This window comes from Nuphar pumila, chromosome 16 (genome assembly GCF_984573655.1).
Source record: "Nuphar pumila chromosome 16, dmNupPumi1.hap1.1, whole genome shotgun sequence".
NCBI classification, from domain to species: domain Eukaryota; kingdom Viridiplantae; phylum Streptophyta; class Magnoliopsida; order Nymphaeales; family Nymphaeaceae; genus Nuphar; species Nuphar pumila.
Window position 1 is genome coordinate 58132677 of NC_143264.1, and position 72089 is coordinate 58204765.

Genomic DNA, 72089 nt, shown 5'->3' on the forward strand with positions numbered 1-72089 from the left:
AATGTTTCGAGATCCTACGGGCACCCTATTTTGTAATTTAATTCATTCAAGCATCAAATGGATTTTAAAATTCATAAAAATCAACACCTGCACTTGTTATCATTCTAAAATCAGATTGGCATCATAAAAATATATTTTTGACATTATTCTAATTCAAAAATTACATTAAAACCCTAAAATATACTATTTTTACCCATGGTCACATACCAGTTTCAGTGTTAGACCCGAATCAGGGGTCAATCCACCATAGAAATTTCTAAAATTTTACAGAGGTAGACTAGACAAAAAAACAAAGAATCTTTTTTTTACCGATCAGAAAAATCATCTCCGATGAGGGAGATACTTATCCGGCAATCTAGACTTAAATATAACAAATCTAAAATTGATTAAAACATGTACTTCCGGTTGTAAATACAGAAACAAATATCAGACTACATCAAACATTTCTAAAATTTCAACAGTGAATAGTAGACAAAAAAATAATAAACTTCCATTTTTAAATATCATGAATCGGATTTACGGTTTGAGATCTATGATCAGCACACGTCGGATTAGGGTTTTAATAAATCATAACGAGTTTTAAAAGATGGATCCGACTTTCTGACAGAGGAAAAATACCAAACAGAAGCAAAAAATTATGAAAATTTTACAGTAAATAGAATACATCAACACAAAGACACTTCACTTTACGGATCTCAAATCGGATATCGGATGAAAAAAATAACGCATCTGAAAGTTATGCTTGAAATTAAACGACGATTTTAATCAACAGAAATCCCGATTTGACTTTATATTTTATTAACAAGGTTCCCAAATTCCAAAACGTCTGATTTTTTTACAGTAGTTTACTGACATATCTGTAAACAACATATAAAAAAAATCAGAAATTTTTAATGAATATTTCAATATGAACTAACATGCTTTTTACTTATCTGAAATTAAAATATGCAGAAATCTAAGAAACACTAAAAAAAATATGATTTAACCATGAAAAAACATAAAAATTATCTAAACAGCAAAACAAAATTGATTTTGATGATTAAAAACATGTAATAAACATTAATATGCAAAAAAAATAAATAAAACACAGGGAATTAATGACTGGAATTGCTTTTACCCTTGAAACGATGGATTTAATCCATTTAATCGGATAAATCTCATGTTTTCTTGGTTAAGAATATAAAAAACAATGCAATAAACGATTCTAATGGATTAGAATCATGGAAAACAACATGTAATAGGGTTAGATCATCTTATTGAATTGAGCTTGAGGTTCTTGAGGTTGAATCCATGGTTTAATCCATGAAAGGGGAGATGCCAATGGTGAAATCTAATATAAAATCATAAAAAACTAATAAAAAATAATAAAATAATGTTAAAAAAACTCACCTTGGGGTTGCAGCTTCAATGGAGGAAGAAGAGGTGTTGAAGAGAGGAGGGAGACCACAAAAATTTGAGAGAAAAACAACCCCCTTTAACCCCTCTAAAGACCCCTTTTTATAGTTTTTTCAAAACCCATGTAATTAGGACTAATTAATACCTAACTTTGACTTTTCCAAACCCTATCTAAAACCACCAAGGGAGGATATTTTTTTGTGGTTTCCTAACCCTAAAAGAACTCTAACTAACCTCAATTAAACTTCTAAATATTTTAGGAAACTTCCCAAATGTGGCGCCACTTGGCGTTTTTCAAAAACCCTAATTTAAAACTTTAAAATTAAGGTTAAAATCTAAAGTAAAAAAATATGATTTTTTAAAATCAAGTTTGGACTCTTATAGATTCATATCCTCTAAACTAACTAGAACTATGACTAACCCTAGTCTAACCCTGACTTCCTCAAATGTGGCGCCACCTCGAGTGGGCCCTACTTGAGTTTTTCAAAAAACGATTTTAAAACCTGAAATTGAGAGGTTTTTCAAAAGATATTCAAAAGTATATTTTAAGATTGAAAGTTTTGAAAGGACACAGAGTCCTGACTGGATCAGAGTTCCTCTAGATATGGCGCCAATTGAGTGGGCCCCACATCGAAGTTTTGAAAAACTTAAAACAAAGACTGAAAATGATTTTGAAAAGGGGTTAAAATCAACAGTTGAAATTCAAAGTTTTGAAAATAGAGTTCTAAGCGAACTGAAACTTCGGGCTAGAGTCCTGAATTTTTAGGACTCTGAGATTTTGGATTTTAAAAGCCAAATGAAGGAGTTTTTGAAAGCTTTTATAAAAAAAAATAGTAAAATAAGGCAGAAAATGCAGTTAGGGTTAGAGTCCTAACTCAACCAAAACTCTGAAATAGAGTTCTGAATCAACTGGGACTCTACAAAATAACCTAATTTTTGAAAAACAAATGGAAAATACTAAAAATGGAAGCAAAAATAGACTCTAGAATAGACTCCTGACTGGATTAGGACTCTGAGACGGAGTCCGGATCGGAACTAAAACTCTAGATTTTTTTGGTATTTTCTGAAAAACAGATAAAAGAACTTGTGAAAACAATAAAAAATATTGAAATAAAACCGACTTCTGATTCAACTGAGACTCTGGGGACAAAGTCCTAATTGAACTAGGACTCTCAGATTTTTAGATTTTCTGAGAAAACAAATGAGAGAATTTTGAAAAAATAGTTAAAAACATGATAAAATTGAAGTTTTGGTTCATAGTCTTGATCTGATTAGGACTCTGAGAAAGAGTTCTGATTCGATCAGAACTCTAAGAATTTTTAGTTTTCTGATAAGCAAATGATGAAATTTAAACAGAAATTTTGAAAATCAGTGAAAATGGAGTGAGAAAACAAACTTTGGATAGAGTCCTGATTTGATCAGGACTCTGGGGCAGAGTCCTGATTCTATCAGGTCTCTAAGATAAAATCCCAAAATTTTAAAATTCTTTGATAAAAATGTAATAGTTTTGATAGATGAAAAGATTTTTGAAAGATTCTCTCAAAATTGAAATCAGAATCAGAGTCCTGATCCAACTAGGACTCTCTAAACAAAGTTATGTTTTGACTGAAACCCTGAGTTTTTTACTCATTTTGAAAGATTTGGTTAGAAACAGGTAAAAATAGTGATAAAAGACAGAGTCCTAATCCGACTGAAACTCTGAAGAAGAGTCCTAATCCGACTGAGATTCTTAAAGAAGAGTCCTAATCCAACTAGGACTCTGAGATTTTGGCCAAAATGAAAGATTTTGAAAGGTTTTCTTCAAAAAAGGTAGAAAAAGTAGTAAAAAGTAGAGTTCTGATCCGACTGGAACTCTGGAAAAAGAGTCCTGATCCATCTAGGACTCTAAGATTTTGGCCAAAATAGAGGAAATGGACAAGGGATATGACCATAACTGGTTTAAAATAAAAATGGAGTTTTGAAAATGTTTTAAAAAGATAAAAAGATAGAGTCTTGATCCAACTAGGACTCTAAAATTTTTGAGAAATTTAATAAATGAAGGAATCCAGAAGCGACACCACCTAAATGAGTCTCATCTGAGAATTGAAATCAGTTGAAAATTGAGTTTAAAACGAATCTAGATTGTTTTCTGAGAAAAAACATTTCAAAATATAAGGTCCTGGGGGTTGGCAAATGACAAAATGTTGATTAAAAACCCAGGTTCTAAAATTGATTTTGAAAGAAAAGTTTTAAAACCCAAATATGAATTAAATATTTTGAAAACAGGAATGCTGGATCTTGAAAATGAGATTTAATGATATACAATGGTATGCAATGCAATGAAATGGTATGTCGAATGCATGCAATGATATGCAATGACACATAAAATATATAAACACTGGATGAGGGTGAAAATTTGAGGTGTTTACAGTGTTTCAACAAACACATCCTTATATGGTACAATGCCTCCTTTTTCTGCTTCCTGCGAAGTTAAATAATAAAAGATTTAGTTAACATGTTTGCAACAATATTTATAAAATTGATAATATATATATTGATGAGTTACAATTTTCTTCATGTGGCTCCCAAAAGTCTTTGATCTACTTGTGTGTAGATGGGCTTCAGGCATTTTCGCTCGATTTTGTGCAGCCTTCGCAGAGTGATTTTGAAATGCATCCCCCACCCACTTGTCATACATTCCTTCCCAATAATCTCTCCTGATAGTAATAGGGCCATGACCCTTCCACTGTAGTGGATCATCTATTCCGCCAGATGTTTTTTTTGCTGCAGTCTTCATATTGTGCAACATGTCTGCAAATCGATTGACAGTCACCCTCTGTCACACCTTCCTTACATCATGTTCCTCTACCGTAGTCGCGAAACGATTCGAAGCCTATATATATTTTCAGAAAGTTAGTTGACATGACTATAAAAAAAAATTAAATATAAAACACATTAACTATGACAAACAACTGTATACCGTGAATGAGGACCACAATCTGTCTATCACCTCTTTTGGATACTCTTTCCATTGAGCGACCGGTCCTGGTAGATGTTAAAGAAGTGAATTTCTAATCTCGCGTACTACTTCTTGTGGCTCAAACCTCATGTTGCACATGAATTGATACACAGTAAATATCAATAAAAAATATTTATAAGATATGCAATAAGTGAAAACGAAATACTTACGGTCGAATATCGATATACACTATTCAAATAAGTCTTCTTGTGCCAGACTGAGAAGACTCTGCATCCTGTGTTGGCTCCTGACTTTTATGATCAACTGGTGTAGATGGGTCATGTACAGGCGTTACATCATCTGTAAAAAAATACGTTAGAAATTCTCAGAATGCACATTTCAACTAATCAAGCATCCAATTAGTTAAATGATATACCTATCAAAGGAGCCCGTGAAGATGAAGACTGAGCCTGACTACCACTGGATGAACGACCACTGTAACCTCCATGAACCATATTCTAATAAATAAAAAATGTCATGCAATACATTCAAATAATTCACATCAAGTATTACAATATATTCAAATAATTCAAATCATTGGAATACTTGCAAATCATTCACATCATTGCAATACATTCAAATCATTCACATCAAGTATTGCAATACATTCAAATCATTCGCATCAAGTATTACAATACATTCAAATAATTCAAATATAAGAAATATCAAGTTTTGCATTACAACCCATTCATTCGCCTCAAGTATTACAATACATTCAAATAATTCAAATATAAGAACATCACGTATTGCAATACATTCAAATAGAGGTTTGTATTACAAGATTTTGCTCATTAGCTTGAGAATTCTTCCTCATCACTTGTTTGACTTTCATATTCTTCTTCTTCTTCTTCATTGTTTGCCCATCCACTTGGTATATCATTTGGATAACATTCTTCTATTAATGTTTCATCGACCAATGGAGATATGACATGCATATCATGCACAACATCATGACCATAAGAGAAGTCATAGATATCATCTGATTGATAGTAATCACTGTCTTCAGCTAACTTGTCTTCCTGTAACTGATCATACTCAGGGTATAGTTTGGACTTCACCTTGCAAACTGTCCACCATTCATTTGTATCTGACTTTTTTGTACTCGGATATGAAGTATAATAAACTTGTTGAGCTTGCGAGGCTAATATGAATGGTTCATATGTTCCAAACCTTGATTTATGATTCACCTCCACAATGCCTGAGGCTTTGTCGAGTCTTATTGCAGTTGGATCAAACTAATGACACTTGAATAAAGTTACCCTATTATTTATGCCTAAGTAAGTTAACTTCATTATTTCCTTAATAACACCATAGTAATCATGTTCATTTTCACCGTAGCTGCTACCCTTGACACACACGCCACTATTCATCATTGATTTGTTTATACCGTAATCTTTTGTATGGAATCGATAACCATTTACGATGTACCCGTAGTAACATTGCACAACTTTGGTCGGACCATTTTCTAAATCACATATTTCTTGATCTTTAACATCACCATGACAGACCTACACACAAACATAAACAATGATTGTGATCACGACCAATTAAGTAAGTTAGTGTTGTTTACAAGTACACAATTTATGTTAGCGTCCTTACCAAGTGTTTCAACCACTCCACAAACTTAGTTTCACGTTCTTTTTATACTTCTACATCAGTGAGATGTGAAACTTCTCTTCGCAACTCCAGATCAAATCGTCTGCAAACCACAAATACTTATATTACCGAACCATGTATGCACGTATAGAACATAAAAGGATTTATAATTATGTTGCGTCTACATATACTTACTCAATGTATGGGTCGATCGCTGAGCAATTAAAAAGAATGTAGATATGTGTTGCATCTTGCTCTCGATCTGTCAAGAGTCTTGAGCGACAACTACCAAATGCATGCCCAAGCCCAAGTGGTTAAAATATCGATAGTTTGTCAGCTACAGTTACTTGTTCTTCATCATCGTTACGAGGCGGGCATGTGTAACGTATTGGAATGTGAGGTTCAAAGTACATAGATGAAAAATTTGAAATCTCTTCTAAAGTGTACGCCTCGCAAATAGAGCCTTTTACTCTTGCTTTATTACGAACCTTTTTTTTGAGGTCAAACATGCATCTGTCAAAAATATATATTTCAAATTTGAAATATCTATCATTGAAGAGACAAATATAAGAAAACATATACCTTTCAAATGAGTACATCCATCGATATTGCACAGGGCCACCAACCCTTAGTTCATATGATAAATGTATGATCAAATGTTCCATAACATTAAAAAATACTGGCGGAAAAATCTTTTTTAGCAGACAAACAGTGGTGATGACAGAGTCCTCGAGATTCTTTATATCAGATACTACGACTTCCGATGTGCACAATGTTCTAAAAAATCCACTCAACTCAGATAATACCCCTCATATAGGTTTGTCTAACATATCATGGAATGCTAAGGGTATCAATCGTTGCATAAAGATATGACAATCATGGCTCTTCAACCCATATAACTGCCCATCGTCAATCTTCACAGCACGAGCAATGTTAGAGACATATCCATCTGGAAATCTCTACTGTCTCAACCATTGACATACATGCTTCATTTGATCAGGTCCAAGCACGTACTTTGCCTTTGGTTTCAGTACTTTGCCATTATACTCTTTGAGTTCCAATTCTGGTCTTTTACATATTACTTTTAAATCCATACGGGCCTTCGGATTATCCTTCATTTTTCATTTAACATTCATTACTGTATTGAATACATTATCACACATTTTTCTCCACATGCATCACATCCAAATTATGTCGTATCAATATGGTCGACCAATACGGTAGTTCCTCAAAAATAGATTTCTTTGTCCAATTGTGATCCTTCCCAAATCCAAGGAAGGGTGTCGGACTGCGGGCATCTATTAATACACCTGAAAAGTATCGCAATCTTCTTAAAATCTCTATGCCAGACAATCTTGTGGATGAACCTTTCATTTCAGTTGTGCCTGATCTAAACACATTCCTTTGTCGTCGAAACAGATGGTCGCTGGGTAGAAATCGACGATGACACTCAAACCAGCAAGGCTTCCTTCCATGCGTCAATATAAAAGCTTTGGTATCCTCCATGTAGTACGGACATGCCAACCTTCCATGTGTGCTTCAACCAAATAACATATCATATGCAGAGAAGTCACTAATTGTCCATAGAACAACGACCTTCATATTGAAATTTTATTTTTTGTGGGCATCATACGTGGTAACACCGTCATCCCACAATACTTTTAGTTCATCAATCAATGGCCTTAAATATACATCAAGATTTTGGCCAGATGAGGTCGGACTAGGGATCAATAGAGACAAAAAAAGATTTGGACACTTCATACACAAGCTTGGTGGAAGGTTGTATGGAATTACAAATACTGTCCAGCATGAGTATGGAGTTGATCTACCCCCAAATGGATTAAATCCATCTGTACATAGACCGAGTCTAACATTTCTCACTTTCATTGCAAAGTTCTCATGAGTACGATCAAAGTGCTTTCAAGCTTCATCGTCAACAGAATGCGTGATCTTGTCTTCATCGTGTCGAACTTTATTTGCATGCCATCTCATGTGTTTAGCTGTCCTTGAAGACATATACAATTGTTGCAATCTAGAAGTGATAAGAAAGTAGCAGAGCGACTTGTATGAAACTTCCTTTGATCTTGTGCTACCATTGCCTAGGGGTGGCAAAACCTGACACGACCCGCCAACCCGCCTCTTAGGCGGGTTCGGGTTGGGCTTAAGCCAACCCGTTTAATAAACGAGTCGACCCATCTAACCCGTTTATTAAACGGTTCGGGTTCGGGTTGGGGCTATGCCAACCTGCCAACCCGGCTGACCCGTTTAATAAACGGGTTAGGCGGGCGGGTCAACCCGCCAACCTGACCCGCCAACCTGAGAACCCGTTTACCCGACCCAACCCATTTATTAAATGGGTTGGCGGGTCGTGTCGGGTTACCCGTTTATTAAACGGGCTGGGTTCGTGTTCGCCACAACTGACCCGTTTAATAATCGGGTCGGGTTCGGGTTGATGTATGATGACCCGCCAACCCGTCTGGTCGACCCGCCAACCCGACACGATTGCCACCCCTACCATTGCCTCTTGTCTTTGGCTTGAACTGAGGATGCCCACATGACGGACATGATATGTTGTTTTCCTGATCCTTGAAATACAACATGCAGTGATTTGGACAAGCATCAATCTTTTTATACCCCATACCTAAAGCGTTGACCATAACTTTTGCACGATAGAAATTTTGTCACAATTTCTCATCTTTGGGCAAAATACTCTTCACAATCATGCACAAACGGTCAAAACATGAATGACTCAAATTATACTCGGACTTCAAATTCATTAGTTGAAGAACTGCAGACAAAATAATGTGACTCTCTCAATCGTTCCAAAGTGGCTCATCAACATCTCTAAGTAAATCATAAAATCTACTAGCTGCATCGTTTGGTGATTCTTCATCTACTGCAGTTCTTATATCACTAGGACTCATAGCAAAACCCAGTTCTGTTCCTGCGACATCAAATATCAAATCCATATACGGGTTATCGTGTACCACATTCACCCGTGCATCAAAATTGTTTCTAAATTCTTCTTCATGAAACGTCCAATTCTGATAATCACTCACAAAACCCTTCATGTATAGGTGATGTCTAACGCCATGAGGTTCTACAAATCGATTATTCTTATAAATCTTGCAGGGATACCTAATCCGACCTGTGGGATCCACTGTACTGACACTTGCTGTTGCAAATTCAATAAAACTTTCAACACCATCCATATATTCATGCGATAACTCATTGTCAACTATCCTACGGTACATTCATTTACGGTTTGCAATCATTTTGTCGTATGATGTTACAAATAGTATCCTAACTAGTTAAAAAAGAACCATCAGAATGCTATGATGAAGAAAATATCAAATTTATCATGCAATACATGATGTCATACAATCACAAGAATTATGATGCGTGCATTGATAACATAATATTTTCATGTGCAAACTATTCATTAAACGATACATTCACTTGAAGCATGCTTTCATTATATAATTTCACATATAAGTAATAAACAAATTAAAAGTAACTACATGCAAGCATGAATACAATCACATTCAACATTGCAATATATCGAAAACATTCATATCAAAAAAATGTCAAACATGTACCTGCAGCAAACACACTCCAATATTCTGCTAACTACTACCATGCCTAACATGGAATCCGTACTCCAAAAATAAGAACACTTCTATTCTCATACATTTAAATCATGCTCAGCATGATCTCCAAACTCCAACAAAACAGTCCTAGATATCAACAACTAAGTGAGTGTGTGAACAGTAAAGTGTTGCATCCAATAAATTAAATAACATGTGATGTGCTTGCATCATGTACTCACCACAAGTATTGACCCAATTTGCATTGATTTTGTAAGTTATTTACCACGGGTGGCTGGGCACAAGCGGGATCCGTTGAGAAATCTGCAAGAGATAATGTGTTAAAATGAAGTCACCCTCTGTTGAAATGAAAAAATCTTGCATTGGCCTTTTATCTAAAAACTGCGGCCCTTCCAGAAGTCGGGCTTTGGTGCACGTATTAGCTCTAGCTTTACTAGAGTTATCCGAGTAGCAAGAACCATCAAACAAACTATAACTGATTTAATGAGTCATTCGCAGTTTCACAGAATGATGCAGTGTGGCCTGCCAAACCGCATGTCAAGCCTTCCGACAAGATGCACAAGGAACCTTGTAGTTGAGCTGTCAGCACCAAGTAGGGACACGATTCCGCTACGGCAAAGGGAAAGCAAACACAAAGATACCAAAAAACACATGCTGTGCACACGAGCATGAGCACGATGGAGGCGTTGAGAAGTCGAGCACCCAAGCACCTAGTGGCAAATTAGGGGGGCGACCCCCTGTCGGAAAACTAGGGAGGGCAACCCCCTGCCGGAAACGCAGGGGGCGACCCCTCTGCCGGAAAAACCAAAGTGGCAGGGGGCACCCCCCATCCGGAAAAGCATTGGGGCGCCCCCATGCCAAAAAACCAGGGAGGCGACCCCCTGCCGGAAAAGAAGGGGGGTGACCCCCCTGCCGGAAATGCAGGGGGGCGATCCCCCTGTCGAAAAAACCAAAGAGGCAGGGGGCGCCCCCCATCCTGAAAGGCATTGGTGTGCCCCCCTGCCGAAAAAGAAGGGGGGCGACCCCCTACCGAAAAACCAGGGGGGCGACTCCCTACCGAAAAACCAGGGTGGCGACCCCCCTATCGAAAACGCAGGGGGGCGGCCCTCCTGTCGGAAAAACCAAAGAGGCATTGGGGCTCCCCCATCCGAAAAAGAAGGGGGGCGACCCCCTGCCGAAAAATCAATGGGGCGACCCCCCTACCCGAAATGCAGGGGGGCGACCCCCCTGCCGGAAAAACCAAAGAGGGAGGGGGCACCCCCCATCCAGAAAGGCATTGAGGCGCCCCCCCTGCCGGAAAAAAGGGGGGCGACCCCCTGCCGGAAAACGATGGGGGCAACCCCCCTGCCGGAAAAATCGAATTTAATATACCTGAGCGTCATCGGGCGGCAGGCGGCTAACGGAGAGCGGCGGGAGGCTGACGGGGAGCGTCGACCGACGAGCGGCGAGCGATGGGGGCCAAGGAGAGGCCAACTGGCGGGATAGGGCGGCGGAAGGGAGAGGGCGACGGGTGGGAGCAGCGAAACAGGAAAGAGAAAGAGGGCGCTGATTAGGGATTTACGCAACATTTAGCGACGAATTTTGCGATGGAATAATTTCATCGCTAAGCCACTGTAAATCTACATAACTAGTTAGCGACGGAAATATTCTGTCGCTAGATAGCGACGACATACCGTCCCTCACCAAATACGTCGCTAAATGTCACGGTTATTATGACAAAACCTTCTGTCGCTAAGCTGTCGCTAATTTGAGACGGATTGTGCGATGAAAGCTATTCCGTCGCTATTTTCATAAATATTACTGATTTTAGCGACAAATTTTTTTCTCTCGTTAATCTGTCGCTAGTTAGCGACAGAATAATTCTGTCGCTAACTGCCGTCGCTAATTCACTATTTTCTTGTTGTGAAAAACTCTAGTAGCCTATGAAAAGGAAAATGTGTTATGAAAGAGAATCCACTACCTACAATGCTCCTTTGTGTCCCCTAATATGTATCCAATGTCTGCAGAAAATCCTATTATTGTGACCAAATTTCCAGGACACATTTTTCTGGTTAAAAAAGAATTCCTTATAGCTTTAGAAATATTTCAAGGCATAAATTTCCATAACTCACTGCTATACAGATCATGAGAGTCCCAAGGAAAATAAACGGCCGCCTTCTACTATGTTTTGACTTGCATTTATCACTCCAAATACCAACACATGGTTGAACCTGTGCAGTATATCCCAAGAAATAAATAAGCACCCATGCAGTTTGATATAATAAAGGTAAGCAATCCAAGAATTAAAGATAAAACTGTCAACATGTCCATAATATCAGTAATGTACACAAGATGATTACTAACAAATCAATAATTTGTTTACAATGAGTTTACATAAAGAAATGACGGTGCAAAATCACAAACCAAAATTGTTAGCCTTTCCATACTGATGTCAGATCAATTTGGCCAGTAACAGATTCAAATGCAATAAACATACATGAAAAATTAGTGAAACAAAAGCATTGCCAATCAGGAAAATTAGAAACTTATAGAGAGCCAACCAGATGCTATATGAGGACAGTCCAATATATGATCTTTAAACAGAAATACGTGCTTCACAAGATAAACTATAGAAGTCAAATATGCAAGGTCTAGTTGGCAAATCACTCAATAGACAAAAGCGATATTTTCGTCGTTTGTGGATCACTCGGATAAATGCAATAACCCGCGAGAATGGGGTACCCTATAGTCGATTAATACACAATCTGTGCAAGAGGCATCTCCTTCTTAATCGTAAAATACTTGCACAAATAGCTATATCAAATAGGAATTGCCTTTACATGATATTCAATGATATCATCAAATAAGGAGATTGATTGGGAGGAGTCTGACAGAATAATTTAAACGAAACAGAGTTTCCTGGAGAATTTCCCCCGGGAAGGTGGAGTAAAAATAACAATGTAAAGGAAAATTAAATTAGTAGGAATGAACGAACCCATTTCTTTATTGAAATGGGGGTCTTCTTCCCCCATTCTTTCTTTTCTCTTTTGACACGACAATCGAATATGAGCTCCAGATTTTACGAACAAAGCATCACATCAATTTGAGTTCTGATTCGATTGAAGAGTAGTCTTATTTCTTTCTATTTTTTTCTGGTTCTAGTGCCAGTAGTTCTAGAGATCGACTCGGCTCTCTCAAATTGTTTCTCATTATTAAGAAAAGGTAACAAAGATAAAATACGAGCTTGTTTTATAGCAATAGTAATTAATCGTTGTTGTTTCAAGGTCAATCTATTCACTCACCTAAGTAATATTTTTCCTTGTTTACTAATAAATCGACTAATTAAACTCATGTTTCTATAATCAATTCGATCCCCCAACCCAATTGGGGGCAAACGCCTACGACAAGATTGCTTGGATTTACGAAAGAGTCGCTTGAATTTATCCATGGTTTATTCCTTATCTCTAAAATACCATTTCTTCATTCATCTCGGATCCGCCAGAAATGGTTTTTGATTTGCTCCTAGATATGTTATATGTAATTCCTTCCTATTCCTTTGAATATTGGCACACACAACGCATTCAATCTATTTCTTTATCTCCCCGTAAATCATATGTTTGTAACAATAGGGAAAAAATTTCTTCAATTCCAATAGACTAGGTGTATTGTGTCAATTCTTTTGAGTAATATATCTGAAAATGCTCGGTGATTCCTTCTTCTTATTGGCACCATTTCGGACACAACAGGTACATTTCAAAATAACCGCAACTCTGCAATCTTTACCCTTGGGCATAAACCTCCTTTGTATTTTGGATTCCCTCAACTCTTTCTTCTTCAATCAGAAGAAGAAGAAAGGAGAAAGGAAAAAAATAGAAGTTGCTAACTAGAAATCCAATTATGAAAGATTTCGTTGCAAGTTGCAATCAATAGAATAGAGTAATGTGTAATACAACTATTTACTACAATTCAATTACTATTCTTAATCCCAGTATTTTATTTCAGTATCATTTAATTTAAGTATTTTATTTAATCTTGAATATCCAAACCTAGACCCACATTTCTATTTCTGCTCTCCCCCTATTTATTCTACCACAAATCCGAGTTTTGCCGAGGTTTAATTCACTTTTATTCTTTCTATTTTCCTACTCAACTAAAGTAAAGGGAGGGGCTTTTTAACAAACAGAGAATTTATTGCTATTGTTAGCCAACATCTTCTTCATTCCTTACCACATCGATAACTAGAATGAAAAAAGGGAATGTCAACGCATCTGGGAATAAATGATTGATCTCTATCAATAGACCTGCTAAAGAACCGAATTATAGAGTAGTTAGCACAGGCGCCACGAAAAGGTATGTTTTGATATCTCGCATTGAAAATCCTCCTCCTTTATTTAACACATATATGATTAGATATATTATATATATATAGTTGTAGATCACTTGTATTTGTACGCGGAATCCCTAACTAAATTGGATATGTACAATGATCCGGTAGATGAGATACTCCTGCCCCTGAGTAAAAGAAAAAGTAAGTGCCCCATTCGGTTCTTTCTTTCTTTTTTTGTTCCTGAGCATTGCTAACAAATACTCATTCTTTTATACGTTGTATTTCACCTTGGATTTCATATATACATAATTCTAACTCTTTTATTTTATTTATATTTATGTTATGAGACCAAAAAGGAAAAAATGGCAAGAGAAATGTATATAGATAGAAGAAATAACACTGTGAAAAAGAAGATAGGAATTCTCTACAATGACACCGTACAACAATTGAAAGGGATGTAGCCCAGTTTGGTAGCGCGTTTGTTTTGGGTACAAAATGTCACGGGTTCAAATCCTGTCGTACCTACCTATTACTTATCTTATGGGCAGTAATATGGGATCAATTAAAATTGGGGATGGCATAATCATTAGACAGAGAATAGTCATCCGGTCATTGTTGTAGACTTTCTCTCTCTCTCAATACATACATACGTACAGTGCATCTATTCTAGAACTAAACCTTGATACTTTATTGTGGTACACATTCATTTGCAAAGATCTTATATCCAAAAGTCAAAACTAACCCTTGATCAAGTTCGTTACAAATTTTGTCCTGCTAATATACTACTTTCACGTGCTAAGGTTGGCTCCAACACAATAATTTGGGTTGAATACGACATGCTGATCTTCATCAACTGTATGCTTTGATTTTTTATAGTCTTGGAAAATGAACCTTGCAGTATGCTAGCAATGACTAAAGTAAAGATTCTAGAATTGCAAAGAAATTATGCTAGACAATCCAAAAGGTTAGATCTAGAATTTGTACATTAAACAAAAAGTGCACCACATGATTGATAATTATCAAGAATATTGAATGAGGAGAAAGCTTCAACAACAGGCAGGTCCTCTGCAATCACATTTCAGAAGACTTCATTTAATATGTACATTAGGGTGTAGTTATTTACTGAAAGATCATTTATGAGCCCTACAAGTATAAGAACACTAGTGGAGCCCTTTAGTATCCAACATTAACTCAACCAAATTTTGGTATATATACTTTTATACAAATTCTCCATAAATCCTGCAACCTTTTGCATGATATGCCACATGCACAACCGATGCAATGTATTTGAAAATACCTCTTTTATTGTTGCAAATATTGTTGGATCTGAATCAGTAATAATCGATACTAGAGGTCGACCACCCATTGCTCTGAACCATTCTTGAAAATCCAAAAAAAAAAATAGTCTTTCGTCTATAAGTAACGCACATTCAAAGATGATTGATAGATTATGATGGTTAATTTTAGTGAACAGAGTAAAGGGCATCAAATAATTGTTTGTTTTATATGTTGTGCCAAATACATCTACAAAATAATAATAATTTTCACGCGATCTAGCATCAGCCCAAAAAAAATTGTCCATATCTCCATTGTCATCAACCAAAATAGCATAGAAAAAATCTGCATTTTCTTCCTTCTTTTTCATAAAATATTGTAATGCAATTTGGCAATCTTTGCCATGATATTTTTTTTCTCCTTTCCAACATGCACCCCAAGTTGGTCTTTAGTAAAACAAATATTTTTTAGGCAAACAAACTCATCATTTGAGAAGTTTTCAAACCATTTTTTGTCTATGAATTTATAGCATTTTTCTCAAGCATGTTGATTCTTTTTGTTGACTTGTGCATATTTATTTTAGATGGAGGATGCAATACATGATTGTATCCCAATCGAATAGTTTAAACAATCCACTTCTTTTTATTGGAGCATAATCGAACGGTCATTATTGCTTTACAACCACATCTCTTAATAACCTTTTGCTTATTTAACTCACATGTTGGTCTCTTATAGCCTTTCCTTGTATATGCAAATTATCTCCAAACAAACTATTTTTTTTTTTTGCAATGTATTTTAATATCAAAGCCACCCATCCTAGCATACCTACAGTAGAACTCACGTGCATTCACATCGCTCTCAAATTCCATGCCCTTATTAGGCATACACTCCAACGGCACACTTGGCACATATTCTTTCCTTATTTCATTTTTCACATCACCACTTTCATTTGCATCTATAGGTGTAAAACCAATATCATCTTCTTTTATCTAATTCTATCACAAATTCTTTATCAACATCCACATTCAAACACATATCTACGTTCTCACAATTGCCGACATCGTCACCATTGTTTGTACTGTTAACTGACATGTCCAGCTTTCTTTCCACATTAATATTTGTAGAACACAAACTTTTGTCCATGTCTTCACCTTTCTTCAACCTAATAAACATGCAATCACCCAAAAATTGATAATTAAGCAAACAACAAAAAGTCATAGAATAAATGAAACAACAATGAGGAATATGTTTCAAATAGCTATATAAAAGTGCAAAAAATGACACTTGCAGTAATGGTAGGCGGCACAAAACCAACAAGGTTCGACCTAGTATGCAAGATAGCACGATGCCTTTTTAAATAGTTGTGAACAATACAAACTGCATGCTCTGAGTGCAGTGAACATGCCAGAAGTTAGTGATAGATGATCTAATCTAAAGGATGTAGCAAAAGAACCAACAGTCATATTTGTCCAGTGAAATTCTAGAAGAATCAAGAATAAGAACTAATGCTTAGGGCGATATTACAAGTCTAAAAGTCTAAAACAAACTTGACTAACTTTGTGACTTCCATCCACAATTTGAAGAAGCAAAGGGAAAGCAACAAAAAAATCAGAAAATGTGAGGAAATATTGAATGCAGGAAACAATCATAATATAGTAAATGCCCTAAAATACAGCAAAGGCAAAATATCACACACATATAAATTATAAATAACTCTTTAAAAAGAAACCAAATGCAATGTAACAACTAAGCAATAGCAGAGCACCTAACATAATAAGAAACATAAAACAACTAAAAATCCCAAAGACATTGAAAACCTAAAGTCACTAACTGCAAAAACAAGTAATATCAAATGTGACGATAATGGTTTCAGGTATGACTATAATGGTTTCAAAAATCACAAAAATTTCTAGTATTTTTTTAAGAGTCTGTACTTCAGCAGATAATGGTTTCAGATATATAGCAGAAAGGGAGGCATACATGCCACAGATCTACCTTTGAGGCAACGCCCCACACAAGAGAATTCATCTGTGGTTTGAGAACTCCTACATTGAGTTTTCTTTATCATCTTCTTCAGAACATCGTCATTCAACCACCAAAAAAAGAGAGGTCGATTGAGAGAGAGATGGCTCAGGCGAGTTCATCTTGTCATCTTAAAAAAAAAAAACAGAGGTAGAGAGAGGGCTTAGGTGAGCCCGGCTCGCCTGATGCTGGAGAGAGAAGGTTGCAAAGAGAGGGTAAAGGGAGTTGAGGGGGGTCCTCGGCGACGCTCCATCTCGTTTTAAGGGGAGAGAGGTCGATTGAGAGGGAGAGAGGGCTCAGGCGAGGCCCGGCTCGCCTGATAATGGAGAGAAATGGAGGGGGAGATAGGGTTGCAGGGAGAGAGACAGAAAGGACATAACTGATTTGATGGGTGCTCGGCGACGCTCCAGCCTCCGGAAGTTGCAGCGAAGGAGAGGCGAGGTGAGGCTGAGGGTGATGGTGAGGGATCGGGAGAGGGAGAGGAGAGGGTAGAGGTTCGAAGGGTGAAAAGGGGAGCTTTAAATGCCCCTAATGCCCTTTTCCATGGTCGTTGGATTTAAACGAGATGCAACTGTCAAGATGATTATGTTATATTAGGCATGAACTTATATATATAAAAGAACTGAATATATTAGGTTTCAGTTTTCATTAGGACTCGTTAGGTCTTATAGTATGAAGTGTTTTACGATAGATTTGAAACATTAGATGTGCTTAACATGCTTGATTTAGTAAGAATCGACTTCTAAATCATGTTTTTTGACGAAAAAATGTATTTGTATGAACTGAAAATTTTGATGTCTTTATAGTAATTGATTTTTTGATCACCAAAAAAACCCTGTCTATACAGGTCAGATTCTGGCAATCTAAACAAAACCCTTCGATCACATATATGGTGTTAGATGTGAGAAAAATACTAAAAACTATGATTCTTGAAAGGGCCCAACAAAACCTAACAAGAAAAAAGAGCATAATTAGGCATTACTTTTTAAATGAAACAAAATAAAAGAGTAGATGGTCTCTATGTATTACAATAGTTGGACAAAAAAGAAATGAATTTAGAGAATGTGGTGTCAGTGCGAAACCACACCACACCTTTGACCTTGGTTTCTGCTGAAATCATGAATAATAAGGAAGCTGACTTAAACAACTAAACTAGTCAAAGTCACAAACGAAGGTAAGATGCATCAATAGCATAAAATTTCTTTCACCTTGAAAACAAGGACACAAATGTTACTATGATGGTTAAATGAGGGATCAAACTATGATGATGTTAGTCCTTGATAGTTTGGTTAAACTTTAATTAAGACAATCATGAATAAAATATTAAAAGCAGAAAACTGTCCAACTGTTAACGTTGGTCAATTATTAGGAAAGAGTAATGCACATGCAATTCCACGGTCAAAATTAAAAGGCAAGCCAAATTAAAGTAAACCAGGTCAAAATAATTGTTTTTTTATGATGAGGAATCCGTGTAACCAAGATCGGGCCACATTGAGCCCCACCCTTGTGGCAAATCCTAGGAGGGAAATTGCCCGATAATGCCATCTGGTGGTTCGACCTCGAGATTTCTGGTGCCTTCAAACTCTCAACCCTTTCACGTAGCCTAGAGTACCTCAGCCAGGAGGGCAGGTTGCACAAATTTAAGTCTGGTGAACATTTAACTACAAGTTTTGGTACTAATACGTTACACATTTGGTTTATCACCATCCAAGGAAGCACAAAGATTAAGGCCAACAAACGTTCCAATTCTGTCCCATTTGTGTATATCTTTTTGTTGTATTAATTTTGGTGTTTTTGTTTGAAGTGCTCATTTAATATGTTGGAGTTTCAACCCATATTATACTGGAATAGATCTGCGTAGGATATATATGAATCAGGGATCATGGGTCTCTTCATATTCAATTCAAAATCCGGAAAATAATTGCTATGATCAGATTCTGGTAATCGTCATGTATAACCTGACAATTTTATATTTTTTCTATGAAAAATGATCGTAATGTATAGATAATTTGATTCAATTCTCTAAAAACCTTACAATTTTTTATATTCTCTTGATGTCCAAAATCATAAATATAAGACATCGTTAGGACGCTTTTACCCTTCACAACTGTGAATTGAGGCCTTATTGCAATAAAATTATACCTCTCATCGCTAGGTCCAACTCTCACTTAAATCTAGAATTGCAAGGTTTTTTATGTGGACCTCATGAACTTGCATAAATTTATTTACAATTTTTTGGTGAAACTGAAACCACAAAAATTGCAAATATCCTATGTTTTCTCTATATGTCAATATTTTACATAAATATATTTACGAAACTCCATTTAAACTGAAACTACTAAAATTGCATATATCATACATTTTCATATATAATTTATAATTTTGCATAAATATACTTGTGACAATCTTACTGGTTCGTGAAAATCCTTTTGTTTTGCAAATGAATTGGGTAATTGTGATTTTAGTTGTTTCAGCGGTTATGCGAAACAATAAGATGTTTGTGAATCATTAGGATTTTCGCAAATATATTTATGTGAATTTGTAAATTATATGCAAAAAGTATGATATATGCAATTTTAGTGGTTTCAGTTTAAGTGAACATATATTTGAGCGAATTTACGAAGCAATTATGATTTCAGTAGTTTTATTTTTTTAAAGTAGAGTTTTGTATATAACAACCCAAATAATAGTGAATGTAAGCAAATAAATATTTAAATCATTTAAATATTCAAATGATTTAAAAACATATAAACAATGACATTATATATAAATTATTCAATAATGTATTCAATTTAAACGTTCAAATAATTTAAACATTAAAAAATGCTTTCAGTTTAAACATTCAAATCATTTAAACAGTATGATTGAAAACATATAAACATTCAAATGATTTGAAAACATCGAAACATATAAACAATGACATTATGTACAAATCATTCAATAGTGCTTTCAAATGACTTTATATAAAAATTTATTTAATCAATGACATTCAACTGACTTTATATAAAAAATCATTCATAGAAATATATAAATAGCATTATGTACAAATCAATGACATTCAAATGACTATATATAAAAATTCATTCATAAAAATATTCAAATAACATTATATATAAATTAATGAGTTATAATGTTGATCTTTGAATACATAAAAAAACAAAAAATAATCAAATGAATTTCTATAGTTGAGGATATTGTGATTGTCGTGATTATAGCTCTCCAATGACCTTATTTGCATTTTCTAGAAAGTCAGCTTAAGTACATATCATATTATTCAACATACAAATTTTTTCAAGTGCAAGAGTCAACTCTCCCTCAGATCTACTTACGGTCTTTTTGTGCTTCTCTCCAACTTTCTCCTCCCCCTCAAAGGCCCTCTTTGCCATTGAGGAATATGCAACCTACCGGAGGGCAACAAAATCGTCATTGGTGGCATGTGCTATGGATGACAAGCCTCTGTTGTTCAGCAGAGTCGACTCTAGCAGAGAAAAGAGTTGACTATTGCAGAATGAATAGTCAACTATTGCTAAAAGAAGAGTCAACTCTTATAAAATAAGAGTCAACCCTTGAAGATTTTGTGTTGACCCATAGACTATTTTGGTTGGTTTTAAAACTCGAGAATGTTGTGAGTCAACCTCTGCTATAAAAATTACTCTATTTGTATGGTTTGGATTGCAGATTCTGATGAGTAGACCCTTCTGATGTTTTGTTCAATTTTGACAAAAAGAGTCGATCCTTGTTAAAAGTGAGTCGGCTTTTGGGCACTTGGGTTAGGATTTTTTATATTTTGAACTTGGCTAAGGCTGTCATGCCAGAGATTCAGATGATTCACCTTGAGAACAAGGTGGGAGACCTATTTTTGGTACAACCTTGCATGAAATGCATAGGTAAGTGCCTAATGATCCAATGAGAGGTCGTTTTTACATTAAAATGAATGTCATAATGCTATATATATTGGTAAAACTGGAAATGTGATGTTTTACTGCACGATATTGATATATGCAATGCATGACACTCGTTATATGTTTCAATCAATAGCATGTAGATGAATGATATGCAAATGCATCATGTGTAATCATGCTTAAGAATATTGTTGCTTATGTTTAAGCATGGTATTATGGCATGTGTGTCATGCACGTGGACTCTGCACCAAAAGGAGGCATAGTTCGAGCTCAAATAGGCACTCTTGACCTTATATATGTACAACTGAACTAAGATTGTGTTAGTGCTGCAAAGTGATGGTCGATAACCTTATAACAAGTTGAAATCATACATGCTTAAACCCGATAGAGGCTATTGCTTCTGCATAAAATCAATTATTGTTTAAAGCATTTATGTCAGGAGAGTTAAATAAAAAATATGAATGATTAATTCTCTTACATCTTACAATGCGAAAGTAAGTAGGTATAATAGGCGTCGTGGAATTTTTAAGCACGAAAGGTTGCTTCTCCCACCACAGAGATAAGAGATAGTTATCACTTGTGGTGCAGAGTAATAGTGAGAAGGTTTCAACTGAAAGTGAATTTTGATATATCAGGTTGCAAGTGTTGTCTCATTAAAGAGCCCCTCACTCGAGAAAGAAAAGGATGTGCAAGGTCAGGGTAATAAGATACAAAGTAACTAAATATACTACCTTGGGCCAAGCCTCTAATCTAGTCTACATTATACCTACAAAGTATAAAGAAAGAAAAACAAAAGTATGTTGAGCATGTATGAAATCCTGACATGCATTATCTCAGAAAGAAATGTAAATGAAATAATTATAAGCTACCAATGTCATGATAGATGTTTCAGTTACTCTGCTAAGGCATGCATATATTGTAGAATTGGGTACAACTATCTGGTGATGTATTATACATTCTTGATGATTTTTTTCTTATATGCTTGTAGTATGTATGCATGTTTTGTCATTGTATTCCTATGGAGGCCATTTGATATTGACCCACAACAAACTATAAGAAATGAATAGAAGAATAGAGCGGTTATGGGATGTTGGGGCAACGTCAAAGAGCCAATCATTTTTTCATCTCGGGCTTTGAATTTTGTAGTTATCATTTAAAAAAAAAACGTTTTGTAATGCTTTTGGATTTGTAGCATCCAGTTTGGGTCTGCAGTATTTTGAATGAAATTATTTTCCATGCTACGTTCAATATAATATCATTTTGAGTGGAAAATAACCCGCTCGAGCTTTCAAACCCAAGTCAAAAAGGTTTTCGCTGGTTGTTCTCAGAAGTAAAAAGAAAAGTTTTAAAATTTTATGTATTTTTTTCAAGGGTTGGATATCTCACGACATTACAACTGGTATCAAAGAAAGGTTACAAAATATAGGCTTTTGACACATTTAACAGACCAACAACACTCAGTAAGTTTTGACTTGTGATTGGTTAAAATTGATAATTGTTATGCCGAAAGTTTAAATTTTATGCATGTGAGAACTTAGATAAAATGCTAGGTACATCATATGAATTTAGTATAAAAAAAAATGTAGAACTTATGTAGATTTTCTATGTACTAGGCAATGAAATTCTATTGCAGTGATTTTTCTTTTTAAATTTGCGTTGTATACTCTTGATTCTCTATGTTGATGAAATTATAGTTACGGAAAGTAATTACACATTTGTTATTGAGGTTATTTTCAAATTATATTTACCAATTTCTTTGAGTGCCAATAAACAACTAGCTGTTTCCGTTCAAATTCCAAGTTGAGTATCATTTTTTCTCATCAATGACTGCAGAAATCACAAAGATTAACTTAATTCTTCTGAATCTTGGCATTGATATTCCCAAGCACCAACTATTTTTTGTGACATTTATCAGTCATTCAAATGACAATGAATCTTGTTTTTCATTTGAGATCGATTATCACTTTGTTCATAAGAATATGGCTCAACAACAACTAGTTATATGGTTCATCCCCTTACAGTTACAAGTAGCAGATGTGTTTACCAAGCCATTAACTAAACTCATCTTTCACTCTTTCAAATAAGCTTTTTAAACTCTTTCAGAAAAATAAACTAAATCTATGTTTTAAAATTCAAAGCACAAACTTGGCTTATAGCAATCTCCAATGCTGGGTTTATGGGGGAGTATTAGTGATACTAGTTCAGAGTCAAAACTTATCCAAATAACAGCTAATGAAAGATAAAATGGTATCAATATTCTAGAAGGATACATATGAAGTATCAAAAGATAAGTTGCAACTCTCCAATCTCGGCAAATCAGACTACAAGGGAAGGCAACTCGGTCAGAAGGAAAACAACCACCAACTGTTGTATTGTAACCAAGTGATCTCACCACGATATGTGGGAAATAGTCTATACAATTGTAAAAAGCCAAGGATGGTAAAATAAGAAAAGCATTATCCCTCATTTCGAACCACGTAAATAGAGTGTGTTTACTTTCCTTTTCTTCTTCTCACTTCCGTTTAGACCTTTCATGGAAATGGGTACAAATTTCAAAAAAAATCCTGCTAGCTCATCCTTCACATGAGAATGCTTTCATCAACGGGGAGGTATGAAAGGATTTGCACAAGAAAATTGGTAGGACCCACTTGTGTCAACACACCGCTTTTCTACCATGACAATTTGATGTTTGTTTCACTCATAATACTAAAGAAAGGAAAAGGGATGTCAGCTTAGCAATTTCTCATGAAAATTACTTGAAACAAACATGCCTTGTTTATTTGAACTACCCTAGAAATGAGTGCACAAGAATTAATTTATTGATGATTGATAATAGAATGACAATTTAATGGCAGAGGTGCAACATCCCTAAAAACTTTCAACATTTCTTTTATCTATTAGAACTAGAATAACTACATAAAGACACCAACATTTATTGGCAGGCTTCCTGAGGTAGCAAACGCTAGAATTTTCTCCTTTTCTTTGTAGGGAATTTTGCTTTTGTGGATGTTGTATTGATGACCTCTAGCAAAAACATGTATCTATGCATGACAATGCGTACAAGAGTAGCATCAAACAGACTGCAACTTCAATTTTACTTCCGATGGAATACGTGCAGGATGGTTGTTTTTGTCAATCCAAGCAATTATTGAACTTCCTTCCAAGACTAGCTGAGAATTTAACAAGCAAAAAGTCAGCAGTTTTTCCTTTCTCTCATCCAATTGACATGATTTCTTTTTACTGTCAATTGTGATAGTCACCTCTTGATTTGGAAGCTTGAAAATGAAGAAATCTAAAAACAGACGTGTGGTAGAAACTTTTGAAATTTTCAGTCTCAGGACAAACCTATCTCCACGCTGCATCCACAATTACAAAGTGCAAACTTCTTAGCATCATGGAAGAAACCCTCTATCTATTTTATATAAATTGAAACTTGTAATATATTGTTCATCCCATACAAAATAAACGAAAATGATATTGACCCCTACTTATTTCATTGAGTGGAAATATTGAAATAGTAACGGTCCAAATCACGCTAAAATTCCGTATGATAAAATGGACAATCACCAAAGATGCTACAGTAATCGTGGTGTGATCCAGGAGAAGTGCCCCTTTTTATTAAGGGGTAGGCGGGAAGCAAAGTGTTCTGCACCCTTTGTCTGTTAAAAGGGCCAAGCACTTTATAAGTGTTCGTCCAGAATACTGGACCATGCCTCGGGGGGCAGCCGCTACCGAGCACCAGTCGATAGGGCTGAATTGTTTGGCGACGAACTCTGTGTCTACTTTCTACAGTAATTGAATGGCTAACTACTTACGTGTAAAGGAGTGATAAAGTTGAGAGACAGCTTGTGTATTGCAGCTGCATGGCCTTCAGACTGCAATTCATTGATATCGAGACCAACTCTTTCAAACACATCTGTATAACCTGAAATACACAGGGAATGTAGTGCACCATTAACTAATGTATGCATTCAACCAACAAAGAAAAACAAAATTTTTGAGAAATCAATCTTGAAACACATGTTTCACAATTGGCAGGCAATCAAATTATTTGATTGCCTGTTAAGAAGAACTAGTTCTGCAATTTTTATTTCCATCAGCATTATGAAATAATTAGAGCTGGTCAAAAATGATAAACAGTATGTTAAAGGAGAATATTGCCGGTGGTGCCCTTGAAAATCAAAATCATGATGCTTGTGTGTAGGCACATGTAAACCTATGAATGCCGTCTGAATAAAAATCAAATCATGATGATTGGGTTATATTCTTCCTTTGATTCTCATTCTTCTGAAGCCAAATACAGGGTTACATTTTGGTGAATCCATCAGTACTGTAGCTCAAAAAATGGTTAAAACCAAACTAGAAACAAAAACAAAACCATTTCAGTCTCACCATGTTCGAGGTAATGGAAATATATGGCATTATTAACAACTCCATATTGGTCCAATTCATAATCACGAACTTGAAGCTCAACATCATGACAGCCCTGCACACTGAAAATGTCGAATCCCAAATTAGTACTCTTTGATCCTCCTGTTATTAGGCCTGGCAATGGGCCAGCCCAGCCCAGCCAGCCCACTCGTCAATTTGCCTGGATGACAAGCCTTACCAGGCTGTGTACATCTAGTGCACACCACCATAATATTCCGAGTCTGAGTCAAAATCAGAATCCGATTAGTGCAGATGCGATTAAGTCAGACTCAGTAATGCCTAGATCCAACCTGGTTCCAGCACATTTACATCCCTTGGGGAGGTTCATAGTTGTAGTGAGAGGGAAGTACCATGATCCATTTTGCACATCTTGGTTTTGGAGGAGGCTGAAAGGATCCTTGTTAAGGAGTAAGCTGCGAGGAGGTGTCAGACTAAGCAGTCTCTGAGATGGCAACTTGGTTGTTGATGGAACCCTAAGCAGAGCGGTTGAGTTTGAGCCTGCAGGCATTGTGGTAATGGAAGGGTAGATGGGGCGGAAAGCTCCATAGCTGAATTTGGTTATGGCTTCCATCTTCTGTCACCAAGTTGGGTTCCTTTGTGTCTAATTGCATCAATTTATAGCCTTATTCACAGCCTTTTCTTGCAGGCAGCCTCCTTCTCTACATGTACGATTTTGCCATTTCTAAAAATTTTCTGTTGACTGAACAAGCATGTCCCTCTAAGTTGCACGATGGATTTTTTGTGTCAAATTCAAATCCAAGTTTGGGTTTCAATGAGATTTTGTGCGTGTCTTTTTCCAAGTACTCATAATCATGTTCCATGCTGTCTTGCAACTAGGGTGTCAGCGGGCCAGGTTTGGTTCTGACACTCAGGTAAAACCAGACTTGAACAAGATTTTTGGGTATGGTATTGAGTCTGGACCTAAGTCTAATTGGGTTTACTATAAGAGAAATCATACCTGGAACTGATAAGAACTACATGAACCAGACCCATACTATACCCCGTAAAACCATACTTTTTATTATTTTTACATTAAAAATTTGTGGATCCTAATCGAAACTCGGGTCGGGCTCGAGTCTGGTATAAAATTTCATAAACTATACCCGGGTCCATGTATTAATGGGACCTTCAGGTCCAGACCCAGCTCTTAATCAGTTCTTCTTCTTTATCACAATACCCTGACCCTATAGGGTATGGTTCGGGTAGGGTCTGAATACTCATACTTGCAAGGTTGAAGATTGTTGAGGAGATTGATGAGATGTAACGGGTCGGGTCCTGCCTCACCCCAGCTTGCCAATAAAATAAAAAATAAAAAGTCGCCCCTCTAGGAGCCTTGCAAAATGGGGGTCATCAGTAGAGGTGTCAATAGGTCGGTTTTGGTTCAGACCTAGGTAGAACCAGACTTGGTCTCGATTTTTTGGGTATGGTATCGGATCTGAACCTGAGTCTAATTGGATCCTACATAAGAAAAATGATACCCAGACCCATTAATGACTATATGAACCAAACCCAGGCCATACCCAATGAAATAATATTTTTTTCATTTTTACATTGACAAATTATGCGTCTTAATCAGAACTCGGATCCCGACCCATAATTGTGCGTGTCGGGTTAGGGTAAACCCGAACAGTGGACGCCCCTAATCAATGCTTGGATGGCTGCTTTACTTCGACACCAAAAGAGTAAAAACAGGAACAGCACGAGAAATTCCAGCTTTACTTGCCATATGTATGTGCACAGTCACAAACCTGGTTCTCGGGAAAATGTAGACGAGAGAAACTATCTTATGATTTTGAAAAAAATGCTCTTTCATGTCACAAACCTGGTTCTCGGAAAAATGTTGACGAGAGAAAAAATCTTGAGATTTTGAAAAAAATGTTATTTCATGTCAGAGACCTGGTTCTCGGGAAAATGTGGACGAGAGAAAATATATTGAGATTTTGAAAAAATGCTCTTTCATCGGAAGATTACCGTCCCTAGAGTTCCGTGCTGGTTAGGTTTTCATCTGGGTAGACCAGGTTCTAACACGATTGAGGATTCTTTAAGATAAAGATAAAAAAACCAGTGAAATACGAACCTGTTGGCTTTCCAACGTGCTGTCCCTGTTTTCACTCTTTTCGTGTGAAAGTAAAGCACCATCCAAGCATTGATTAGGGAAGTCAACTGTTCGGGTTTACCCTAACCCGACCCGTACAATTATGGATCTGGACCCGAGTTCCGATTAAGACCCATAATTTGTCAATGTAAAAATGATAAAAATATTTTTTGGTCTGGTTCATGTAGTTCTTATGGGGTTCGGTTATTGTTTCTCTTATTGGGGGTCCAATTATTCTTAGGTCAGGACCCCATACCATACCCAAAAATCGATGCTAGGTCTGGTTCTACCTGGGTCCGAACCAAACCTGGTCTATTGACACCCCTACTGATGTCCCTCATTTTGCAAGGTTTCAGAAGGGGTGACTTTTTGCAAGGTTTCAGAAGGGGTGACTTTTTAGATCTCTTTTTTTTTAATTGGCAAGCCAGGTTGAGGCAGAACCCCACCTGTTACATCTCATCAATCTTGCCATCTCCTCAACGATTTTCATCCTTGCAAGTAGGGGTACCTAGACCCGACCCAAACCAAACCCTATAGGGTCTGGGTATTGTGATAAATAAGAAGACTTGATTAAGACTTGGGTCTGGAACCCGATTAATACATGGGTATAGTTTATGAAATTTTATACCAGACACAAGCCTGACCCGAGTTTCAATTAAGACCGGCAAATTTTTAATGTAAAAATGACACAAATTATGGTTTGGGTTTGGTTGATGGAATTCTTATCGGGTCCAGGTATGGTTAATCTTATATTAGACCCAAATAGACTCAGGTCCAGACTCAATACCATACCCAAAAATCTGGTTAAGTCTGGTTTTACATGAGTGTCCGAACAAAACCCGACCCGTTCACACCCCTAGTTGCAAGACATAATTATGAGCGACTTCATTACTTGGAAAAGACATGCAGAAAATCTCATTTTAGTTTCATTGTATTTGAATTTGACACAAAAAATCCATCGTGCAACTTAGAGGAACATGCTTGTTCAGTCAACAGAAAATTTTAGAAATGGCAAAATCGTACACGCAGAGGAGGCTGCCTGGAAGGAAAGGCTGTGAATAAGGCTATATAAATTGATGCAATTAGACACAAAGGAACTCAACTTGGTGACAGAAGATGGAAGCTATAAGCAAGTTCAGCTATGGTGCTTTCCCCCCCATCTACCCTTCCATTACCACAAAGCCTGCAGGGTCAAATTCAACCACTCTGCTTAGGGTTCCATTAACAACCAAGTTGCCATCACAAACACTGCTTGGTCTGACACCTCCTCACAGCTTACTCCTTAACAAGGATCCTTGCAGCCTCCTCCAAAATCAAGATGATCAAAATGGATCATGGTACTTCCCTCTCACTACAACTATGAACGTCCTCAAGGGATGTAAATGTGTGGGAACCAGGTTGGATCTAGGCATTACTGAGTCTGAGTTAATGGCATCTGCACTAATCGGATTCTGATTTTGACTCAGACTCGGAATATTATGGTGGTGTGCACTAGATGTACACAGCCTGGTAAGGCTTGTCATCCAGGCAAATTGACGAGTGGGCCGGCTGGGCTGGCCCATTACCTGGCCTAATAACAGGAGGATCAAAGAGTACTAATTTGGGATTTGACTTCTTCAGTGTGCAGGGCTGTCATGATGTTGAGCTTCAAGTTCGTGATTATGAATTGGACCAATATGGAGTTGTTAATAATGCCATATATTTCCATTACCTCGAACATGGTGAGACTGAAATGGTTTTGTTTTTGTTTCTAGTTTGGTTTTAACCATTTTTGAGCTACAGTACTTATGGATTCACCAAAATGTAACCCTGTATTTGGCTTCAGAAGAATGAGAATCAAAGGAAGAATAAAACCCAATCATCATGATTTGATTTTATTCAGACGGCATTCATAGGTTTACATGTGCCTACACACAAAGCATCATGATTTTGATTTTCAAGCGCACCACCGGCAATATTCTTCTTCTTTAACACACTGTTTATCATTTTTGACCAGCTCTAATTATTTCATAATGCTGATGGAAATAAGAATTGCAGAGTTAGTTCTTCTTGGCAGGCAATCAAATAATTTGATTGTCTATCAATTGTGAAACATGTGTTTCAAGATTGATTTCTCAATTTTTTTGTTTTTCTTTGATGGTTGAATGCATACATTAGTTAATGGTGTACTACATTCCCTATGTGTTTCAGGTTATACAGATGTGTTTGAAAGAGTTGGTATCGATATCAATGAATTGCAGTCTAAAGGCCATGCAGCTGCAATACACAAGCTGTCTCTCAACTTTATCACTCCTTTACACGTAAGTAGTTAGCCATTCAATTACTGAAGAAAGTAGACAGAGTTCGTCGCCAAACAATTCAGCCCTATCGACTGGTGCTCGGTAGCGGCTGCTCCCCGAGGCATGGTCCAGTGTTCTGGATGAACACTTATAAAGTGCTTGGCCCTTTTAACAGACAAAGGGTGCAGATCACATTGCTTCCCGTCTACCCCTAATAAAAAGGGGCACACAGTTATAAAGTGTTCTCTTGGATCACACCACGATTACTGTAGCATCTTTGGTGATTATCCATTTTATCATACGGAATTTTAGCGTGATTTGGACCATTACTATTTCACTATTTCCACTCAATGAAATAAGTAGGGGTCAATATCATTTTTGTTTATTTGTATGATTAACAATATATTACAAGTTTCAATTTATATAAGATAGATAGACGGTTTCTTCCTTATGCTAAGAAGTTTGCACTTTGTAATTGTGGTTGCAGCGTGGAGATAGGTTTATCCTGAGACTGAAAATTTCAAAAGTTTCTACCACACGTCTGTTTTTCGATTTCTTCATTCTAAAGCTTCCAAATCAAGAGGTGACTATCACAATTGACAGTAAAAAAAAATCATGTCAATTCGATGAGAAAAAGGAAAAACTGCTGACTTTTTTCTTGTTAAATTCTCAGCTAGTCTTGGAAGGAAGTTCAATAATTGCTTGGATTGACAGAAGCAACCATCCTGCACGTATTCCATCGGAAGTAAAATTGAAGTTGCAGTCCGTTTGATGCTACTCTTGTACACATTGTCGTGCATAGATACATATTTTTGCTAGAGGTCATCAATACAACATCCACAAAAACAAAAATTTCTACAAAGAAAGGAGAAAAATGCTAGCGTTTGCTACCTCAGGAAGTTTGTCAATAAATGTTGGTGTCTTTATGTAGTTATTCTAGTTTCAATAGATAGAAGAAATGTTGAAAGCTTTTAGGGATGTTGCAACTCTGCCATTAAATTGTCATTCTATTATCAATCATCAATAAATTAATTCTTGTGCACTCATTTTCATTCCTTACAATTCCTAGCATAGTTCAAATAAACAAGGTCTATTTGTTTCATGGGAAATTGCTGAGCTGGCATCCCTTTTCCTTCCTTTCCCAATATGAGTGAAACAAACATCAAATTATCTTGGTAGAAAAGCGGCGTGCTGACACAAGTGGGTCCTACTAGTTTTGTTGTGCAAATCCTTTCATATCTCTCCGCCTATGAAAGCATTCTCATATGAAGGTTGAGCTAGTTCGAGTTTTTTAAAAATATGTACCCATTTTCATTAAAGGTCTAAATGAAAGTGAGAGGATGAAAATAAGGAAAGTAAAACACTCTATTTATGTGGTTCAAAAGGAGGCATAATGTTTTTCTTATTTTACTATCCTTAGCTCTTTATAACTGCATAGACTATTTTTCACATATCGTGGTGAGATCAGTTGGTTACAATACATCAATTGGTGTTTTTTTTCCTCCTCATCGAGTTTCCTTCTCTTGTACTTTGATTTGCTGAGATTGGAGAGTTGCAGACTTATCCTTCAACCCTTCTAGAATACCGGTACCATTTGATCCTTCATTAGCTGGTATTTGGATCAGTTTTGAGTCCAAACTAGTATCACTAATAGTCCCCCACAAACCCGGCATTGGAGATTGCCATAAGCCAAGTTTGGGTCATGGATTTTGAAACAAGGGTTTAATTAATGGCTTGGTAAACACATATGCTATTTGTAACTGTGAAGGAATGAACCATGTACCTAGTAGCTACTGAGTTACATTCTCATGAAAAAAGTGATAATCAATCTCAAATGAAAAATGAGATTAACTGTCATGTGAATGACTGATAAATTGTCACAAAAAATAGTTGTATCTTGGGAATATCAATGCCAAGATCCTGAAGAATTAAGTTAATGCATGTGATTTCTGCTGCTGTTGATGAGAAAAAGTGATACTCAGCTTCAGAACTTGAACGAAAATAGTTAATTGTTTGTTGGCACTCATAGAAAATGGTAAATATCTAAGTCCATAGTGAATTCACAATTTTACTTGGAAATGGCCTCAATGACAAATGTGTAATTACTTCCAGTAACTATGTCATCAACATAGAGAAGCAAGGGTGTACAACCTTGAGTATCTTGGAAAATTTAAAACAAAAAAACTGCATCACTGCAATAAAATCCCATGGCAAATAAGAAAATGTTGAACCTATAGAGCCATGTATGAGACAATTGCTTAAGTCTTTATAAAACCCTTTTTAAATTATAATCATAATTAGGCTTTTGAGGATCTTAAAATCTGAGCTATTATTCCATTAATACAGGTTCAATTAAAAACACACACAAAAAAGTATTTTTTATATCCAATTGGCAAAATTTTCACCTATGAGCCAACATTAAAATTACCTTTTTACTGGTGTAAAATATGTGCATGCCCATAAGTATGTTATACTGGCGCAACATACATTATGTCAGTATTACATCTTTACTGGTGCAAAAAAAATTCAACATTATCGTTATGGTGCTCTGTGTGATGACGAGAGAAAATATATGAATAAAGTCAACTCTTGGTAGTTGGGTGTACCCATTAGCAACTATGCAAGCTTTTAATCTATCAAGAGATCCATTTTCTTGGTAGTTGGTAGTCAGTGTGATGACTAGAGAAAATGTCTTAATAAAGTCAACTCTTGGTTGTTGGTTGTACCCACTAGCAACTATGCAAGCTTTTAATCTATCAAGTAATCCATTTTCTTAAGGACAAGTTCCCAAGGGCTTATGTTTCATCTCTCATAGCTTGATACCACTTGAGGTGGTTTAAAGCCCAAAAATTACGTGGGATTGGGTTTCAATTCTCGTGTTTGGACCTAGTTATCATATTGTGAGAATTCAAAACTGAAGTACTGCTAATAACAATATCACCTTGATTTACATATTGATGGTGGTGTTATTTGAGGTCATGATTTTGCTGATTTTCAGCAAGATTTTGTCCATCTAACTGACCCTTGATTTCATATATATTTGATTAGTGTGAATTCCATGATAGGATTCAACTGCTTGGTAATCAGCAGTCGAGAGGTGCTTATGATCTAAGGTTGATAATGCCATAGAGTTGGTTTACTGGTCTGATTACAACTTGCAATCCACTCAGAAAATATAGAGACCTGATCCTGATTAATTGTTAGAAGAGCTATAATTGTCATTGCCTCAAAAAGAGAGTTAATTCTTTTCATAAAAAATTAACATGTGTATCAATGTACGCATGCTATGTTTCAACATGTTGACATCGACAACCTTGGTATTTTTTTTTATAACCCCAAAATACCCAATGAAGAGATCTCAAATCAAACTTATGCTTAACATAGTCTCAGAGACATGGATAGTATCATGACCCAAAAACTTGTATATAATAATAATTTGTTTGTTTTTTAAAGTCTTTCAAAAGGTGATATCATGTTCAAAAACTAGCATAAAACCCTAGTGGTACGGTTGAATAATAACTGGTGGGGTCTGCCTAACCCAGCATGCCTTTAAAAAAAAAATCTTCAAAATTGGCATGGGGAGCTTATTAAGCAACCAAATGGCCATGCAAAAGGCCTTAACCCAATATATTTTGGAAACATTGGCATGAAAAATCCTCGAAAGGCCAAGTTCAATTATGCTCTAATGTTTCCTGTCAACATGACCATTTTGTTCAGATGTTTTTGGGCAAGACATGCTATGGTGAATGCCATAATCCTACAAATATCTTGAAAATTAATGCTAGAAAGTTCACCACCACCATCGGATAAAAAAATCTTAATATTCTTTTGAAAATGCATGGTTTATAACCATTTTGTGAAATTCGTATAACTGATACAATAAATCTGACTAAAGACACAATGGGTAGAACCAAACAAATCTATTGCAATTATCAACCAAAATTGCATAGTACCTAAATCCTTGAACCAAAGCTTCAAGTGCAAGACCCCACAAATTACAATGAATTTTTCTTAAATTTTAATAGAAATTGATTCTAAATCTAAAAAAGGGAGACAAAGAGATTTTTCATTGCATAACTAGAATAAATACTAGAATTTTATTCAAAAAATAACCATATTGTACAGAAAATATGACATGTTTTCATAAATGACCTACAATTTTTGTTGTTCTCTCAATGTCCAAAATCGCCAATGCCCAAATTCACTATAACCTTTTTAACCCTCACATGTGCAGAACATGCAAACTTCACTCTTCAGATAATGCAAACAACCACTTAAAAGGAGTTCCACATGTTTTTTTCTTGCAAACATTATGAAGGTCGCAAAAAATTTATGTGTGAACTTGTTGTTAATCTCAAACTTTAGAACATCGCACATATGTGTTATCATCGCAAAACATTTTTCCCTCCCTTGCGAGAGAGAAACGAATTTCGCGAGTCAAACTCGACCAAAGTTTTGAAAATGGTTTTAAAAATTACTCGCCTCCGTTTTGAAAATTTGCGGAAAAATTCCGTGGAATGGGATCCGCCTGTCAGTACGAGGTTCAACCGTTCCTGGCGCCTTTACCAGGGGTAATTGAACCAAGGATCAATTATGTGCTTTAACTCGACTCAAATATCTAAATTATGCTCTATTTTTCCTAGAATGCACAAAGAATCATGCTTGTGCTATGAAATTTTGAAAATAATGCAAGTTTGAGAAAATATGATGTTTGCTTTGGAAAATTGAAATGCATTTAGACAAGGACTGGAAAATGCTTGAAAATGGAATTCCTAGGAAAATCATTGAATTTTATTGGAAATCAGAAATTTGCATTGGAAAGTGATTTCTCAGGAAAATTTGAACTTTAGAAAATCGATTTTGAAATTTGGAATTGCTTTTCTGAGAAAATGGATTTGAGAATTCTGAGAAAATCTAAGAAATTCATTGGAAAATGACTTTTGAAATGGAAAATGAATTCTCAGGAAAACTGGAAAATATGAGAAAATCGATTTCTGAAAACTTGGGATTTTGAAATTTGAGAATTTGAAAACATAGGAAAATCTTGATTTGAACTTGGAAAATGCTTTGAAATGTCATTTGAAAACTTAGGATTTTGAGAAAATCAGATCCTGAGAAAGACTTGGAAATTCTTGAGAAAACTGATTTTTTTTTTAAATTGAAATTGGAAAATGAATTTGAAAATAATGCAATTTGAATAATATGAATGAATGAATATGAATTTGAAAAGGGAATTTCATTGAGGAATTGAGAAATTCTTTTGAAACTTTGAGAAATGCAGTGCATTTTTGAAGTTAGCCTAAGTGTGTAGGCTGAATGTGGCTAATATGAAGATCATAAATCTTGGTTTTCTTCGTATTCTGACTATGGCCATAAATACAAATCCCACCGAGTTTATAAACTCCATAAGAGCTTGTGCACGTGCCATTCGTATAAACTATAGTGAATTTGAAATAATGTGCATGAATCATACATCACATATTGAAATTTGCATAAATTAAACTATATGCAATGCAACCCTATTCTAAGCAGAAAAGTAACTCTTATTCCAAATTATTACATTTGAGGTTACATTGAATTGAAATAAAAAAAATAAAGCTAAGTCTTCTTCTTGAATGTTCCTGCAAAACTAGAAAACAAGGTTAGCACAAAAATGTAGGTTTTTCTGAATTTATCCGAAAATATGGGAAATTATCGGATATTATTCAGATATAAACCCAAATTCATACCCCTTTGATATAAACATGATAAATAATGAATAAATTTCTAAAATAAACTTGAAAATCCGAAATTGGGGTCAAAATAACCAAAATACCCCTGATGACCTTAAAATCAAGGTTTTTTGAAAGAAATTTTGTAAATTTTGGAAATTTAAAAATCAAATGAAATAAATCAAACATAATATGATGAAATATGATGATATGAATGAACATTTATGGAATTAGAAATTGAAATTTCAAAATTTAGGTCAAAATAACCAAAATACCCCCAATAACAAGACTATGGCCTTGAAACCAGGGTTTTCTGAAATAAATTTTGCAAAATTGAAAATAATGAAATGCAAAGGAGATTGAAATTAACCCTAATATGATTCTACATGTTTATTTACATGATAACAACCTTAAAATGGCGAAAATATCATAAAATATCGAATTTAACCTGATTTTCGGTTCTGAATTTAAAGATAAACTAACACATGGAGTAAATGAACTTGGAATTAAACCAAATTTGGCATGGACACCTAAAATAACCCTAATAACAGAATGGAACTCGAATTTTTTTTTTTGTATTTTTAAGTATGGAAATTCAAATAAAAACCTTAAATTTTGTGATTTTTGCCTAAAATGTTGATTCTAAAGGGGATTCAGGATATCAAATTTACATAAAAATTTTCCAAATTTTATGGGGTGACAGAGGACAGTAAGGCAAGGATTTTTGCCTTTAACACTTTCTATTTTTGACCTATGGTCGGAGCTGTACCACTCCGGCAAGTCGGATCAAAATCCGGCGACTCTAGGATTTAGGGGAAACAGACAGGTTTCGGTAGAAAACATGGGAAAACTGTAAGGCAGATGGGAAAAAGGCTGAAATTATGGGAAAATATTTTTGACAAACATAGGAAAATTTTATATTTTGACACCATTGGGATTCGGGTTATGGTTTGTAAAAAGTCATATTGTTATCAGAGATCTAAATCTCTGGAATTTCTGGACATTGGAATCTGTTAGACAGAAAGGGAAAATCCGGGAAAAATAATGAAACAGATCCACAAATTCCCACATTTTGGGAAATGACAGGAAATTATGTTAGGAACAACTTTCGTGTTGAAAGTTTTTGCAGATGAGCTACAGATTGGATGGAATCGGTGAATTAGGGTCTGTCTATACCCTGACAAAAGAAAATCGATATTTTCCCAGAGGTCTGAGAAATCCGATTTTTTACAGAGGTCAAAACTGCTTGGAAAAACCTCAACATTTCCAGATCATTAGTGGATTCAATTATAAATCTACTGTGATTTTTGGAGAGCAATCCGAATCTCCCACAAGGGTGGTGTCGGAGGTTCTTGTCTGCTAAAGCATAAACTGGAATTTCTGGAGGGTTCAAAACCCGAGTTTTGTTTTTATTTAATCAATAGGATTGCATAACTCAAATCGACTCCAATTTTTGGCAGGATATCATAAACAAGCAAGGTATTCATAACAATTTTTTTTAGGATTTTATTGATAAAGCAAATTGCATGAAATAAAGATACGATTGTGCATGAATTAGAAAACTACGAATATCAATACGAGTTAAAATTAACTGAACAAAACGATTATGAATCTATGAAATTAACTAAATGCAGAACCTATAAACACAAAACCCTATATGATGATGATGAGAAACAATGAAATCAAAGAGGTATGTTTGATTTTTTTTTTTTTGTTGTTGACCATCGGTGAGAAAGGATCCGATCCATAGATCGGACGGATCCTTTTCCTCAATGTAGCCTCATGACATAATACAACCAGAAATTAACCTATGGATTTAACTAAAAAAAATAGGGATAAAAGGATGCTTTACCTTGGGATCTTGGTGCACGGTTGGAGATGTTGCTGCAAGTTGCTGAGAATTGAGAAAGATTGAAGATGATGGCTGCTTTGAAGATGGCGATGTGGCTGCACTATTGGAGGACTGGATAGTTTGGTTGCAAGGATGGACCGGCTGCAGGTGGTGGCATGCTGGTGTTTGTTGGCTGCAGCAGCTGATGGTGATGAAGAGATGGGCAGCAGCTGGGCATGAAGGAGGTTGCTGATTTTGGTGGTGATGGCACTGGCTGCCTTGTTGAAGGCTGAAGATGGCTGCACCTTGATGTGGGGGCTTCAAGGAAGTAGATGCTGGACTTCAAAGGGCTGCAAGAGGGAGTGGCTGGACTGTTTGAAGAAAGGTTGAAAATGCAGCCATGGAGGCTGCAACTCAAAAGAGAGAGAGAGAGAGAGAGAGAGAGAGACCTAGGTAGGCAGCCGTATGAGTCCTTTCCTCTCTCCTTTTTTTTTTGGTTTTAAACTTAGGTCTTTAATGAGAGTGGACTTAGGGTTTTAGAGGGGATAATGAAAGAGAGGGGAATGAGTTTACGTGAATGGCTGGAGAAGAGGGAAAAGAAGGGAGGAAGGAAGGGAAGAAGGAAAGAAGGAAAAGGAAAAAAGAAAGAAAGAAGAAAAAGAAAAGGAAAGAAAGGAAGAAGAAAGGGAAAGAGAAAGGGAAAAAGAAAAAGGAAAGGAAGGAAATGAGAGAGGGCTGGAGGTTTGGGTGACCACCTTGTGGGTCCCACCTTAGGAAAATAAAATAATAAAAAAAATAAAAAAAATAAAACAAACAAAAAAATAAAATAAAAGGTAAATAATTTTTTTCTTTTTTTTTTATAAATTAAAATAGAAAATACAAATGGATGGGCCATCTCAGAGCGGGTCCAAATTCCACTTTTGAAATTCATTTTGACGATTAAAGGGGTAAAATAGTCTTTTCAAAAAATTTCCAGACGAAACGAGCTATTTTTGGCAGTTTTTGAAATGAGCTCGGATTTTGAAGTTCAATACCTTGTTGCGAATCAAATCCAATGTAGAATTTAAAAATTTAATTTTGGAAGAAATCCATATTGTTTTTCTCGAGAAAATACTTCCAAATTTATTTTTAACCGAAACGAGCTATTTTTGGCAATTTTTAAAATGAGCTCGGATTTTGAAGTTCAATACCCCGTTGCGAAGCAAATCCAGTGTAGAATTCAAAAAGTTGTGTTTGAAAAAAATCCAGATTGTTTTTCTCAAAAAAAAAAAAAAATTTAAAAACGAAACGAGCTATTTTTGGCAGTTTTTGAAACGAGTTCAGATTTTGAAGTTCAATAGCGCATTGTGAAGCTAATCCAGTGTAAAATTAAAAAAATTGATTTTGAAAGAAATCCAGATTATTTTTCTTGAGAAAATATTTCCAAATTTAGACTCCTGGGGTGAAAATGTCAATTTTGGAAACCCGAGGTTTGAAATTGATTTTTGAAAACTTTTAAAACTCAATCTGGATTGAAATTTATAAAACTGGAGTTCTGGACTTCGAAAATGAAATGAAAGGTGATGAAGTGTTATGAAATGCTAAGAAATGATATGAAATGATGAGAAATTATATGAAATGCTGTGCGGAATGCAGACCCTGAATGAAGAATTTTAGATGTTAGACCCCGATTGGCAGCTGTACCAATTTAAAAAGCATTAAAATTGATAAAATTTGCAAAATAGCTCAAGAAATGGTTTTCGGGACTCTACTGGGTCAGAGTGACACTGAAAATTGGGGTTCGAGCTGGATTGAACTAATATGAGCTAGATTGAGCTGGGTTTTAGAGTTTCAGAACTCAAATGAACTGACCAGGCACTGAATCAATTGACCTTTCCGACTGAATTTTCAAGAAAAGCTACCATTTTTAGAGAAATGGTACGGAATGGTCACTGGGGTGAAGTGAATTACGAACTTGAACTGGGTTTGAGCTGAAACAAAGGTCAGTAATACTGAGGTGAACTAAAATCGAAGCTTGAACACTAGCTCAATTGGCTGAACTCGACTCAATTTCAGTTGAAAGAGCTAAAATGGACTAAAATGGCCTCCTGGACACTTGGAAATGGTTTTGAACTGAAACTGGAGTGCTTGAACTTCTGGTGAGCTCAAGTTAGACTCTGGGGAGTATGAGTGACTATGAATGACTGACTCAGAGACAATTGGCTTGGATTTGAGTGAGAAATGAGCTCATTTCTGAAGAGATGATCCCATTTTGGCAGTAATGGTCAGAAATGAAAATGGCCTGTTCATTGTGAGCTCAGATGAGCTTGACTTGATTGACATTCTAAATGTTCTGAACTGACCAATGAGCTTGGTTGACTCCGACTAACTGGGGTCCGGGATGACCTAGGGGTAAAATGATAATTTTCTTAATAAAAGTTGGTAAAATGGTGATTTTCTGAAACTGACTCGGGTTTGACTCCTACACTGACCTAACAGGGTTGGCACTACACGAGGAGGGTTGTTTGAGAATGAATGTGGAAAATTTGGGGTGTTTACAAATGCCCCTCTTTGCTACTAAGCCGTCTTGAGGACGAGCTTAGTGGCAAAGAAAAACACACCAAATTTTGGCTATAAAAATGCCCCACTTAGAAGGATCTGACTGGGTATGAAGAAATTAGCCCTGATGAAAATAGTAGATATGAAATGGAGAAGGAAGAAGAAAATTTACTTCAAAAGAAGTGAGATTCAGGTTTTGCCCTTAACCTGGATGGGATGGGAAATACTTCGCATAGAAACGAAGCTCAGGTTTAACCCTTAACCTGACCGGGAAATGAAAATGGTAAGTTAGATGGTGAATAAGACAATTTTCTTGAAGAGGAATAAGGTGACTCTTTCAACAACACGAAAGATGAATTCTTTTGACAACGCGAAAGATAACAAGGCGATCCAAAGGAACAAGGCGATTCTTTCAACAACGCGAAAGATGACAAGGCGATCTAAAGGAGCAAGGCGATTCTTTTGACAACGCGAAAGATGAAAAAAGGCGATCCAAAGGAACAAGGCGATTCTTTCAACAACGTGAAAGATGACAAGGCGATCCAAAGGAGTAAGGCGATTCTTTTGACAACGCAAAAGATGAATTCTTTCGACAACGCGAAAGATGGAAAAAGGCGATCCAAAGGAACAAGGCGATTCTTTCAACAACGCGAAAGATGATAAGGCGATCCAAAGGAGCAAGGCGATTCTTTTGACAACGCAAAAGATGAAATCTTTCAACAATGTGAAAGATAACAAAGCGATCCAAAGGAACAAGGCGATTCTTTCAACAACGCGAAAGATGACAAGGCGATCCAAATGAGCAAGACGATTCTTTTGACAACTCAAAAGATGAATTCTTTCGACAACGCGAAAGATGGAAAAAGGCGATCCAAAGGAACAAGGTGATTCTTTCAACAACGCGAAAGATGACAAGGCGATCCAAAGGAGTAAGGCGATTCTTTTGACAACACAAAAGATGAATTCTTTCGACAACGCAGAAGATGGAAAAAGGCGATCCAAAGGAACAAGGCGATTCTTTCAACAACGCGAAAGATGATAAGGCGATCCAAAGGAGCAAGGCGATTCTTTTGACAACGCAAAAGATGAATTCTTTCAACAACGCAAAAGATGAATTCTTTCAACAACGCGAAAGATAACAAAGGCGATCCTTTCACAGAAAAGGCTAATCTTTCAACAACACGAAAGATGATAAAGGTTACTCTCTCAAGGAGGTAAAAGTTGATATCAGGATGTGTCAAGATGGACATCATGCTCTTCACTTCATGTCAAGATAGTAAGAAAATATTGCCAAAATGTTAAAAATTGTTTGTTGATTCAAAATGCTTGAAATTGATGTATATTGGTATGAAAATCTTTCATCTTTTCTACCTGAAGTATTACCTCCGACTGGGCTTAACTCTATAGAATCAAGATTCGAATTCAAATTGCTTGCAATTGGCTTTTTTCAAGGAAGCTATCAATTTCTTTGATATGAGCAGAAAAGAGAGTATTCTTGATATTGTGAGAGCAATTGGTGAAAGAATATTGATAATAGAATTTCACAAAATTAAAGAAGATTCTTTGGCAAATTTGGCAGTCTGATATCCTGGGATTCTTTCCTCATGATAATCTTTCTGCCCACTTTTTTTTCTTTTTTGGCAGAATTAGAGCTCTCTTAGGTTTTGGGGGATTTTATTACATCATCCTTCATTTTGAAGATGTCCTGACTTTTCTCTCTTTTTTTTTTTTGGAAGGGTACGTCACAAACTCCTTCATCTTGGAGATGTTCCGATCCTTCTTTTTCTCTCAGGGATTATATCGACGGTTATTGGCTCATTGGTTGGAAATCTCTTGATGATAGCGAAAATTAAATATCCTTTAGGGTTTGTCGGGAGGCCCATCACAGTCGCCTTCATCTTGACGGTGCTCTGAACTTTCTCTGGAAGGATCCGTCACAAACTCCGTCATCTTGGAGATGATTCAAATCTTCTTTGGCCCCGGGGGTCTACTAGCCTAATTCGCCTTCATCTTGACGACAATTGAGAGATCCCTTTTGCAGATATTTAATTGCAGATTAGGTGATTGAGGAGATATAAGGATTTAATAGATTTTTCTGTATCACCCAGGATATTTCGACTGCTTTATTTTCCAAGAATGATCTTTAAAAATGTGCCATTGACTGTGATCAATACCGATCACTTATGGCTTTGCAACAACATTGAATTTCCTTTTGCTGGCCATATCGAGGATTTATTCTTCATCCTTTTGGTTGACCAATAGAAAGAATTCGAATTTTGAATCCTTTTTCACAAAAGCTTTGACCTTTCGAAAATAATATTGAAGGTATTTTGAGGTAATGTTTTTGTGCAATAAAAATTTTGAAATCAACAAATATTTAATGGCAAATTGGCAAAATGTTCTTGAAATCCTTGGTGAAAGAAATTGCTTGAGGTCTAATTGACACATCCATGACCAAATTGAGTCCTGAAAAGACTTAGTGAAAGATCAACTTGAAAGTTGGGTTTTGTTTTGACTAACCAGCTCGAAAGCAGGATTTATTGACCGACCGGCTCGAACGCAGGATTTGTTGAACTACCAGCTCGAAAGCAGGATTTGTTGAACTACCAGCTCGAAAGCAGGATTTGTTGAACTACCAGCTCGAAAGCAGGATTTGTTGACCGACCAGCTCGAAAGCAGGATTTGTTGACCGACCAGCTCGAAAGCAGGATTTTGTTGATTTAAAAATGATTGACATTAATGAAATTATAACCCGAAGGCTTGAAAAGTGATAGATATTGACAAAGTTGTAAACCGAAGGCAGGAGAATGATTGATGTTGGTAAGATCGTAACCCGAAGGCTTGAATTGAGAATCTGATAGAGTGGACGGCCCAGAGGCCTGATTGATCAAATTGGATGACCCTAAGGTCAAGATTTGAGAATTACATGACCCGAAGGTCAAAATTGGGAGTCAAATGATACAAGGGGTCGAAATGGGAAATCAAAGGTTGAGATTGAAGGATTGAATAACCCAAAGGTCGAAATTGAGGATTTGAATGACCCGAAGGTCAAAATTAGAAATTGAGTGACCCGAAGGTTGAAATAGAGAATTGGGAATTAGAAAATTGGAAATTGGATGACCTGGAAGTCAAAATTGAGAATTGGCATACTGGGAAAAATATGTGTAAAATAGTTCAACCTAAGAACGACATTGGTTCTGTTGAGAACGACATTGGTTCACTGGGAACGACATGGGTTCAATAGGGATTCAGCCTAAGAACTATCAATTCCATAGGAATTTAACCTAGGGATCACAGTCTAAGAAGTAAGGATTAACTTGTGAGCTTTGAATGGACCAGGTGCTAAACTGGGTTTTAAGGGAAGATTTGAATCAGAATTCAAATCTTCAAGGAAAAACTAAATGAATTGGGTTTTGAAAGAAAAATTCAAGTCGGAACTTGGATCTTCTAGACCAATTACTAAATTGCAGAAAAGTTTGAGTAGGAGTTCAAACCTTTAAAGAAAAGCCAAGCGAATTGGATTTGGAAGAAAATTCGAGTCGGAACTCTAATTTTCTAGACCGATTCCAGGCATTTGAATTGGATTTGAAAGAAGATTCGAGTCGGAACTCTAATATTCTAGACCAATTCAGAAGGGAAAGAAATTCGAGTTGAAACTCGAATCCCAGAGGAAAGAAAATTCGAGTCAGAACTCGAATCCCGCAAGAAGACTAGATCAACATGGATTAGGTTTGAAAACATTAACCAGTAAAACCAGATTTAGAAAGTTTGACCAATAAAAATTGGATTTTGAAAGATGTACCAGTGTGAATACCGGATTTTGGAAATGAACCAGTATAAGTACTGGATTTTGAAAATAGATCAGTACAAATACTATTTTTGGAAGAATTACCAGCACAAACATTGGATTTTGAAAATCTACCAACACGAACACTGGATTTTTGAGAATTTACTAATTGATTTTGATAGAAGATTTTCAGTCTTCACCCTCACGATGACTTGGACAATTGTCGGGGTCTCAGGATTTATCCCTTAACCTGAAGGGGAAGTTCATGTTTATCCCTTAACCTGAAGGGGATGTTCAGGTTTATCCCTTAACCTGAAGGGGAAATGAATTTGATGCAAATGAATGTAAATGGATGCAAATGAATGCATGTAAATGCAAATGAATGCAAATGTATGCAAAATGATGTAAATGAATGCACATGCATGCAAAATGAGAGATTTGTTTGATCCTGCCTGCATACAGGACGTTTTGAAAATAATTTTTAAAATAATGCCCCAGTGTAACTAAGAAAGAAGAATTTGACCATTATTGAAGAAAATATATTGAGGAATTACAAAAGATGGAATAGAGAATTTAAGTATAAAAATTTTTCAAATGTTGAGCATTGATGGGATCTGGTAATTCCACTCCGTTGAGCATTGATGAGCCGATATGAGTTACGATGTAATGCCTCTTTGACAACATAGAGACCTTCCCAATTCGGCGACCATTTGCCACCCAGACGGTGCCTGAGATAGGCCGTTGATCTGAGCACTAGATCATTGACTCAGAATTTCCTTTCAATGACAAATTTTGCATATTGTTTGGCTACCCTCTGCCGATATGATTGAGCGTGCTCTGCTGCTCTGAGCCTTCTTTCATCTAGCAAATCAAGTTGTACTAGCCGTTGTTGCTAATACTGATCAAGCGGTAACTCCAGCAGTGATGCGAACTTCAAGGCAGGTTTCTGAACATGTAGAGGCAGCATTACTTCAGTTCCGTAGACAAGTTCTGACGGAGTAGCATTAATTGGAGTTTGAATGATGGTTCTGTATGCTCATAATGCATCATGGATCTTCTCATGCTAGTCACAACCTGTTTCCAAAGTTCGCTCCAGGATTCTAATCAGAATTTTATTGGTGGCCTCTGCCTGACCATTCCTTTGAGGATAATAGGGAGCGGAGAAATGATGTTGAATTCTGAACTTTGAGCCAAATGTCCTCATTCTCTTATTCTTGAAATGACTGTCATTGTCCGACACGATATTGTGTGGTATGCCAAAACAACAAAGGGTATTCTTGTGGATGAACGAGACCACATGTTGACCTTCTACTATGCGTAGAGTGACTGCTTCTACCCATTTAGTAAAATATTCTGTTGCGGCAAGAAAATTTTTGTTGCCATTTGAAGCAGAAGGAGTAATGGGGCCTACAACATCAAAAGCCCACATAGAAAATGGCCATGGCGAAACGACAGATTGTAAATATGTTGCTGGCGCATGAATGAAAGGTGCATGCATCTGACATTGAACGCACTTCTTCACAAAACGATAGCAATCTTGTTGCATAGTTCTCCAGTAATATCTTGCTCGGATGATTTGTTTGACAAGAGTTTGGTAGCCAACGTGACCACCACAAATGCCTTCATGTGCTTCTTGCATAACTTCTTTGGCTTCTTCTTTATCCAAACATCTGGAATATTCAAAACTGAATCCACGACGATAGAGGACATCAGCAAGAATAAAATATCAGCCTGACATGCACTGAATCGCTCGTTGCTCTTGCCAGTGATATTCTGAGAGAAGGAGACAAATGTCTTCTCCTTGATGGGAGTCTTTCTGAGACTGTCTTCAGCTTGCTCAGACATCATCCTAATCATCATTTTCTTGAACATCTGATATGTAGCCGGATCAATGTCATCCCTATCATTCATACTCTGTCTTCTGGCAGATCTTGGAGAATCTATTTCTTCTTGCCTGCTTCTAAAATCACTGATGCACTGACACAATAGTGTCTTCTTGCTTGATCTGATCTGAACCACTTGGGAATACTGATGCTCTCTACAGAATGAGATAGATGATTAAATTTCGATAATGAAGATTCAGGATAGAAATGAATATAGAAAAAAATATTTGATGAGAATTTGGTAGATAATTGAAAGAGTATCCCATTACTAGGGATTGAGTCATCGCTGGGATTACGACAATTGCGTTGTCATTCCTTTGCAAAGAAAATAAACAACTGAAAATCATGCCTTGTTACCTAGGCGAGGTCGTCAAACCAAGAATGAAGAATTTGAAAGATTTTTATTCATTGAAGGGAAAACATGATTGTATTAATAATAAACTTGAGAAAGAGAGGGCGGACAAAAAATTTGCCACCACTCTTTATGATCAGCAGAGACACGAGGATTGGAGAAAAGAGTGGGAATGATGAAAGAATCCCAGCCATATTTAGCAGAATGGTATGTTTTGGATCACTGCGCTGATGCAAGGTCAAACTCTGGCATAACCCCTGATAGTAGCCGAGCTTCTACGCGCTTCTGTCTCTGAGAAAATTGTCTGACACATCACTCTGGATAGTAGTAGGTACAAGAAAATGGGCCGAGTAACTTGAATATCTTACCATATGCATAGGTGTATCTGGGAGGTGATAACTATCAATCAAAATAGTCTCACCCCACTTCTTCTTGCAGTAATCGATCAGGAATCAGTACCGTGCAATTGGAAGGAGCTCCTTGTCGTTATATCTGAACGAACTAGCTTTGATCAGTACATGCTGAAGGAACCAAGACTGAAGAGCATAGGTACATCCCTCGACTAAGATGGACTCTCAAAGCGTGAAACAAGTCAATCCTTTGTATAGAAAAGCAAGTGCGGCCATGGCTATCGAGAGACGGTTGGTCTGTCGACTTCCCCATCTTCTCAAAAGCTGAACTATTCTGACATCCACTTAATTCTGTCCATCTGGAAAGAAAGCAAGTCCCACAGTACATAGAACCATCGCATGCTGAATTTTCTCTCGAGCTGTTCTGGACAGCGAGCTGACTTCTGCGAATTTTCCATGCTGTCGGTAGATCTCGATCAGGCTCACGTACTCATTCTCGTTTTCTTCAATCAGTGGCCAAGACTTGCCCCCTGTCATGCGAGCTACGACATCTTTGGGGTCCAGACCCTTGACATTGATCAGAAATTGCTGCTCTAATGGATCTCTAGGCTGACCGACTGGCTCGGGCAGTCCCATAATCTCTGAAAATTCATCCATCAATAGTGTTATCTCGCCCCACGGGAACCAGAACGTGCAAGTGCGCGGATTCCACTGCTCTGCCAGTGCATGAATCAGATTGCCGTTGACTGTCAACTTTCCCACTGCAGATGCCAATTCTAACCCGCAATCGCTCAAGTGGTCCGGAAACATACAAGAGAAGTTTTTGAACCAGACATAGTACCACCGGAGGAAGAAGGGTCCGGTGCTAAGAGATCGATGCTCAGGAAGACTTTGTCGCACCTCGTAGGAGATGTGACCCTCAGGAAAAACAGAATTGAGCTGACTAGATGCCATTGGACTGAAAGACAAGAAGACTGGAATTAGACTTTGGAAAAATACAAGAATTTTGAAAATTGCAGGCAGGATAAAATGAAAGCTGGAAATTTGAAGTCCAGAGGAACGAAAGAATGGAAAATCTCTTGGAGTTTTGAAGGAAAAGGTGGATTATTTAGAAAAATCATCCAGGGTTTTTGAGAAAAAAAAGATATTTCATAAAAGATAAAAAAATGAGGTATTTTGAAAAATTGTTCGGTATTTTGGAAAAATTGGGAAAAATATGAGAAAATAAGGCGAAAATGAATATCATATATTCAATCACAAACAATTATGCACATACAACAATCCCTAAGAAGCCAACTCTAAATGCATTGATTTTGAAAGAGCTTTAGGACCCTAATCCTGACTCTAAGCTCAGATCAACTGTGTCCAATCATGCTATGCCGATATACTCAAGCCGAGGCTCGATGTACGTGGCATAAAACTCCTCTTTGGGTCTAGGCTTGTGTTTTCCCAACATCCTTGAGCGCCTGCCGATATACGTTGGACTATGGCCCTTGGTACGTGGCAGGGGGGCGTTAGCCAAAATAAGTGGCCCAGTTGTGAGGCTCTGTCCCGAACTATGGTTCTGGAAGAGAGCCCAGCAACGTGAAGACCGGGTAGACATAGGTGGGGTGGTTTTTGAAATATGATCACATGCAGGCAAACAAAGGGCTCTAAGTCCTAAAGAGATAGAATTTTGAAAACTTTTGAAGAAGCTAACATTGTTTTCATACCAGTCCTGGATTGAGGAGTGTTGTATTTCAGACCTAAGTCTATGTGAGCATGCATAATTCTCCTCAATATGGTCCTACCAAACCATGCCTAGTCTACATGCAATCCATGTCAGCTGGGTTCAAGTCTAGGCTCCTAGGTTCACATGATATCAGGAATTAAAGCTGACATTCCATAGAACATAATTTTGATAATTGAGCTAAGTTAAAACACATAATTGATCAGGCGAAGACAAGTCCCATCACGATCGCCAAACCTGTTATCATTGCAAAAATTTTTTCCCTCCCTTGCGAGAGAGAAACGAATTTCGCGAGTCAAACTCGACCAAAGTTTTGAAAATGGTTTTAAAAATTACTCGCCTCCGTTTTGAAAATTTGCGAGAAAATTCCGTAGAATGGGATCCGCCTGTCAGTACGAGGTTCAACCGTTCCTGGCGCCTTTACCAGGGGTAATTGAACCAATGATCAATTATGTGCTTTAACTCGACTCAAATATCTAAATTATGCTCTATTTTTCCTAGAATGCACAAAGAATCAGGCTTGTGCTATGAAATTTTGAAAATAATGCAAGTTTGAGAAAATATGATGTTTGCTTTGGAAAATTGAAAAGCATTTAGACAAGGACTGGAAAATGCTTGAAAATGGAATTTCTGGGAAAATCATTGAATTTTATTGAAAATCAGAAATTTGCATTGGAAAGTGATTTCTCAGGAAAATTTGAACTTTAGAAAATCGATTTTAAAATTTGGAATTGCTTTTCTGAGAAAATGGATTTGAGAATTCTGAGAAAATCTAAGAAATTCATTGGAAAATGACTTTTGAAATGGAAAATGAATTCTCAGGAAAACTAGAAAATATGAGAAAATCGATTTCTGAAAACTTGGGATTTTGAAATTTGAGAATTTGAAAACATAGGAAAATCTTGATTTGAACTTGGGAAATGCTTTGAAATGTCATTTGAAAACTTAGGATTTTGAGAAAATCAGATCCTGAGAAAGACTTGGAAATTCTTGAGAAAACTGATTTTTTTTTTAAATTGAAATTAGAAAATGAATTTGAAAACAATGCAATTTGAATAATATGAATGAATGAATATGAATTTGAAAAGGGAATTTGATTGAGGAATTGAGAAATTCTTTTGAAACTTTGAGAAATGCAGTGCATTTTTGAAGTTAGCCTAAGTGTGTAGGCTGAATGTGGCTAATATGAAGATCATAAATCTTGGTTTTCTTCGTATTCTGACTATGGCCATAAATACAAATCCCACCGAGTTTATAAACTCCATAAGAGCTTATGCATGTGCCATTCGTGTAAACCATAGTGAATTTGAAATAATGTGCATGAATCATACATCACATATTGAAATTTGCATAAATTAAACTATATGCAATGCAACCCTATTCTAAGCAGAAAAGTAACTCTTATTCCAAATTATTACATTTGAGGTTACATTGAATTGAAATAAAAAAAATAAAAGCTAAGTCTTCTTCTTGAATGTTCCTGCAAAACTAGAAAACAAGGTTAGCACAAAAATGTAGGTTTTTCTGAATTTATCCGAAAATATGGGAAATTATCGGATATTATTCAGATATAAACCCAAATTCATACCCCCTTTGATATAAAAATGATAAATAATGAATAAATTTCTAAAATAAACTTGAAAATCCGAAATTGGGGTCAAAATAACCAAAATACCCCTGATCACCTTAAAATGAAGGTTTTTTGAAAGAAATTTTGTAAATTTTGGAAATTTAAAAATCAAATGAAATAAATCAAACATAATATGATGATATGAATGAAAATTTATGGAATTAGAAATTGAAATTTCGAAATTTAGGTCAAAATGACCAAAATACCCCCAATAACAAGACTATGGCCTTGAAACCAGGGTTTTCTGAAATAAATTTTGCAAAATTGAAAAATATGAAATGAAAAGGAGATTGAAATTAACCCTAATATGATTCTACATGCTTATGTACATGATAACAACCTTAAAATGGCGAAAATATCATAAAATATCGAATTTAACCTGATTTTCGCCTGATTTTTTGTTCTAAATTTAAAGATAAACAAACACATGGAGCAAATGAACTTGGAATTAAACCAAATTTGGCATGGACACCTAAAATAACCCTAATAACAGAATGGAACTCGATTTTTTTTTTTTTGTATTTTTAAGTATGGAAATTCAAATAAAAACCTTAAATTTTGTGATTTTTGCCTAAAATGTTGATTCTAAAGGGGATTCAGGATATCAAATTTCCATAAAAATTTTCCAAATTTTATGGGGTGACAGAGGACAGTAAGGCAAGGATTTTTGCCTTTAACACTTTCTATTTTTGACCTATGGTCGGAGCTGTACCACTCCGGCAAGTCGGATCGAAATCCGGCGACTCTAGGATTTAGGGGAAACAGACAGGTTTCGGTAGAAAACATAGGAAAAATGTAAGACAGATGGGAAAAAGGCTGAAATTATGGGAAAATGTTTTTGACAAACATAGGAAAATTTTATCTTTTGACACCATTGGGATTCGGGTTATGGTTTGTAAAAAGTCATACTGTTATCAGAGATCTAAATCTCTGGAATTTATGGACATTGGAATCTGTTAGACAGAAAGGGAAAATCCGGGAAAAATAATGAAACAGATCCACAAATTCCCACATTTTGGGAAATGACAGGAAATTATGTTAGGAACAACTTTCGTGTTGAAAGTTTTTGCAGATGAGCTACAGATTGGATGGAATCGGTGAATTAGGGTCTGTCTATACCCTGAAAAAAGAAAATCGATATTTTCCCAGAGGTCTGAGAAATCCGATTTTTTACAGAGGTCAAAACTGCTTGGAAAAACCTCAACATTTCCAGATCATTAGTAGATTCAATTATAAATCTACTGTGATTTTTGAAGAGCAATCCGAATCTCCCACAAGGGTGGTGTCGGAGGTTCTTGTCTGCTAAAGCATAAACTGGAATTTCTGGAGGGTTCAAAACCCGAGTTTTGTTTTTATTTAATCAATAGGATTGCATAACTCAAATCGACTCCAATTTTTGGCAGGATATCATAAACAAGCAAGGTATTCATAACAATTGTTTTTTAGCCTTTTATTGATAAAGCAAATTGCATGAAATAAAGATACGATTGTGCATGAATTAGAAAACTACGAATATCAATACGAGTTAAAATTAACTGAACAAAACGATTATGAATCTATGAAATTAACTAAATGCAGAACCTATAAACACAAAAACCTATATGATGATGATGAGAAACAATGAAATCAAAGAGGTATGTTTGATTTTTTTTTTTTTGTTGTTGACCATCGGTGAGAAAGGATCCGATCCATAGATCGGACGGATCCTTTTCCTCAATGTAGCCTCATGACATAATACAGCCAGAAATTAACCTATGGATTTAACTAAAAAAATAGGGATAAAAGGATGCTTTACCTTGGGATCTTGGTGCACGGTTGGAGATGTTGCTGCAAGTTGCTGAGAATTGAGGAAGATTGAAGATGATGGCTGCTTTGAAGATGGCGATGTGGCTGCACTATTGGAGGACTGGATAGTTTGGTTGCAAGGATGGACCGGCTGCAGGTGGTGGCATGCTGGTGTTTGTTGGCTGCAGTGCTGTTGCTGGAGCTGCAGCTGATGGTGATGAAGAGATGGGAAGCAGCTGGGCATGAAGGAGGTTGCTGATTTTGGTGGTGATGGCACTGGCTGCCTTGTTGAAGGCTGAAGATGGCTGCACCTTGACGTGGGGGCTTCAAGGAAGTAGATGCTGGACTTCAAAGGGCTGCAAGAGGGAGTGGCTGGACTGTTTGAAGAAAGGTTGAAAATGCAGCCATGGAGGCTGCAACTCAAAAGAGAGAGAGAGAGAGAGAGAGAGAGAGAGAGAGGCCTAGGTAGGCAGCCGTATGAGTCCTTTCCTCTCTCCTTTTTTTTTTGGTTTTAAACTTAGGTCTTTAATGAGAGTGGACTTAGGGTTTTAGAGGGGATAATGAAAGAGAGGGGAATGAGTTTACGTGAATGGCTGGAGAAGAGGGAAAAGAAGGGTGGAAGGAAGGGAAGAAGGAAAGAAGGAAAAGGAAAAAAGAAAGAAAGAAGAAAAAGAAAAGGAAAGAAAGGAAGAAGAAAGGGAAAGAGAAAGGAAAAAAGAAAAAGGAAAGGAAGGAAAAGAGAGAGGGCTGGAGGTTTGGGTGACCACCTTGTGGGTCCCACCTTAGGAAAAAAAAATAAAAAAATAAAATAAAAAAATAAAACAAACAAAAAAATAAAAAATAAAAAGGTAAATAAATTTTTTTCTTTTTTTTTTTTATAAATTAAAATAGAAAATACAAATGGATGGGCCATCTCAGAGCGGGTCCAAATTCCACTTTTGAAATTCATTTTGACGATTAAAGGGGTAAAATAGTCTTTTCAAAAAATTTCCAGACGAAATGAGCTATTTTTGGCAATTTTTGAAATGAGCTCGGATTTTGAAGTTCAATACCTTGTTGCGAAGCAAATCCAATGTAGAATTTAAAAATTTAATTTTGGAAGAAATCCATATTGTTTTTCTCGAGAAAATACTTCCAAATTTATTTTTAACCAAAATGAGCTATTTTTGGCAATTTTTGAAATGAGCTCGGATTTTGAAGTTCAATACCCCGTTGCGAAGCAAATCCAGTGTAGAATTCAAAAAGTTGTGTTTGAAAAAAATCCAGATTGTTTTTCTAAAAAAAAAAATATTTTTAAAACGAAACGAGCTATTTTTGGCAGTTTTTGAAACGAGTTCAGATTTTGAAGTTCAATAGCTCATTGCGAAGCTAATCCAGTGTAAAATTTAAAAATTTGATTTTGAAAGAAATCCAGATTATTTTTCTTGAGAAAATATTTTCAAATTTAGACTCCTGGGGTGAAAATGTCAATTTTGGAAACCCGAGGTTTGAAATTGATTTTTGAAAACTTTTAAAACTCAATCTGGATTGAAATTTATAAAACTAGAGTTCTGGACTTCGAAAATGAAATGAAAGGTGATGAAATGTTATGAAATGCTAAGAAACGATATGAAATGATGAGAAATCATATGAAATGATGAGAAATTATATGAAATGCTATGCGGAATGCAGACCCTGAATGAAGAATTTTAGATGTTAGACCCCGATTGGCAGCTGTACCAGTTTAAAAAGCATTAAAATTGATAAAATTTGCAAAATAGCTCAAGAAATGGTTTTCGGGACTCTACTGGGTCAGAGTGACACTGAAAATTGGGGTTCGAGCTTGATTGAACTGATATGAGCTAGATTGAGCTGGGTTTTAGAGTTTCAGAACTCAAATGAACTGACCAGGCACTGAATCAATTGACCTTTCCGACTGAATTTTCAAGAAAAGCTACCATTTTTAGAGAAATGGTACGGAATGGTCACTGGGGTGAAGTGAATTACGAACTTGAACTGGGTTTGAGCTGAAACAAAGGTCAGTAATACTGAGGTGAACTAAAATCGAAGCTTGAACACTAGCTCAATTGGCTGAACTCGACTCAATTTCAGTTGAAAGAGCTAAAATGGACTAAAATGGGCTCCTGAACACTTGGAAATGGTTTTGAACTGAAACTGGAGCGCTTGTGTAACGCCCCGGGGTTTTAAAACCTTTAAAAATGCAGATTTTTTTTTTTTAAACAGCGGAAATAATTTTTGATTTTCGGTTTCCTAAACCTCAGGCACGTCACATTCCAATTAACAACAAAAACAACAATAATTTATATCAACATTATATACATAGTCTTTTCACAAGGTTCAAAAATGAAAAACATTTAGGATTAAATTTAAAATAAATCCTAAATTAATCTCAGGATCTTGGGAATCTGGATTCTTCGATGCCACACTTGTCCAACATCCATTGTAAGATTTCCTATTCCATATTTGAACCTGAAATCCCCATAAAACAGGGTTAGACTTATGATAGCCAAGTAAGTCATTAATCAAAACCATACAATTCAAATATTAAGCATGATTTCAATAATTTACAAATCAAAATGCATTTATTCAAGAACAATTATGCAAAATAAGGCAATTAAAAACAATTTAAAATAATGCATAATCTCAGATCAAATTCTGTGAAAGAAAGAGGTCATTGTTTCGATATTAACGCCCTCCTGGTACGGTGGAGAGTACTCCGATCTCAAACTAAGTATTCCGGGGGTATATTATTCTATTGTGGATTACCTGGATACCTGAGTGAAACGGGCTCCCATGCGAGCGGTCAACGACCGGGAAGATTCTCAGCAATGGCGAGCAAACAAGGAGAGTTGGATGCATCCACTGGCATGCGGCAGCCTTGAGACCCGTTGTCTCGACCTCCTCAACCCGAGTGACAGGAGGTCCAGGGAATCTATCGCTCCCAACAATTATCATCTTCACAATGTCACTCCTGGTTGTACCACTACCCCTTCCAGGGTAGGCTAAACCTAGATGGGCTTGAAGGATTCTTTTATAGGACTTTTCATCTTTTCAAAAACTAGGCTCAATAGCCAAATCATTCCTTTCAAATAAACACGGTTCATATGTATCCAGCCCATCCAGAATTTTGCTCTATCATAATGAGCATTCGCCTGTGAAGGCGAGAATTAAGTTTGCGTAGACATGACTCATGCAGCAATAAAATCTTTCAAAAATCAACATGCTATACAAAATTCTTCTATTTATCAATGTCTTAACCATAGTATTCGATTTAAAATCATAAGATTTGAGATTGAAATATGCAGATATTGAAATATGCATTTGATCATAAATCAAATTTAGATAATCATGCATGAATCAAAAACATGAATCAAAAGCATGTCTAATATAAAATTATAAGATTTTGATAGAATAACTTACTTGGATTTCGATAGGATAAAGCGCTCGTGCTTTGATTTAATCTGATAGAATTCATTATATTAGTTAATATTTTTATATCAAATTTTGAGTAGTATTTGCCCTATGATTTAAAGAAGTATCTTTTGAAGAAATTATTAAAAATCTAAAAAAAAATTTATTTGTAATTGACTTTAAAACTTTTATAAGAATTTTCACAGAGTTTCCTCTGTAATAACTCAAATGTTCGAAAAAAGGTTTGAACTTGAATTCGAGTTGTAAGAATTCGAACATGACTTTGCATCACAAATATTTTTATAAAGGTTTTTCAAAAATTTTGATTTAAATATTTAAAAGGATTTTTGAAAAATTTTAACAAAATTTCTTTTATAAAAATCAATTTTTTTCTGAAATAATTATAAAAATTTTGATATATCTTCTACTAAAAATTTCTAAACTATCTGAAAAGCTTTTGCCAAAATTCTGATTAAAATAATTAATCTTTAGAAATTATTTAAAAATTTGGTCAGAATTACTGCTATACTAATTCTACTTTTTTCAAAAATCTTTAAATCATTTTGACAGAACTCCTGCTATAAAAACTTAATGTTTTCAAAAGTCTTTTATAAAATTTTGCCAGAACTACTGCTAAAGTAGTTTGGAATACTTAAAAATATTTAGAAAAATTTGAACAGAACTTCCCTTGCGTAGAGGCTGGGTTGGATTAAATTTTGACAAAATTGTCAAAATTTAAATCCACATAAAGTAGAATTGGGGTTTAGAAGGAGAATTTGAATTCAGAAGATGGTTCTTGAATACTAACCTTGTTTAGTTGATTTGAGCAGCGCTTCCGCTATCCAAATCTGACTTTTCTGCTAAGTTTAGCAGAACTCCTGCAGGTAGTGCTTCTGAGGCTGTTTCTGATCTGACGGAGCTTCTTGCAGAAGAACGGACTTTGCTAAAAGAAAGAGGAAAAGGGCTAGAAGAGGTTTCTCAGAAAAAATCTGAGATTCTACGGAGGTTTTGGTTTAAAAGTTAGAGAGAGAAAATCAAAGGTAGAGAGAGAAAGTAGGAGAGAGAGAGCTTAGAGAGAGAAGGGAGGGTTTTGAACTTGAGTAGAGAGAGAGGGGGTGAGGGGTATTTATAGGAGAGAGAAGGGAGGTCGCCCCCCCCTTGTGGGGCCCACTTTGGTGACATTTGTCACCAAAGTAAATAAAAAATTAATTTTTGAATGACACTTGTCATTCTTCTGACAAGTGTCAAAGAGAGAGAGAGGCTTAGTGTCACCTCCTCACTGAGGAGTGACACTTGTCCTCCCATGGTTTTGGAAAACCATGGCCTGTCCATGGTTTTGGGCCGGTGGTTTTTCTAAAACCATGGTCTGAGATTAAAATATTATAAATTAATATATTTTATTCAATTTGCTACTTTTTAATACCCAAGTTAACCTTGGCTCAATTCCATCTTTCAGAAATGCCATAGGAGATTTAGAATTACTTGAGTGTCCTTCTGTAGTTCAATAAATTACATAGCCTGCCATTGAAAATGGTAAATTACCATTTTTGTCCCTGACAATTTTATTAATTCCCTGAAAATATCCTAAAAGAAAGATTACTATTTTGACCTTATATAGTTGGGTATTTTACCGAAAAATGCCACTGAATTGGCAAATTACTAAGCTACCCTTTGACAATTTGATTAATGACTAGAATGTCCCTGAATTCTGATTTTTGAACAAGCCTCAACAAAATTTTATCAGGATTTTAAATATATATTCAGATCTTTACTTTGAACAATACTAACCATAAAAATAAGGGTTTTAACTATAATTCACATTCAGAATAAATAAAAATTAAAACTTGAATTTTCTTCAGAATTTATAAATCATTAAAAATTTTGGGTATTACAGCTTGAACTTCTGGTGAGCTCAAGTTAGACTCTGGGGAGTATGAGTGACTATGAATGACTGACTCAGAGACAATTGGCTTGGATTTGAGTGAGAAATGAGCTCATTTCTGAAGAGATGATCCCATTTTGGCAGTAATGGTCAGAAATGAAAATGGCCTGTTCATTGTGAGCTCAGATGAGCTTGACTTGATTGACATTCTAAATGTTCTGAACTGACCAATGAGCTTGGTTGACTCCGACTAACTGGGGTCCGGGATGACCTAGGGGTAAAATGGTAATTTTCCTAATAAAAGTTGGTAAAATGGTGATTTTCTGAAACTGACTCGGGTTTGACTCCTACACTGACCTAACAGGGTTGGCACTGCACGAGGAGGGTTGTTTGAGAATGAATGTGGAAAATTTGGGGTGTTTACAATATGTTATGAACTTTGCAAATAATTTTATGAAACCTCATTTTTTTTCTCAATATTTAGAACATTGCAAAAAACTCACAAAGTTCGCACATATTTCACATAGCTTAGCAAATAATTTATGTATGAACTTCATGAGTATAAAAAATAGAACTTTATAGTCAAGAATTTCTAGGGTTATTTGAGGTCTCTAACCAATGTTCCTCAACCACTGGTCCCCATCGAGCTTCTCGGCAGCAACTATTCCTACAGGACTTCATCCTCAAGTTATTCAGAATCTTCGACGGTATTTTTTTTCTGTAAGCACATATTTAACTATTGAACGAGTTATATTTTTTAAACACAATTTTTTTGAAACATGATTTAATGATAACATGTTGTGGATATATATATATATATATGTGTGTGTGTGTGTGTGTGTGTGTGGATGTCCTTTCTCAGATATTAGTTTCTTAATATAAATGATATATGTTGTGTGCTTGTTATAGGCACGTAACAGTGGCCTCTAAAAGGGTTAAAACATATTACTATAGCCATGATCATTCAAAATCTGATGATTTGTTCCATGTCATCCAACGTGATGGTCATCTTAAAATATTTGAAATAAAATGTGTTGGTTAACAAATTTCAGAACTACACAATGACCTCAAAAAAGGGGTGACTGATGTTCCATGGTGTGATCTTTAAGATTTGTAGAAAATGCATCCCATGCAACAACTCATTTGCTTCCTTCATTTTTTTTACGTACTACTGGTGTGCTTGGAACCAGTAGAACCAATGAAAGTGGGATGATGTATCTTTTGGTTGTGGATCCTATAATTATAATTAATTTTGTTAGAATTATTCAAATGAATCCTTTTATGAAATATATATATACTAGTTTACACATTGTACTGCAAAAATCAAACTAGTTATATTAACATGTTTCACACCTACATGAATCAATAAGAAAATAATAGTTCATGATTCACACACACACACACACACACACACACACACACACATATATATATATATATATATATATATATATATATATATATATATATAACATTTTAAACATTGAATCAAACTAGAAGATAAATATATAATTGATACATATTCAGGAGCACTAGACCTTGTTCCCCAATGCAACATATTCTTCGGCAGTTTCTCCTCCAGGATCAGATGTTCTGACTTATAAGGTTGATTTCCCTTATGATCATTTAGTGAACTTTCCATCTCAACCTGATCATTGCCATCAACATCCAAAATAGTCATAGGATCTTAGGATACAACTACTTCCTTAAACTCAACCTTGGGTTTCTCATCATCAACTTAGTGAGGTAGCTTCATCCAATTTTTGCCACTGCCACAACAATTGGCCATATCTCTAGCCTTATCTACTCATATATTCACGTCCGCAACAACATCAGAGTGAGCCAATAGGTCACTCTTATTTACCACTGAGTGACCCTCATGCTCTTTAGATACTTTTGAGGTGAAAGATAAGATTGAGTCAACAAACCTTTCAACTTTTTCTAGGCATTCTTTCTTAGATATGAGACACTGTGAAACGACTAGCTGCTATTTGGCCAACTTTTTTTTCCATTTTTAGTGAGTGTTTGATCAAAGTTTTCTGAGTTTACAAGGGGTGCCTTTTCTATTAAAAATATCATAAATCCAAACTCTTGGCATTGGATGTGATTCATTCTCCGTGTTATACCCGTACGAGTAAGGGAGACATAAAGAATTCATGAGTCAAGCGAGCTCCTTGTTTCATAGTACACTATTCATGAGCTAGTTTGTATTTTTCTATTATACACTAATAGTAGAAGATGATCTAGATGTGAACCCCTCTGACATAGTCCTCTCAGTTTTCATATTGTAATAACCAAATTAATAATTTCCTATAATACTAATATATGAAATATAGATAAATATACATGCAACAGGTATACGTGGACAAAAAACCCAAATCGTTAAGGAAAAAAAAACAAACAGTGTGCCAATATACCATGTTTATTGTATAAAATCAATAAAAATATAAACAACAAAACTAAAGGATGGAATAGAAGCGTACAAATCATCAAAACAAGTAGCAAAAATTTGTGTTTAAAAAAAACAACTCATTCAATAGTTAAATATGTGCTTACCAAAAAAAATGTCGTCGAAGATTCCAGAATACTTGAGGATGAAGTCATGCTAAAATAGTGTACAAAAAAGTCACCACCGAGAAGCAGGTTGGGGACCACTGGTTCTGAACCGCAAATAACCCCAAAAAATTATGCAAAAAGATTTTGGATTGTAGTGTTTTGGTTTTTATACTCACAATGTACGCATGTAAATTATTTGCAAACTTCATGAAATGTGATGTTCCAAAGTTTGCATATAAACTATTTGCAAACTTCATGAAATATGTGAGAACTTTATGAGTTTTTTGTGATGTTCTGAAGATTGAGAGTGAAATGAGGTTCACATAAAATTATTTGTGAACTTTGTGATATATTTACGATGTTTCAAAGTTTGAGATTAATAGGAAGTTCACACATAAATTTTATGTCCTTCGTGATGTTCCCCAAAAAAGTGTGAAACTCCTTTTAAGTGGTTGTTTGTGTTACCCAAGAAGCAGAGCGATATATTGCGTGAAGCTTGCCAGTTCCATATATGCGAGGGTTAAAAAGGTTATAGTGAAGTTGGGTATTTGCAATTTTGGACATCGGAGGAATAGCAAAAATTGCAGGGCATTTATGAAAACAAGTCATATTTTTCATACAGTATGATCATTTTATAAATTTTATTTATATAACTAGAAAGAAAGTTTCTTCTATGCAAGAATTCAACGATTTCTATGTTGGGGTGTCTCAACCACTATTGTCAAAGATCACTACAATCCATCGTTTGCTTATTTGAGAAGAATATCCCTCTAATTTTTATTCCATCACATATAGATCTTTGTTTTTATGACTGAAGCTATCATTGTCTTGGTTTTCTTGTTCTTTATCACAAAATGGCCAGTAAAAAATTCAAATATTAATGCTTAGTAATCAATTGATTCACAAACATTAATTTTTATTTTTGGAACCACCTAAACATTGTAAAGATTTAATTTTCCTTTATCAATATAAACAGAAGTAGAACCTATGTGTATAATTTTAAACTTATTTCCATCACCAACCACAATCTTTTTGGCCAATGATATTCAACAAGGTCTTGAAGCTTAACTGGATCCACTGTCATATGAGAGCTGGCGCCTATCAGAAAATCATGTGTGATCCTGATTATAGAATATGGACATGCCAATGACATTGGGAATATCTCCAACTTGTTATATATTATTGAACTTGTGATAGCAATTAAGAGCCGTATAATTTGGCTTAAAATAGATATGACAAAGAATTTGATCTTTCTGTTTATTGGTCTACCTAATATTTTATTTATTTATTTGTCAATTTTAATGGTTTTGATTTTGAGATCCACTAGATTGATTAGAACCTTGTTGCATTTGTTAGGAAGATTGTTGCCCAACTTGAGAGTGAACCCACATCCTTTTGAAGAAAATTGATTTTGGGATCCCTACCTCTTGTTATAATTTCCTCCTTCTCAATGGTTAACAAAAACAACATTTTGATTTTGAGAGCTAATATTCTCAGGTGTCTAAAGGCTCTCAAAGGTCTCTTGACTTTGAAGAAGAGGAACCAATTGGTTATACGTGGAAATGAGGGGCTTTAATATGCTGGTAATGAAGGCATCATTTGGCCAAGCCTATTCAACAAGGAAAAAAATTTAGACCAATGGTCCCCAACCATTGGTAATAGCGGCCAACTCATTACATATGTTCTTGAAAGATGCAATATATTCAACAACATAATGGTTATTTCTTTAGTGGGTCTATAACTTTTGTAAGAGGAAGCACTCTCATTCTTGAAAATCAGGAGTGAAATTATCCTCAAGAGTAATTCCTACCTGTGCAATAGTGTTGAGATCGACAACAAACCTAAACACTTTCTTTGATAGGGTGTTGTTATCTACCCGAATAAGAGCCTATGGAAGTTTCTCAAAGCAATAAAATCGGCACTGTCACTTCAAGCTCCCTTGAAACCAATGATAAACCACTTAGGAATAGTAGTGGTACTATCAATAAATTCCTACAAGTCTTGGCTTTCGATTAATCCAAGAAATTGTGTCCTCCATAGACCAACGAAGGCTCCACTTGTCAGGTAAGAGCCTCATCACCTTGTGATGAGATGTTTTTAGTTCAAAACCCAATGGTATAATCACTACAACAAAGCAGTAGATTACCGACGACCACATTCTGTCGCTAATCCGTCGCTAACATGGTTAGCGACGGATCAGCGACAACGAGGCGACAATATGCTTACGTCGCGAATATTTCGACGCTAACTGGCGACGGAATTATTCCGTCGCCAGGTCCGTCGCTAATTGTGACGGAATAACGAGCGCTATATTCCGTCGCCAATCCGTCGGTACTAAACGGCGACCACGGCTTGGCGACGGATTTACTTCCGTCGCTATGCCGTTGCTAGATTAATATGAATAGCGACGGATAGTTCCGTCGCTAATCCGTCGCAAACACGAAAAAAAATTAAAAAAAATTTATTTGAAAATTAAATATCGAGCAATTTCTATTTCCTGTACAATTTATATTTCCTGTAAATAAAAAACAAACCACACAAAAAATTTCATATAACAAGAATCTACAACAATTAATCATTCCACCTTAAAATTAAGAAGTTTAATTATTTACATATCAACAATTACAATTAGAAAACATAAAAAAAATAGAACTTCTTCAACACAGTCCTCTAATCATCGCCAAGATTTTGTGCGTCTTCTTGTTCATTGTCTTTATCTGTCCCTTCAGCTCCACTACGCTGATTATCGCTAGCAGCCTACACAAGAAAAGAACAGTCAGTATTGATAAACAAAATATAATGAAATAAATTACACACTATATGTGATTCTATCATGTGTGATCTAAGGCAATAAAAAAACTCTATATATGATTCTATCATGCTCATATGTGCTCTAAGGCAGACAAAAAGTTATATATATATATATATTTATATAAATATATATATATATATATATATATATATATATATATATATATATATATATATATATATATATATGATTCTATCATGCTCATATGTGTGCTAAGGCAGTCAAAAAATTGAATATGTGATTATAGCATGTTCATATGTGTTCTAAGGCATCTAGAAAAACTCTATATGTGATTCTACCATGCTCAGATGTGCTTTAAGGCAGGCAAAAAACTATATATGTGATTCGATCATGCTCGTATGTGTGCTAAGGCAATCAAAAAATTGAATATGTGAATATAGCATGCTCATATGTGCTCTAAGGCAGGCAAAGCAAAAAAATTTATATGTGATTCTATCATAAATGATATATAGCATGTTCATATGTGTTCTAAGGCAGTAAAAAAACTCCATATGTTATTATAGCATGCTTATATGTGTGCTAAGGCAGTCAAAAAACTGAATATGTGATTATAATATGCTCATATGTGTTCTTAGGCAGTCAAAAAACTGAATATGTGATTATAGCATGCTCATATGTGTTCTAATGCAGTCAAAAAAACTTTATATGTGATTCTATCATGCTCATATGTGTTCTTAGGCAGACAAAAAAACTTTATATGTGATTATAGCATGCTCATATGTGCTCTAATGCAATAAAAAAACTCTATATGTTATTATAGCATGCTCATATGTGCTCTAAGTCAGTCAAAAAACTGAATATGTGATTATAACATGCTCATATGTGTTCTTAGGCAGTCAAAAAACTGAATATGTGATTATAGCATGCTCATATGTGTTCTAATGCAGTAAAAAAAACTTTATATGTGATTCTATCATGCTCATATGTGCTCTAAGGCAGACAAAAAAACTTTATATGTGATTATAGCATGCTCATATGTGCTCTAATGCAATAAAAAAACTCTATATGTTAATATAGCATGCTCATATGTGCTCTAAGGCAGTCAAAAAACTGAATATGTGATTATAACATGCTCATATGTGTTCTTAGGCAGTCAAAAAACTGAATATGTGATTATAGCATGCTCATATGTGTTCTAATGCAGTCAAAAAAACTTTATATGTGATTCTATCATGCTCATATTTGATCTAAGGCAGACAAAAAAACTTTATATGTGATTATAGCATGCTCATATGTGCTCTAATGCAATAAAAAAACTCTATATGTTATTATAGCATGCTCATATGTGCTCTAAGGCAGTCAAAAAACTGAATATGTGATTATAACATGCTCATATGTGTTCTTAGGCAGTCAAAAAACTGAATATGTGATTATAGCATGCTCATATGTGTTCTAATGCAGTCAAAAAAACTTTATATGTGATTCTATCATGCTCATATGTGTTCTTACGCAGACAAAAAAACTTTATATGTGATTATAGCATGCTTATATGTGCTCTAATGCAATAAAAAAACTCTATATGTTATTATAGCATGCTCATATATGCTCTAAGTCAGTCAAAAAACTGAATATGTGATTATAACATGCTCATATGTGTTCTTAGGCAGGCAAAAAGTTATATATGTGATTCTATTATGCTCATATGTGTTCTAAGGCAGACAAAAAACTGAATATGTGATTATACCTGAGAGGGACCTGGAATCGAAGATCCCCTATCCTGAACAGCAACCTTGATCTCATTTCGGAGAAAGGGGGCGACGGTGTATTGGAAGTAGTTATTCAGTGATTCATTAATGATCTGGCGTACATCATCACCGGAAAGAATAGTCGGCTGCTTGGAGCTTATGTCGGCGCAAGAAGTCGGTGAGCCGTAACTGGAAGAACCAATAACTGGTGAAGTGTTCATATTACTCACAAACCCGAACACGCGACCTTTTTTGGGTTCACCTGCTGCAGTCACCCATGCTGTAGGATCAAATGATGGATGCTGAGTAGCGTCATCGCCATATCGCTCTACCATCTGTTGCTCATATGCCTCCTACAAAATAATGTTTAAAGTATTCATTAATAATTAATGATAATATTATGATAACTTGCATATATATTGCAATGATTATTAATAGAATTAATACATACCGTTGTCATTCTCGCCTTCTCTGATACGAAGACTCTCATGGTCTTCCGTTTATGTGTTTCTACAAACACATCCTTATATGGTACACTGCCTCCTTTTTCTGCTTCCTGCGAAGTTAAATGACAAAAGATTTAATACACAAGTTTGCAACAATACTTATAAAATTAATATTATATATTGATGAGTTACCATTTTCTTTAGGTGGCTCCCAAATGTCTTAGATCCACCTGTGTGTAGATGGGCTTCGGGCATCTTCGATCGATTTTGTGCAGCCTTCACAGAGCGATTTCTAAATCCATCTCCCGCCCACTTATCGCACATTTCATCCCAGTAATCTCTCCTGATAGTAATAGGACCATGGCCCTTCCACAGTAATGGATCATCTACTACGCCAGATGCTTTTTTTGCTGCAGTCTTCATAGTGTGCAGCATGTCTGCAAATCGATTGGCAGCCACCTTCTGCCACACCTTCCTTGCATCATTTTCTTTCACCGTAGTTGCGAAGCGATTCGAAGCCTACAAATATTTTCAGAAAGTTAGTAGACATTGCTTAAATAAATTAAATATGAAACACATTAACTATGAGGAACAACTGTATACCATGAATGAGGACCACAATCTGTCTAACACCTCCTTTGGGTACTCTTTCCATTGAGCAACTGGTCCTGGTAGATGTTGAAGAAGTGAATTCCTAATCTCCCGTACTACTTCTTGTGGCTCAAACCTCGTGTTGCACATGAATTGTTACACAATAAATATCAATATAAAATATTTAAAAGATATGCAATAATTGAAAACAAAATACTTACGGTCGATTATCGATATAAACTATTCGAATGAGTCTTCTTGTGCCAGCCTGAGAAGACCCTGTTTCCTGTGTTGGCTGTTGACTTGTGTGATCAACTGGTGTAGGTGGGTCGTGTACAGGCGCAACATCATCTGTAAAAAAATACATTAGAAATTCTCAGAATGCGCATTTGAACTAATCAAGCATCCAATTAGTTATATGATATACCTATCACAGGAGCCCGTGAAGATGAAGGTTGAGCCTGGCTACTACTGGATGAGCGACCACTATAACCTCCACGAACCATATTCTAACAAATAACATATGTCATACAATACATTCAAATAATTCACATCAAGTATTACAATGCATTCAAGTCATTCACATCAAGCATTGCAATGCATTCAAATAATTCAAATCATTCACATCAAGTATTGCACTAATTCAAATCATTCGTTGCATAAATTATAATACATTCAGATAATTGAAATCATTCACATCAAGTATTACAATGCATTCGAATCATTCGTATCAAGTATTACAATACATTCAAATAAAATTTTTAATCATTCACACCAAGTATTGCTATACAACTCACATCAAGTATTACAATGCATTTAAATAGAGGTTTGTAGTATAAGATTTTGCTCACTAGCTTGAGAATTCTTCCTCGTCACTAGTTTGACTTTCTTCTTCTTCTTCTTCTTCATTGTTTGCCCATCCACTTGGTACATCATTTGGATCACATTCTTCTATGAATGTTTCATCGGCCAATGGAGATATGACATGCATATCATGCGCAACATCGTGACCATAAGCGAAGTCATAGACATCATCTGATTGATAGTAATCACTGTCTTCAGCTAACTCATCTTCCTGTAACTGATCATACTCGGGGTATAGTTTGGATTTCACCTTGCAAACTGCCCACCATTCATTTCTATCTGACTTTTTTATACTCGGATATGAAGTATAATAAACTTGTTGAGCTTGCGAGGCTAATATGAATGGTTCATATGTTCCAAACCTGGATTTATGATTCACCTCCACAATGCCTGAAGCTTTGTCGAGTCTTGTTGCAGTTGGATCAAACCAATGACACTTGAATATCGTAACCGTGTTATTCATGCCTAAGTAAGTCAACTCCATTATTTCCTCTATAACACCGTAGTAATCATGTTCATTTTCACCGTAGTTGCTACCCTTGACACACACGCCACTATTTATCGTTGATTTGTTTATACCGTAGTCTTTTATATGGAATCGATAACCATTTACGATATACCCGTTGTAGCATTGCACAACTTTGGTCGGACCATTTTCTAAATCACATATTCCTTGATCTTTAACATCACCATGGCGAACCTACGCACAGACATAAACAATGATTGTGATCACGATCAATTAAGTAACTTAGTGTTGTTTATAAGTACAAAATTTATGTTAGCTTCTTTACCAACTGTTTCAACCACTCCACAAACTTAGTTTCACGTTCTTTTTGTACTTCTGCATCAGTGAGATGTGAAACTTCGCTTTGCAACTCCAGATCAAATCGTCTACAAGCCATAAATACTTATATTACCGAGCCATGTATCCACATATAGAACATAAAAGGATTTATAATTGAGTTGCATATACATATACTTACTCGATGTATGGGTCGATCGCTGAGCAATTAAAAAGAATATAGATGTGTGCTGCATCTTGCTCTCGATCTGTCAATAGCCTTGATCGGCAACTACCAAATGCATGCCCAAGTGGTTGAAATATCGACAGCTTGTCAGCTACAGTTACTTGTTCTCCATCATCGTTACGGGGCGAGCATGTGTAACGTGTTGGAATATGAGGTTCGAAGTACATAGATGAGAAATTTGAAATCTCTTCTAAAGTGTACGCCTCACAAATAGAGCCTTCTACTCTTGCTTTATTACGAACCTTTTTTTTTAGGTCGAACATGCATCTGACAAGAATATACATTTCAAATTTTAAATATCTGTCATTAAAGAGACAAATATAAAAAAACATATACCTTTCAAATGGGTACATCCATCAATATTGCACAGGGCCACCAACCCTTAGTTCATATGGCAGATGTATGATCAAATGTTCCATAACATCGAAAAATGCTGGCGGAAATATCTTTTCTAACAGACAAACAGTGGTGATGACAGAGTCCTCGAGATTCTTTACATCTGATACAACGACCTCCGATGCGCACAATGTTATGAAAAATCCGCTCAACTCAGACAATACCCCCCATATAGGTTTGTCTAACATATCATGGAATGCTAGGGGTATCAATCGTTGCATAAAGATATGACAATCATGGCTCTTCAACCCATATAACTGTCCATCGTCAATCTTCACAGCCCGAGCAATGTTAGAGACATATCCATCTGGAAATCTCAGTTGTCTCAACCATTGACATACATGTTTTATTTGATCAGGTCCGAGCATGTACTTCGCCTTTGGTTTCAGTACTTTGCCATTATACTCTTTGAGTTCCAATTCTGGTCTTTTATATATTAATTTTAAATCCATACGGGCCTTCGGATTATCTTTCGTTTTTCCTTTAATATTCATTACTGTAATGAACACATTATCAAACACATTTTTCTCTACATGCATCACATCCAAATTATGTCGTATCAATAGGGTCGGCCAATACGGTAGTTCCCAAAAAATAGATTTTTTCGTCCAATTGTGATCCTTCCCAAATCCACGGAAGAGTGTAGGACTGCGAGCATCTGTTAATACATCTGGAAAGTATCGCAATCTTCTTAGAATCTCTATGCCGGACAATCTTGAGATGGACCTTCCGTTTCAGTTGTGCCTGCTTTAAATGCATTCTTTTGACGTCGGAACGGATGATCGCTGGGTAGAAATCGACGATGGCACTCAAACCAGCAAGGCTTCCTTCCATGCCTCAATCTAAAAGCTTTGGAATCCTCCATGCAGTACGGACAAGCCAACCTCCCATGTGTGCTCCAACCAGATAACATACCATATGCAGGGAAGTCACTGATTGTCCATAGAACAACGGCCTTCATGTTGAAATTTTGTTTTTTGTGGGCATCATACATGGTAACACCGTCATCCCACAGTACTTTTAGTTCATCAATCAATGGCCTTAGGTATACATCAAGATTTTGGCCAGGTGAGGTCGGACCAGGGATCAACAGAGACAAGAAAAGATTTGGACGTTTCATACACAAGCTTAGTGGAAGGTTGTATGGAGTTACAAATACTGGCCAGCATGAGTATGGAGTTGATCTACCCCCAAATGGATTAAATCCATCTGTACATAGACCGAGTCTAACATTTCGCACTTCCATTGCGAAGTTCTGATGAGTACGATTAAAGTGCTTCCAAGCTTCAGCGTCAACAGGATGCGTGATCTTGTTTTCATCGTGTCGAACTTTATTTGCATGCCATCTCATGTGTTTAGCTGTCCTTGAAGACATATACAATCGCTGCAATCTAGGAGTGATAGGAAAGTAGCGGAGCGACTTGTATGAAACTTCCTTTGATCTCGTGCTACCATTGCATCTTGTCTTTGGCTTGAACCGAGGATGCCCACATGACGGGCATGATATGTCATTTTCCTGCTCCTTGAAATACAACATGCAGTGATTTGGACAAACATCAATCTTTTTGTAACCCATACCTAGAGCGTTGACCATAACTTTTGCACGATAGAAATTTTGTGGCAATTTCTCATCTTTAGGCAACATACTCTTCACAATCATGCACAAACGGTCAAAACATGATTGACTCAAATTATACTCGGACTTCAAATTCATTAGTTGAAGAACTGCATACAAGATAGTGTGACTCTCACAACCGTTCCAAAGTGGCTCATCAGCATCTTTAAGTAAATCATAAAATCTACTAGCTGCATCGTTTGGTGATTCTTCATCTACGGCAGTTCTTACATCACTATAACTCATAGCAGAACCCAGTTCTGTTCCTGCGGCATCAAATATCAAATTTGTATATGGATTATCGTGCACCACATTCACCCGTGCATCAAAATCGTTTCTAAATTCTTCTCCATGAAACGTCCAGTTCTGATAATCACTCACAAAACCCTTCCTGTATAGGTGATGTCTAACGCCATGAGGTTCTACAAATTGATTATTCTTACAAATCTTGCAGGGACACCTAATCCGACCTGTGGGATCTACTGTACTGACACTTGTCATTGCAAATTCAATAAAACTGTCAACACCATCCATATATTCATACGATAACTCATTGTTCACTATCCTACGGTACATCCATTCACGGTTTGCAGTCATTTTGTCGTATGATGTTACGAATAGTATCCTAACCAGTTAAAAGAGAACCATCAGAATGCTATGATGAAGAAAATATCAAATTTATCATGCAATATATGATGTCATACAATCACAAGAATTATGATGCATGCATTGATAACTTAATATTTTCATGTGCAAACTATTCATGACACGATACATTCATTTAAAGCATGCTTTCAGTATACAATTTCACATGGAAGACATAATCAAATTGAAAGTAACTACATGTAAGCATGAATACAATCACATCAAACATTGCAATACATCGAAATAATTCATATCAAACAAATGTCAAACATGTACCTGCAGCAAACACACTTCAATATCCCACTAACTACTACCATGCCTAGCATGGACTCCGTACTCCAAAAATAAGAACACTTCCATATTCATACATTAAAATCATGCTCAGCATGATCTCTGAACTCCAACAAAGCAGTCCTAGATATCAACAACTAAGTGAGTGTGTGAACAATAAAGTGTTACATTCAATAAATTAAATAACATGTGATGCGCTTGCATCACTTACTCACCACGGGTATTTACCCGATTTGCATTGTTTTTGTCACTTATCACGGGTGGCGGGGCACAACCGAGTTCCGTTGAGAAATCTGCAAAAAACACTGTGTTAAAATAAATATTGAAGCTAATTAGGGAAACACAAACACTTATGCAATGCAAAAAACAACTAAACTGATGATGATATATCTAATGATGAAATGCGATGAAATAAAGTGTGCAAGTAATGTACTGCAATGAATATTGAAGCAAATTAGGGAAACACAAACACTTATGCAAAGGAAGCAAAAAGACTAAACAGAACTTTTACAAGAATGAAAAACTAAAAGATTAACAAAAATTAGCAGAACAAGAAATACAGACAAGGAATTATCTAAACATGAAATGCAATGATGAAAAGCAAACACAGAAAAATGAAACAAGAAAATAACAAGAAAAAGACAATTGGAAATTGAAATACAGGAAAACAGAAAAATGAACTTGCAATACAGAGAAGAGGGGTGTGGTCAGACAACTGATCTGTAATTTTCTCATTCCATTAACCTGATGTTGCCATGGAAGTACTGGATGAGTGAGGTTTTCACGAGAAACCCACCACTTATGCACCGATAATTCATTTCCTTGAGAAATCCTGCCCTTCCTAATCACTTATCATGTACCCTTACATCATTATGTACCATATGTTCAACCCACATTTTCGTTCTGATTGCCATCCAGATAGCAACAAATAAAGGAGGGCAGAGCTGTACATGGGCCTTAACAAACTTATGGGCACATCAACCCTTTTACCCCACGAATTCCTTAAGTTATTGAGATGAATATCACAACATGACCTTAGTTAACAGATGGATTTCGGCCAAAGAATCAGCAAAAGCAAATTGATTTGTCAGGTGGCCTCCGCAAATTAATTTCAGGAATAGACATTAATGTAACAGGAATATACAGAGACAACTTTAGAATTTAAATAAGAATGGCAATATCTAGATATAATATCTTCATCTTTTGAATATATTTTGAATCGAGAGCATCAGCACCCATGAAAGAATTAAAGCAATTGGGTTAACCTTCAACAAGATTCCAACAAATCAGAATCAATCTAGAAATTAGATTGATGCCAGAGATCTTTTGATCTGCTCTCCTTTTTTTTTTTTAAACACTTGCAGAAACGAAAAGAAAGAAAAAAAAAGTGATACGCTGTTGTCCAACTAGCCTGTCAGATTTTTTTGTTTAAGACCTTGAACTCGTTGCAGAGAATCAGAGCATGTGAAGCAAAATGAAATAAAAATATTGAAATATTATGAAATGAGAAAGAAATAGAAAAGGAAATCAGCATGTAAATGACTAGTGAAGAGGTGGGATCAAATTCAGGGAACAGAGATGACAACGTGAATGGGGAATCAGAAACTCTCAGAAAAATAATAAGCAAAATAAAAGCACAAGTCGAAGATTAGCAGAATTTTTTTTTACTGAATATCATAGCATAAACAGAACAAGGATAAATAAAAGAAAATATATCGAAACACATTCGTTCCTTTTGATGTGCATATTTACATAGATCGGTACTTGCTATAAGCAAGACCGATACTATGTCGATGCTCTAATGAGGCGGGGCGAAATATGCAAAGTAAAGGGGAACAGGATAAGAGAAGGAGGGAGGAGATGCTTACCGTGGTTGCTCGGAGCCCTGGAGGTTGAAAAGCGACTTTGGTTCAGCCGATTGGGAGGAAGAAGAAGACGTAGATGTACTGTGATGGGGTGAAGCGCGGTGCACAGAAGGAACCAGGGGAAGTGGCGAGCTGCTGTGTCGCTCCTGATGAGGTGGAATGGAAGAGGAATGAGGAAGATGCAGATCGTGAAGGAGAAGAAGATGAAGAGGCAGAAGATGGATGATTGCGAGAAAATGGATTGCGGGGTTAATGGATCGTCTACAGAGAAGAGGGGAGCGGCAGCTAGCGAGCGGTGGACGGCTGGCAAGCGATGGACGGAGAGCGGCGGCTGGCGAGCGGCGGCGGCCGGGCGGTGGCGAGAGCCGACGGGCGGCGGGAGGGAGAGGGCGGGAGCAAGACAGCGAAACATGAAAAAGAGAAAGAGGGATGGGATTAGGGATTTACGCGACATTTAGCGACGGCTTAGCGACGGAAT

The 72089-nt window shown here is 36.1% G+C and overlaps 1 protein-coding gene and 1 long non-coding RNA gene across 2 annotated transcripts; one reads left to right on the top strand and one right to left on the bottom strand.

Moving 5' to 3' along the window:
* Window positions 1–24322: 24322 nt before the first annotated feature.
* On the bottom strand, window positions 24323–25893 carry LOC149813274 (uncharacterized). Its single transcript, XR_016428356.1, has 4 exons — window positions 25884–25893; window positions 25495–25595; window positions 24918–25027; window positions 24323–24458 (listed from the first exon to the last, which is right to left on the bottom strand). It is a non-coding gene; the product is annotated as an uncharacterized LOC149813274 (long non-coding RNA).
* Window positions 25894–28733: 2840 nt separating this feature from the next.
* Window positions 28734–30953, top strand: LOC149813275 (acyl-acyl carrier protein thioesterase ATL4, chloroplastic-like). Its single transcript, XM_089992170.1, has 5 exons — window positions 28734–28965; window positions 29249–29349; window positions 29819–29928; window positions 30395–30490; window positions 30581–30953. Exons 1-5 carry the CDS (start codon window positions 28745–28747, stop codon window positions 30677–30679), a joined length of 627 nt encoding a protein of 208 aa, XP_089848296.1. The 5' UTR covers window positions 28734–28744; the 3' UTR covers window positions 30680–30953.
* Window positions 30954–72089: the final 41136 nt, after the last annotated feature.

What these genes read in the sequence shown, in the direction of transcription:
- LOC149813275 (XM_089992170.1), top strand. Translation starts at nt 28,745, where the DNA reads ATGGAAGCTATAAGCAAGTTCAGCTATGGTGCTTTCCCCCCCATCTAC. An exon ending in ACTTTATCACTCCTTTACAC is followed by an intron (nt 29,929 to 30,394) that starts GTAAGTAGTTAG and finishes TTGTGGTTGCAG; the next exon opens with CGTGGAGATAGGTTTATCCT. An exon ending in TAAAGCTTCCAAATCAAGAG is followed by an intron (nt 30,491 to 30,580) that starts GTGACTATCACA and finishes TTAAATTCTCAG; the next exon opens with CTAGTCTTGGAAGGAAGTTC.